General features: G+C 35.1%; 6 protein-coding genes and 2 long non-coding RNA genes across 9 annotated transcripts in view; 7 read left to right on the plus strand and 1 right to left on the minus strand.

Annotated features, from left to right (window-relative positions):
• Positions 1-1,866, plus strand: part of LOC148694251 (uncharacterized) — a 2,660-nt gene extending 794 nt beyond the window's left edge. The window contains exons 2-3 of the long non-coding RNA XR_015966949.1: positions 267-325; positions 1,678-1,866. This is a non-coding gene — a long non-coding RNA (uncharacterized LOC148694251). The remainder of the gene's footprint in view (positions 1-266; positions 326-1,677) is intronic.
• Positions 1,867-24,132: 22,266 nt separating this feature from the next.
• Positions 24,133-26,386, plus strand: LOC148694252 (uncharacterized). The gene is made up of 3 exons (XM_088700657.1): positions 24,133-25,889; positions 25,981-26,272; positions 26,378-26,386. Exons 1-3 carry the CDS (start codon positions 24,133-24,135, stop codon positions 26,384-26,386), a joined length of 2,058 nt encoding a protein of 685 aa, XP_088556783.1.
• A 40-nt stretch (positions 26,387-26,426) lies between these two features.
• Positions 26,427-27,278, plus strand: LOC148694253 (uncharacterized). The gene is made up of 2 exons (XM_088700537.1): positions 26,427-26,483; positions 26,586-27,278. The coding sequence occupies exons 1-2, from the start codon at positions 26,427-26,429 to the stop codon at positions 27,276-27,278; spliced, it is 750 nt and encodes a 249-aa protein (XP_088556663.1).
• Positions 27,279-31,086: 3,808 nt separating this feature from the next.
• LOC148694254 (uncharacterized) lies at positions 31,087-32,679 on the plus strand. The gene is made up of 6 exons (XM_088700658.1): positions 31,087-31,153; positions 31,287-31,498; positions 31,603-31,821; positions 31,903-31,995; positions 32,102-32,203; positions 32,311-32,679. The coding sequence occupies exons 1-6, from the start codon at positions 31,087-31,089 to the stop codon at positions 32,677-32,679; spliced, it is 1,062 nt and encodes a 353-aa protein (XP_088556784.1).
• A 6,917-nt stretch (positions 32,680-39,596) lies between these two features.
• Positions 39,597-42,445, plus strand: LOC137739805 (ethylene-responsive transcription factor RAP2-12-like). Of its 2 annotated transcripts, XM_068479521.2 has the most exons (3): positions 39,678-40,098; positions 41,062-42,005; positions 42,190-42,445. In XM_068479521.2, exons 1-2 carry the CDS (start codon positions 39,834-39,836, stop codon positions 41,955-41,957), a joined length of 1,161 nt encoding a protein of 386 aa, XP_068335622.2. In that variant the 5' UTR covers positions 39,678-39,833; the 3' UTR covers positions 41,958-42,005; positions 42,190-42,445. The 2 variants fall into 2 exon arrangements, with proteins under 2 accessions (XP_068335621.2, XP_068335622.2); XM_068479520.2 differs by having other exon boundaries at positions 39,597-40,098; positions 41,062-42,445.
• A 6,461-nt stretch (positions 42,446-48,906) lies between these two features.
• On the plus strand, positions 48,907-51,735 carry LOC137741172 (GDSL esterase/lipase 5-like). Its single transcript, XM_068480981.2, has 5 exons — positions 48,907-49,401; positions 49,551-49,672; positions 50,256-50,486; positions 50,633-50,888; positions 51,357-51,735. Exons 1-5 carry the CDS (start codon positions 49,140-49,142, stop codon positions 51,605-51,607), a joined length of 1,122 nt encoding a protein of 373 aa, XP_068337082.2. The 5' UTR covers positions 48,907-49,139; the 3' UTR covers positions 51,608-51,735.
• Positions 51,736-53,007: 1,272 nt separating this feature from the next.
• On the plus strand, positions 53,008-57,669 carry LOC137740807 (GDSL esterase/lipase 3). Its single transcript, XM_068480609.2, has 5 exons — positions 53,008-53,295; positions 53,404-53,525; positions 54,730-54,960; positions 55,054-55,312; positions 57,006-57,669. The coding sequence occupies exons 1-5, from the start codon at positions 53,034-53,036 to the stop codon at positions 57,245-57,247; spliced, it is 1,116 nt and encodes a 371-aa protein (XP_068336710.1). The 5' UTR covers positions 53,008-53,033; the 3' UTR covers positions 57,248-57,669.
• A 1,114-nt stretch (positions 57,670-58,783) lies between these two features.
• Positions 58,784-60,341, minus strand: LOC148694255 (uncharacterized). The gene is made up of 2 exons (XR_015966154.1): positions 60,017-60,341; positions 58,784-59,762 (listed from the first exon to the last, which is right to left on the minus strand). It is a non-coding gene; the product is annotated as an uncharacterized LOC148694255 (long non-coding RNA).
• Positions 60,342-60,948: the final 607 nt, after the last annotated feature.

Genomic DNA, 60,948 nt, shown 5'->3' on the forward strand with positions numbered 1-60,948 from the left:
GCGCGTGCGGATCGTAATGAAATTTTAATATGTTATTCTAGAAACATATTGTGGATCGTTGGGAGTTGCGGATTGGAAATCTGATATGCGGATCTTCCGGGTCAAGTTATACAGGGTTGTAAACCCTACCGTCGATCAATGATCGACGGTTGACTTGTGGTCAATGGGTATCAAACTATTTTAGAATGTCGTTGAGGTTGTGTTTTATGTGAATTACATATTCTACGGATAAGAGTTCTGAGATGTGATTTGATAATTGGTCACAGGGACCAATCATTCAGGACACCTCGATGTGTGCGCTAGAGAATCATAGCGTGGACTCCAGGTGAGTGCATCTTTTCCTTTTTATCGTACATATTATTGAGAGTTCTATCGACACTTTTAAATTGATTAGGCATATTACTTTTATATATAATTATTGTGAATGCTTGAAGTACCTATATGAACTACGAATGGCTTGATCCCTATTTAGGGTACGTAGGCAGTCTAGTCTAACGAGACGTTAGATGCAGCCATAAAATATTTGAGACAAAAGCCTTGCTTGGGAAATTGAGTAAGGCGAAGGAAATTGGTAAAGACAAGTTTTAGTTTTATGAATTAGTTAGCTAAATTAGTGTTAATTGGGTCGTCATGGATAATTATCCCTGAAAATAAGTAGTTTGGGAGTAGGGCGTTACTGATTGTACACTTCACACCATATTGTTATAATTGAAAATGCCACGACATGGTTAAGTAGTAGATTGCATCATGATATATCCATATGTATATTACTTGCATATAATTATTGGGAATGCTTTCAAGTGCAAAGGTGAACTCAGGACACCCAGGTAAGTTCAGGTGAGTTTATGGTAATAGTTGAATCGATTGCGTTATAGCATGACTACAGTTATGAGTTAGGCAACTTCGATACTGTCGTATTGGTTGCCATGAGTTGCACATGTTATATTGAGATGCATTGAGAGCTCATAAACCTGCACCCCGGTGTTAGTGCTCCCACCCGTGGCCAGAGCACAGTCCTTCACGTGATGTTCACCTCCCGCATCTTACGCTCACCTTGGATTCAAGGTAGGTGCACAGTCCTGTCGTACAGACCACTTTAGGTGGTTCCGACTTGTAGGTGACCCGCGATTATTCGCCCAGTCTTCATGTGATCGTAACACTTGAGCGTATTTATTTACACCCAGTCCTGTCGTACAGACCACTTTAGGTGGTTCCGACTCGTGTGCAGGTATACTTATTGAGCTATTGGCTAGCCAGGATTGATGAGATATGGATAAGTCGTACAGGTCACTATAGGTGACTCCGACTTATATGCTAGCCAGGATTGATGAGATATGGATAAGTCGTACAGGTCACTATAGGTGACTCCGACTTATATGCTAGCCATGATTGATGAGATATGGATAAGATGTACAAGTCATTTTAGATGACTCTGACTGATATATCACTTTGTATTGATTTAGTTCATTTGGCCTACTTATTAATGTATGGTGGAGTTGATGGCAAACCGTGGTTTTGGTCATTTCTGAGTATGGTTTAGATATATGTATATATGTTGTACTGTCTTATGGAAAACGATACGGGTTTTACATTTAGGGGCATTACTTTTTGAGAGGTAGTAACTTTGGGAAGCTTGGTTTTATTGCTTACTCACACCTTCTGTTTGGTGCCCTCCAGGTTTTAACTGCTGAGTTTGTATCGACAAGAATCTGTGGCGAATCTTAGTATTGATGGATATTTTTGAGGGTATGATTCTTACCCACACTACTGTACCTTACTTATGCTCTGACATCGCGTGTGAAATGGGTTCGCTCCCACTCGTAGCGCACTCTGGTATTTAGACACTTTTAGATTCAAATTCATTCACTTTTTTACACTATCACATTTTATGGCTTCGTCACCTTCCAGGTGTCGGCCAGCACAGCTCGATTCAGGGTCCAAGTGGACTTTCTGGGTCGGGGTGTGTCAGTTATTCTAAAAGGTGGAAATAATAAATAGATCTCGGACTCGCGATTCACGAAATTGAAACTTAAGATCTTTTACTTACACATAAAAAATAATACGACTAGGCCGTAACAATAAGTGACTAAATTCTGTGTTTTTAAATTTAGTTTTTCTCTTAATAGCCACTTAAGTTTGATACCATCTTCGGATGTGTGAATAAAACATCTATTGAACAAAAGAAATTAAATAATATTTTTTTGTATAAACATAGGTTGTCTCATATTATTGGCTATATTAAGTTGGTAAGACCTAAAATCTAATAAAAAAAAAACTAGTTAATTTAGAGAGAACCTTCCCAAATTAACATGGCTCCGATCATATGGTGGCTTTCAATTCACTATTGTATATATAAATATTGAAGAGGACAATTCGAAATATATAATAGTTCAACTGGGTATGCAAGTTGTCTTCAAGTGGTGCCAATATGAAGAAATAAAATAAACAAATAAAAGGGATTATGCCGAGTTGGGCAAAAACTAATGTGATTATGTGTTAAATTTGTCATTTGATCAACGTTGTGACTTTAAATAATAGTAAAATATGTATAGCTTTGGTTTTGGTCTGATTCTGGCTTTGATTACCGGCTTTGGTTTTAGTTTTGGTTTTGGGCTCTTGGTTTTGGATTAGAGTAATAAATAATTTGGACGCCAAAAAGAAAAAAGAAACGTACAATTCGTAGTTAGTCATTCAACTAATGAGATTAATAATTGATCGACATGTGACTTTAAACAATAATAAAATATGTATAGCTTTGGTTTAGGTCTAATTCTGGTTTTGATCATCGGCTTTGGTTTTGGTTTTGAATTAGCGTACCAATTACTTTGGACGCCAGAAAGAAAAAAGAAACAGATAATTTATAGTTTGTCATTCAACTAATAAGACTAATAATTCATCTCTTACTGAAATTGGTATTAGGTGAAATATCTTACAATTAAAATTTTAACTTTGCAAAGTAGACTAGTCAAATGAGCTAGTCAACTAGTTACAAGTTTGTCAGTAACAAAAAGTACAGTTGCAAGAACCAAATTCAATTGACTAGTACGTCTAACTAGTTAGAGACTGCTCAGATTTGTCTCCCAACACCAAATTCCAAATTTGAACACATTTACACATCTGTTCATTACGCAAAGAACAATGACAAAGCAACTGTGAATTAAAGTATGCTAGGTTGACTAGTCAAACTCACCAGTCAACTAAGTACAAATTTATTAGTTAACTAATCACAAATCTATCAATCAAACTTAGTTTGCTACAAGTTATTCGCGTCAATAACAATTCAATTTATTACTTATAATATGCAGTGTAAACTTAATCCTAAAAACATATCAAATAACAATCCATATGATGCATGTAACATATGCAATAAATAAGATATGTGGACAACTGTAAGTAACAAGGAACACAAAGAAATTAAACTCTGAAGGATTGACTTGTTAGACAACTAGTCAGCTAGATATGAGTTTCCCAGTTATGAGAAGCACAACTCCAATAAAATGAACTTGACTCGTATGTTTGACAAGTCAAAATCCACCCAAATGTCTCTCACAATACAAAATCACAAGGAAATACATTATCACACAGCAGTTCAGTTATCAAATCCATTAATACAGCACGGTGACAACTATTTTGCCAAGTTAGCGTTTTATGTTTTGTTAAAAATTCTTTAAATTGCAGACCTCTTGAATGTCATATTGAATGTTTTCTTTAATATTTGTATGAGTTATTAATTTTATCATAAAACCACTAACGTTTCGTCTATAAAAAAAATAAATAATAAAAAAAAATAAAAAAAAACTAATAATTCTTGAATTTATGTTAACTAAGGGCTCCGCGATGTTTATAGATTGAATTTAACAAGTTAGTTAATTTAATATATTCTTTTTGTCAATTTCCTATAATCTTTGACACCGATGTACTGAGAACAAGAAATTGATTGATTTATCCGAACTTAAGAATTAGAACATTACACAGGCTTATCAATATATTGTTAAAGCTTCATTACATAAAATGAAAAGTACTTCAAATAAGTTTTTAAATAAAAAAAACTGTACGTAATTGTGATCAAAATAATTATCAAACCTAATTACAGGTGCTAGATGGACTAAGCCCTTTTTTTGGGACTGAGCTTGGTGACAAAATTTTTTACTTCTAATTCAAACTCATCTGACCAAGCAAAAGAAAAACACTTCTGCAAATTGCTTCGTATCGGAGACAGCTAGTAGGTTTATGGATAACTCTGATCCAAAAAATAGAAAACAAAAATTCGGAATTAACTTGGTTTCTTAATGGTTTAGGAGGAGTTCCTCTTCAATTTATTTTGTAGCCTATGTACGGAACATCGGCCTTATGATTGGATCGTTAATATTATAAATTATACTATAAAGATCATCTCTACAAAAAATCAATAACATATGAAATCTTTTAGTTACCAATTTATACAAAAGAAATCCCTAGAATACATCTTGCAATCGTTTTCATCACTCTCTCAACAAAAGAAAACCCTAGATCTGCAACCAAGCTCAGTCGTCGACACCTTGCTCAAGCTTGGGGCCGGTATCAGCCTTTGCCCGCATCCTCCTAGCCTCTACCCCTCATCCTAAACCCCATCCACACATGTTCATCCTTACACCTCGCTTCCCCTTTTACCCGACAGTCATCCAGTGACCTATCCACTTCTTTTTTTCCATTTTCTCCCCCTCCATGAGTGCTACCCAACACCTACTGTTAGGAGTATTATATGAATGGATAAGATGTTGCCAAATGTCAAGAGATTAGTCTTGCAGTTATAAGATTGTTAGAAGATAGCTTAGTTAGGAAGCTATCTTAGATAGTATAAATATCCTTTGTAATGAAACAGTTGAGGTTAATGTGAAATAGAAAATACAATTCAGAAATATATCTTGCTCTCTAAGTATTCTTTCTCTCTCGTTTCTCTCTCTCTCTCTATCAATCTTCTTCTTCTCTGATATATGTCTAGATTGGTTTACATGGTATCAGAGCCAGAAAAAGCATAAAGCTTTGCGGTGTATCGATATGGGGTTTCTGTATATGCTTCCGCTTCTGATCGCATATATATGTGCTTCTCTCTTCTATTTCTTTCTTCTTGATTTGGGCCTTTTATACTCGAATTAGGGTTCATCCATTTGTGTTTGGTTTTCTGCACACCAAGTGTTCGACGTTTGTTCTCTGTCCATTTTGGTGAAGCAATTCTATCAAAATGGTGACTGTCTCTCATTTGCAAATCTTGCAATCACCTATTACATCTCTTATCTCCTCTGTCTCTACGTCCGTAACCATGAAGCTGGACAATACCAATTACTTGACTTGGCATTTTCAGATGCAGCTTTTGTTGGAAGGCTATGGCATTATGGGGTTTGTTGATGGGTCTACTCCTTGCCCTCCTCGATTTTCTGATGTGATTTCTGGGGATTCTGAAGTTGTTTCGGGTAGTACTACTGCACAAGTTGAATCTGATGCATACAAGATTTGGAAAATCCATGACAAAGCGTTGATGCAGCTCATTTCTGCAACTCTTTCGCCTCCTGCAATTTCTTGTGCAATTGGGAGTATCAGTTCTCTGGATTTGTGGACTCGTCTGAAAGAACAATTTTCTACCGTTACTCGATCCAGTATTTTCCAGATGAAATCTGAGTTACAAACTATCAAGAAAGGTAATGATTCCATCACTCTATATCTGCAACGGATGAAGGAAGCTCGTGATTATTTGTCTGCTGCTGGTGTTCATTTTGAAGATGATGATATTGTAATTCTTACATTGACTGGCTTACCTTCTAAGTTCAATACCATTCGGTCAGTCATTAGGGGTCGTGATACAATTATTTCGTTGAAAGATCTTCGTTCTTAACTCCTTGCTGAAGAAGCAATGCTTGAAACTATGCATGCTGCCCCTATGCTTACTGCTTTGGTTGCTCAATAGTCGGGTTTTCCTTCTAAGAATTCTGGTGGTTTTTCGTCTCAGCATCCTAACTCCAATTATCAGTATAATGGTTCTCGAGGTTTCAATAACAAGAATAAAGGCAGAGATCGGTTTAATTCTAATAACAGGTTTGGCACCAACAAGTCTTTCTTTTCTAATTCTGGCCCTGGAATTTTGGGAAATTCTCCACAACAGTTTGGTTCTTCTCCATTGATGACATGCCAAATATGTGGCAAGCATAATCATCTTGCCAACACTTGTCGTTTTAGAAATGCTTCTGTTTCTCAAGGTTGCCAAATCTGTGGGAAAACTAATCATTTTGCTGATACTTGTCGATTTCGAAATACTGGGGTTAATTCAGGATGTCAAATCTGTGGGAACTCTAACCATAGTGCTGAGTTTTGTTTCCAGAAGAGTTCTAATGATCCAATGACTGCCATGTATGCTCACACCAACTCTGGACCTCAGCCTCTTTCTTCTCAGTCATCTGCTCCATCTCAGCAAGTTTGGCTCACTAACTCGGGAGCAACAAATCACATGACCACTGAGTTGCAGAATCTGTCTCTTGCAACTCCTTATCCATCCAATGAGACTATCCAAGCTGCCAATAGTGAAGGTTTAGCCATATCTCATATTGGCTCCACCACTCTTCAAACTCCATTCCACTCTCTGAAATTAAATTCTGTTTTATATGTTCCGAAATTAACACAGAATCTGCAGTCAGTTCATAGAATCTGCTTGGACAATAATTGTTAGTTAATCTTTGATGCATTTTGTTTCTGGATTCAGGACAAAACCATAGGGAGGATACTCTACAAAGGACTGTGCAGTAATGGGGTGTATCCAATTCTCTCTTCAACATCCAGTGCTTCTTCAAAACGTGCATATGCTACTGCTTACCTTGGACAACAAGTGAATTCAAGATTATGGCATAACAGACTAGGTCATCCTTCTAATCCTATAGTATCTCAGATTTTAAGAAAGTCCAGATTGTCTTGTAGTCCTGATTCATTGCCTCTGTTATGTTCTACCTGTTTGGAAGGAAAGTTTACAAAACTTCCTTTTCTTGTGTCTCAGTTTAAGTCTGTAAAACCTTTTGAGATAGTTCATAGTGATGTTTGGGGCCCAGCTCCTTGTTTGTCCATTGAAGGGTTCACGTATTATGTAACCTTCATTGATGAGTGTACTCGTTATACTTGGATTTTTCCAATAAGTAATAAAAGTGATGTTTACCCTACTTTTGTATCTTTCTATCAATACATTACAAATCATTTTGATGCCTCTGTGAAAACATTACAAACAGATGAGGGAGGGGAGTATATAGGGAAATCTTTTCAAGCTTTTCTTTTGAATAAAGGGATTCTTCATCATATGTCATGTCCTCATACCCCTGAGCAAAACGGCATAGCCGAGCGAAAACATAGACATATAATTGAGACTTCCATCACATTGTTACAAACAGCTTCATTACCACCTCTTTTTTGGTCCTATGCAGTTCAAACTTCTGTCTATCTTATCAATAGGATGCCATCTTCTACATTGGATAACAAATCCCCATTTGAGCTACTTTTTCATGCCATTCCAGAAATTCAACATCTTCGAGTTTTTGGTTGCTCTTGTTTCCCACTATTGAGACCTTATAATAGTACTAAACTCCAACCTAGAACTACAAAGTGTGTCTTCTTGGGGTATGCTTCTAAGTTTAAAGGGTACATATGTTTTGAGGTGGCTAAGAAACGGTTTTATATATCAAGACATGTCATTTTTGATGAATTTGAATTTCCTTATTCCACCCTAGTGTCTTCTGTTAAACCGGTTGATTCTCCTGTCCTTACCTCCCATGTTTCTAATTCTGGTTTGGTACCAAACAATGATAATGTGATGGTTGTGCCTTCTGTTTCTTCTTCTAGTTTGATGCAGTCTAGTTCCTCACAGTCTGCTCCAAATAGTTCCTTAGACACTAGGAGTCACCCTATCACTACAACTAGTTTGTCAAATGGATCTAGTCTATATGTGCCCTCTGCAACATCAGGTAGCTATACTCTCCCTGGTGATCTTCCTGAGGCTGCACCCATTACTAGCATGCAGATCAGTCCGTATCCTCTTATGTTCCTGTGGTACCTGAATTCCAGCCTGACCACCTCCAAGTAGTCCTCTCTGTTCCATCTTTTAATTTGCATCCAATGCAAACTAGATCGAAGAGTGGTATTTCTAAGAAAATTGCATTCCTGTCTGTGGTCCATGAACATGGAGGGGCTGATCTTACTAAAGTGGAACCTGCTACCTATAAATCTGCTTTGACATCTCGTGTATGGTGTGAAGCCATGAAAGAAGAACTCTCAGCTCTACATCATCAAGGTACTTGGTCTTTGGTTCCTCTTCCTCCTCACAAAAATTTAGTGGGCTGTAAATGGGTGTTCAAAATAAAGAAGAATGCTGATGGTTCTATAGGGAGATATAAGGCTCGATTAGTTGCAAAGGGGTTTAATCAAGAATAAGGTATCGATTATGGGGAGACTTTCAGTCCTGTGGTAAAACCAACCACTGTGAGACTTGTTATTGCTTTGGCTGCACACTATGGCTGGTGTTTAAGGCAGTTAGATGTGAAAAATGCCTTTTTACATGGCATTCTTCAAGAAGAGGTCTATACATGAGGATTATGTTTTGCAAGCTCCATAAGTCCTTGTATGGTTTGAAACAAGCCCCTAGGGCATGGAATGATAGATTTACCAAGTTTCTACCTTCTTTGGGATTTCAGTCCACTTATTCTGATTCTTCACTCTTTGTCAAGCATGCTGGTGATTCTATTGTGATTCTTTTATTGCATGTTGATGATATCATCCTCACAGGTAGTGCAAGTCACTGTGTTACTGATGTTATTCATGCCTTGGCAAATGAGTTTGATATTAAGGACTTGGGACCATTGCATTACTTTCTGGGCATCTAGATTGTGCAGCACCCAAATGGGATTTTTTTGTCTCAAGATAAGTATCTCACTGATCTTCTCACCAAGTCAGAAATGCTGTCTTCCAAGCCTTGTGCCACTCCTTGTTTACCTTATAATCGTTTATTGAAAGATGATGGGAACCCGTATAACAATCCAGCACTGTATCGAAGTCTCGTGGGTGCTCTTCAGTATCTAACCTTCACAAGACCTAATATTGCTTTTCCAGTTCATCAAGTGAGTCAATTTATGGAGGCCCCAATGGAATCTCATTTTCTGGCAGTCAAGAGGGTTCTTAGATACCTTCGGGCTACACAAGGCTGTGGTATTCGATATGTTAAGGGTGATTTGGATCTTACAGCTTTTAGTGATGCAGATTGGGCAGGGGATCCTAATGATAGGCGATCCACCACTGGTTTGGTTGTTTTCCTAGGCTCGAATCTGATCTCATGGTCCTCCAAGAAACAACAAACTGTATCTCGGTCATCCACAGAGGCCGAGTATAGGGCTTTGTCTTCTACAGCAGCTGAGATTGATTGGATTAAACAGTTGTTGGCATTTTTGCAGGTTTTTGTATCTGATACACCAACTCTGTATTGTGATAATCTTTCCGCTATAGCCTTAACCTTGAATCTTGTTCAGCATCAACGAACAAAACATATAGAGGTTGATATACATTTTGTGCGAGAATGGGTTGCTAACCAACTTCTGCAAGTGCATTTTGTATCTTCTGGTGAGCAGTTTGGCAATATTTTCACAAAGGGGTTGTCCTCACCTTTGTTTCAGCACCATTGCAACAATCTCCGGCTTAGTTTCTCTGCCCCTGAGCTTGAGGGGGGATGTTAGGAGTATTATATGAATGGATAAGATGTTGCCAAATGTCAAGAGATTAGTCTTGCAGTTATAAGATTGTTAGAAGATAGCTTAGTTAGGAAGCTATCTTAGATAGTATAAATATCCTTTGTAATGAAACAGTTGAGGTTAATGTGAAATAGAAAATACAATTCAGAAATATATCTTGCTCTCCAAGAATTCTTTCTCTCTCGTTTCTCTCTCTCTCTATCAATCTTCTTTTTCTCTTATACATGTCTAGATTGGTTTACACAGTCTACCCCCACCACAGCCATTTTTTCGTGCTTCTATTGGAACTATTCTTATTGTCGGAATTGTGGCGCTGCTGTCGTACCTGGATGGATCGTGGCGGCTCCCCTTACTTGGCTTTCGGTTGTGGCTGATCTGACAGAAACGGTAAAGCCGCCAGTGGAGACGAGCCAACCAGTGGAGATGAGCCGATAAGTGGATTTAAATGTCGGATTAGCATAAGTTTTGTTTGTATTGTGTCTAGCGGGTAATGTCTTACTTAGCGAGTGATGTGGCCTTGTTTATTAGCCATGGTTTAATATGGTCTCTTATTTTGATGGTGACATTACCTGTGCCTAATTTAGGTTCATTATGGGATTATGGAAGATATAAACCTGCACACTTGTGCTAGTACCGGTAGTGCTTGTAGTAGCCAATTAGGGTTATCTTTATACTTGTTTGTGTACAAAATTCATGTTAGTATGGGCACTAGTTGTTTCGTTGACAGTTCCTATTTAGAGTCGGCGTTGTTCATTCTCAAACGATGTTATCTTGTTCGTTATATTCATGGTTTTGTGCATTGAAATTTTCAAAGCTAACTCGGGAAGTGCTTGACCTTTTTCATCATGAATGGAGTTCCTTGGTTAGAATGTCATCTCAGTCCTCTAAGTTTGTGTGTACAAAACTTGGATGCGTTCTTTGCTTATTCTTGGGCTCATCTCACCCTCAAATACACTAGTATGATGCCAACTAGTTTTGGCAAGTTCGCTTTTTGAGTTTTGTTAAAGTCACTCTTGATTGAGAACTTCTCGGATGTTATCTCGAATGTTTTCTTTGTATTAGCTATCGATTCCAATCGTTTCATCTAAAAAAAAAAAAAAGATTCTTGAGTTTATGTTAATTAAAAGGCTCTTGGATGTTATATATTAAAGTTAATAAGCTAGTTAATTTAATATAATCATTTTTGTAAATTTAATATTATCTTTAACACTGATGAGGAATAAGTCTAAGAACAAGAAATGGATTGATTAGTCCAAACTTAAGAATTAGAACATTATATTGGCTTATCAATATGTTTTTTTTCTTGAACAAACGATATTTATCTACACTAAGAGAGTGAGGGAGTGGACTAAGCCTCACAATGGACTAGCAATAATATGGTTCAAAATCGTCTTTGGTGAAAATCAAACTTAAGACCTCTCACTTAGAAGTCAAGAGAAATACCACTAGATCGTAGTGCTAAGTGGTGGCTTATCAAATATGTTATTATAGCATTTTAACATAAAATAAAAAATACCATTGGGTAACATGAGTTAGCCTTTGCCATGCTTAGACCTAGTATTCATGTCGTTTTCATATCACACCTAATATTTTAACAGGTTGTGTCATGCAACCTGACCCGAAATTGACCCAATAATATTAATAGGTAATATGACCCGACTCATTACCCATTAAGGAAAATATATTTTAAACCAATAAATAATCAAATGAAAAACATAAGACTAAATAAGTATATACATATCATATTGTCACATCCAAAACATAAAAACATAATTTTCTTTTAAGTATATTTTCGCTTACCTAAATTGATTGCTCTAGCCTTTTTCTTTGCAAGACTAGTATTTTTATTGTCTATACTTTTGCTTACAAGATCTCATTCTGTTCCCATTATAATTTTCACACTCCTCATCAGTTACTGAATCTGAATCTCTCGCATCCACTGCTTCTAAAACAAAATGGGTATAAATTAATTAAGGAAAGTATTATTGGCACTCCAAAAATCTCATTCTAAACTCCTCACAAGTGTATCTTTCTTTCCAAATATAGAAAGTTTGGAGTGTAGAATGAAATTTTTGGAGTGCTAATAACAATTTCCTTAATTAATAGCTCAATTAATTAAGTAAAGTCTTTAATAGTTTTTTAATTAATGTAGAAGTGTAAAAAATATATATAAACGCTCATAATGACAAATTTTACAACTTTGATAAAGAGCTTCAAAATTCGCCACTATAATCATATAAATCATAGATCAAAATTTAACCGTTGATTGTTGTTTACTTTTACGCTTCATTGTTCTCATTAAATTTTGTTTTTTCAGATTTTCTTTTTTGAAAACATGATCTATTAGAAGATGTAGGAAGATGAACGGTTTGGATCGTTGATATTAAATTCAGAGTTTTACGGTTAGTGAAAATATTGATTGATGTTTATAAAGTTTCTACAAACTATATGACATCGACTCATATTTAAGTTGACCATAAATATCAAAACGTGATATCAAAGATCTGAACCGTTCATCTTCTTACATCCGCCAGATGATCATGTTTTCAAAAAAGAAAATTTAAAAAATGAAATTCAGTAAGAAGAATAAAGCATAAATGACAATCGACGGTTAAATATAAATTTAAGGTTTTTGGATTATAGTGTTGGATTTCGAAGTTGACCCCTTCATGAAAGTTGTAAAGTTTGTCTCTATGTGTAATTGTATATTATTATTTTTTTACATTTTTTGACACTTCTACAATAATTACTATTAATTTTGCCCTCAAATAAAAAACATTATTTATGAGGGTTTAGAGGATTTTAAAAATCTAAACGATAATGTAAGTTTAACCATTATCTACTCGTGGAGAAATAATGATGAATCACGAGTGTTTATATATTCTTTCATATTTTTCATACTTGTATGTATGTCTTCTTAGTTCTTGCCTATACAAATACTATATTGTTGTAGCCATAATTTACTATACAATTATGGAGGCCATATGGAGAGAAAGGGTGCGGCATATAGAGAGAGAAGAGAGAGATGTGTAATTGTGGGTGTGTGTTAATTATTCCACCCCATTGTGCCTTCATTTATAGTAGTAGGGAAGGTTAATTCTTTACCCTTTAGGATTACAATATTGAATAAGTAATCCACTCCTAATAGGAATATAAGATACATTCTCATATCTACTAGGATTTTCACAATCACATTCCTATTCCAATAAGATTGCAACACTCCCCCTTGAGTGTGTAAATACTCAAGTAAATAGCGCATCAAGTCTTCAGTGATGAAGCAAGTACAATTGATGACGTCGTCGGCACAATAAGTGAATGCGAGTCTCAAATTAACGGAAGAATGCATAAAAAGCAAAACTCACAAAACCTTTGCTATGGTAAAACCCAAGGTGGGAGAAAACCCCATAGATTAAGGAGAAAAGTGAGAAGTTACATTAAGTCAAAATTATACGTCTTTTTGACTCAAGTAGAAGAGCTCTCAAGGGTATGATTAGCCCAAGATGGGTGCCTCATTAAAACCTAGTTAGGTAGCAAAAATCCAGTGAGAAAAATGCTCCTATTCGTAGGGAAAAAGAGTACATTAAGATCAAGTGAATATACTTCTGGATGCTCCCCCTGAGTTTGACATAACTTCCAAATGAGAACTACAAGCATTACATATGATAGTTAGGCATACCAATTCCTCAAACAAGCTTCTGGAAGGTTGACTTCGGCTGTGACGTTGTGTAGAGGTCAGCAAGGTTGTCTGGGATCAGCTTGCATGACTTCAATCTCCTGATGCTCTGCTGATGTAGATGTAGACGCAATATGTCTTGGCATTGACTTTGTTGATGTATCATGTCTTGGTTCGGTGGATACATGCGGCATAGTCTTCATGGATCGTCGTCGGGACTCAACGATGGATGAAAACACAACAAGTACTTCGAATATGCTCAACAAGAATTCCTAACTATGTCTCACTTGTGGCGTAGTGAAGTAAGGTGAGTCTTGGAATGATTCGAAGATTTCGCAACTAAGGTTATATCGTGGACCTCCAAGATATTGTGATATCCCTAACGGTAAAGACATAACCATTTGGGGATTTTGCCTTGTGCGGTTTTGATAAGTAACATGCGTAGTATAACAACAAGGCAAGCATCATTTCGAGGATCAGGGGGTTGGATCCACTCGAGATGCATTGGGATTTTCCCTCGTAGTACCTTCAGGGTACATCTTTAATACCAATTCAGTGGTTGCGTGTAGGCATAGTGCTGCATCTTTACCAAGATTAACAACGAAAAAGATGTCTTGTCTAAATACAACGAGCTAAGTACAACGAAGCGCAAAGTTGAACTTTAGATATGGAATTTCAGATTCCATAACCTCTTCAGGGGTCTCATTTGCATATAACGTATGGACGATCAATGTATACTCAAAAGTAACACATTTGAGGTGTAGTTCGACTGGTAGACTAAGGTACCATCAGAACAACGCTTGAACTTCAAGTCAAGGCATAAACAAGTTTTCCTAAGATCCTTCATCTCAAATTCCATCTTCAGGTGCGAGGCAGTTTTCTCAAGCTCTTTTGGAGCCTTAGTGAGATTCGTGTTAACGACATAAATTGTAACTCTAGCAATTCGGAATAAGACTTCATAGTTTAACATGCAATGGCATAATTCATATCCCTGACTGATCAAATAATCACTTAGACGGGTATACCACATCCTTCGGATTGTAAATGAACGCCTCAAAATGAGTTAACAGGGTGTTCCATGGTTTTGGAACTATTTGAACCAGTCCATGTAATTCTTTGGGAACTTACATGTAAATCTCCATATCTATATCCCCATGGAGAAAACATTAACCACATTTCATAATGCTACTCTCAATAACATGACATTTTGAGAGAACCTTGCGCCATAAGGCGTGCATCATATCACACTATTTCATTCATCTCATAACGTTTCATTTCCCACTTGTAACACAATAGGGTTACCTTGGGCAGTGTAGGAATAGTTGGTTCAATACAAACTTTGGTAAGAAGGCCTAGATTGTAATTTCAGTTGTCCAATTAGTTCTACGTTGCCACTTGATCAACGAAACACGGTTCGATATCGTCGCTTTTCATTTATGTCGGTAGCTACCATATAAGTGAAAATATCATCGATGATAATCTCATTTCAATTCCATTTAGCTCATCCAAACTAGTATACTGGACCAAGAACTTCAAGTCTCGAGAGTAATTCGGATTAATCTCATAAGATGGAAATGATTTGAGACAGCGATCGAGTTTAGATTCATTGTTGTGATGTGTCTTGCTCTTCTAGGGAAGTGAATCCTACGAACCAAATGATTTGTAGTTCTCTAGGCCAAGAATAATTTGTAGTGCTCTAGGCCAAGACAGATTGATTGGCTATCCGCCGGTGTACCAAATCGTCCAACATGGACGTTTAAACCGTCCAACAGAGGTGGCACATCCTCCAGGGATGTTGACTCGACGTCCATTAAGTACGTCTATCCTTGCAAGCATGTTTGCAGCTGGTATGTGATCTCGTCACTTTAGCTAGATCAGAGAAATGCGTCTAGAGCAACATTCTGAAAACTAGAATTCATCTCACTTGCTTATCACACTTGTGCGGTATAGGGATTGAGATGAGACATAGTGGGCAACGTCCACGCAAATTCGCGCCGTTCTCCATGAACGTTGACGTTCTTATCTCCCCCTAATGGCCAGAAGATTATCTCATTAAGGTGACAACCCACAAATGAGTGGTAAAGAGATCACGTGCAAGAGCTCTAAGAGAGTTAGTGTGAAGGAGAATCATGATCGACAAAAGATACACATCCTTCTTTGAGGACCCATTTTGGTACGTTGCGGCGGCGCAACTTGGCATATGGAATGCACACACAAATGCGTAAATACAAAAATCGTCAGGTTCTTACCCAGTAACCAACTGTAATGTCATATAGGTTGGGTGGCAATGGGCCTGAAGGCGGACCAACATAACTATGTACAAGGATTGCATAGCCCTAGGCAAAAACTGAAAACTTGGTACTTTTACCAAAATTCAGGCGATCATTTAAATTTGCGCTTTATGATCGCAAGGCGAGGCTATTTGGGTGAACATGGGAATTCAATGTTCAATTATAAACCCAAAAGACATGCAATACTTTATCGAAAACAGTTGATAGAACTCTTCAGCATTATCCAGTCTCCCGGACCTTAAGGGATAAGTAGGGTGGTGAACCCTTAATTGGCCAGGAGGTTTAGCAATAATGTGTGTGGACAAACATGTGACCAATTTGTCGATTCATCAACCAAAACCATAAGTATTTATATGGTTTGAATTTTGGTTGGATTAATCCACATATATTCCCTTGAATCCACTGTGAAAAAAAAGTCGTGTCGTATCTTTGCGAGGAATGATATAGAAAATTAATTTCCTTAATGAGCATGCTTGGCAAAGTGTGCTTGTAGGCACAATATCCTTACTTCAGTAAGGAGATGCATTGTAGCATCATTGTTCGACCTAAGTGTCCCCAAAGGTTGTGCCAAAGCAAGTAAACTGCTCAATCACCAGGCTCCAGGCCGGCCACATGTGGTTATTCCCAGTTGGAAAACAACCCATTGGCCCCAAATCAAAGCTTCAGGCTCATTTTTGGACGTGGTGCAAAGATATTTCACTTTATTTTCTTCAGTGGTTTCATTTATGATCATTGTCATCTCGAATATCCTTAAAAACTCAACGTCAGGGAGAATTTAAAGTCCCTTAAATGGTGATGCAGTACCATTCATACAACGAGGAGTATGCCAATGCTCTTAATCAGGTTGGATAGACCTGAAGTCGTTGTTAGAGATGTGATTTAGGTGTAAAGTTAGTGTGCGTAGTACGCATTCATCTAGACAACTAACTTTCCCAAACTCCTACCTAATCACGTGATTAATTGAATTAGTCACATGTATTAAGAAACACGATTCAATTAACTCATATTTGAGGACAATATCAATAAGATTATCCATAAGTAAAACATACACCAAACTTGAATCTAAGAACATGGAAAATGTTCACAAAGTAAACCAAAGTTACTAGGGTGGATTCGGCCAACAAGGTCATCCATGTCAAAATTTTGCTCTTCTAACAATGTTTGGTGGAGCAAAATTAGTCTCACATATTGACTACTAGAATGGTACTCCTTAACAACATTAATAGGGGCACGAACAGGTGCATAACCAATGATCTATTTCATCAAGACGGAAGTAGATTCTGCAGGGTTAAGGTTTAGGAATACTATCCCTTATTCTTGAAGTTTTAGGTCTTAGGTGCCAAGGATCACGCTTCGGGCATTGCCACACCTTGGTAGGCCCTGATTCTACCATATGTTGTAAAAGCAAACTCCAAATTGGATTGTAAGAAAGTATGCCATTCGGTGTATCCCTGCCAAAGCAGTGCATCACCATTCGGTTAGCCTTTAACCGAACTGGGTCGAGCTATTTGGTAGACTCCAGCCGAACTGGGTCCATACCTTTCTCTCACATTTGTGGTAGTAATCAGATCCGAGAATTTGGTAAACTTCCTTTTTCTACACTGCTGCTTAAGGGGCGAGTTAGAAACATGGAAGGACGAGAAAAGTATTCTCTAGTCAAAATTCGATCGGATTTATAAACTTTAGAATTGTACTCATTCATGGACGTAATCACGATGTGCTTCAGGCAATGTCTTTCATGATTAGATAGTCCATAGGAGCGGACCAAAGAGCCATGGAATCCTTGATCAGGAGATATTTCCATTTGTAATGCTTCGGGCACAAGTCTTCGAATGAAGATCATGGCGAAGGCTTATTCAGCTCTTTCTTGCCATTGTTGGCGTCAATGGTTTCTCAACTTCTTGATGGTCAAGTGGAGATTCACGTCTTGTACCCCACATAAAGTGGTTTCTATTAAAAACGTCCAAATCAGGAAAATCGAATTTATTACGGTATGACAATCCACTGAATGGAGGGAATAAGATTGTGATTGATGCTATAAAAAAGGAACCATCCATAAGCATTAAAGTTAGAACCTTTGAGTTCTAAGACATCGTTTTCATCAAAAACGTCAGGTTTTCATGGGTGTATTGTTTTATGAAAACTTTGGGTTTCACAGGCACTAAATTTGAAACTACAAGTTCAATTTAGTTTATGAATGTTTAGTTCATAAAAGCGAGGTTCCTGCAAGAAACACAAAATGCAATATACAACTAAGTGTAGTGGATTTGAGGTTCTTCGAGAACTCAAGTGTGAGAGCTTCGTTACTACAAAAGTATGTGACGATTCAAAGTATAAAAATAAATTATTGAATCGTTAATGTCCAAAAGTGATCTTTAGGTCAATAATTTTGGATTCATTATCAGATTAATGGATTGCAAGTCACTTTTAATTAATTCAATAAATCGAGTCATACAGGGTCGATTGTAGAAGCTAAATAATATTAGAATAATATTATCGGGTCGAAAATATAGTCCTAAAAAATATTTGAGCTCGGGTTGGGTGCCTTGAGTGAAAGGCAAAGCCCAAAATAGGCCTCGGATATGGGCTACAAGCCACGGGTCAGGGGGTATAGCCCCAGCCATTAAGGCTAGCGTTTTGGACCAAAAAGGTAGGCACGGGAGCAAGGCCTAGCAAGTTTGCTGGCCTGATAATGCACGGGAAGCCCAGCCAAATGGCTAGCATCAAATTGGGCCATAAGGATGACCCAGTAAGCAGCGCGGGCTTGGTGCTAGCAGTCCAGTGGCATGCGGGACAAGGGCCCAACAAGTATGATAGCTTGCTGGCATGGGCCAAGAGCATATGAAGGTCCAAAAAGAAAAGTTGCAGGCTTCCTTGATGAATGTAGGCTACGGGCCCGAGTCATCCCAACCAGGGCGAAGGCCTAGGGTGACCATCTGCTCGTAGCAAGGTTGTTGTCAAGGTCCATGTGAATGCAGCAAAGCTCAGAAGGTTGCTACCCAGTTTGTGCCACAAGGGGTGGTGCCATACCAAATCCAAATTCCCAAAATTTTTTGACATAGGTAGGGTTTAAGAAACCCTAGAATTGCTTCTAATTTAATTTGATACTTTGACTCACATATTCCACATAACAATTTTATTGTGCGATGTACGAAACAAATATATATATATATATATATATATTGACAAATATATAAACATATAAATATATATATATATATATATATATATATATATATATCGGAAGGAAAATATAAATATAGGGGGTTCATGCATCATGGTGAATGTTTTCATGCTTCATGGTCGTTTCAAATATCTTACTTTATTTTAAGCATACCTGATTGGCAGAAAACAACAAAAGCCTTTGATTTTGTAGAAGATCCTTCTCGGAAAGTTGGAATTGCATCTCCAATGCGTTGTATCACATTCAACACAAAAATAAATAAATAAATTGAATCAATAGCATGTAGATCCATTCAATAAAATAATAAATTAATCATAAAATGAATGATTAAAACGCAATGCTCCCCTGATTGAAGAATAAACTCTCTTTAGCGCATCGTCAAAAGATTGCTGATAACATGTTGTAGGCATAATTTACTGAACAATTATGGAGGCCATATGGAGAGAGAGGGTGCGGCATATAGAGAGAGAAGAGAAAGATGTGTAATTGTTGCCAAAAGGTGAGAAAATCCAAAATGTAGGTTTTGATTCCGTTAAGAGTAAAGGAGCTGATAACATGTTGTAGAGGAAAATAATTTGAGATGGAATGAGAGAATTTTGTTAGAGAATTTCGTAGTGTTACACTATGAGACACAACGACTTTTATATAGTGTGTGGTTATCTTGTCAAATTACACAAATATCCTTAATTTAATAGAGAAAACCAATTGCCTAATCAATTGAAGAATGAATGACTTGTTCATTTGATTCTCGCTAAATGTGAATTTGAACAATATTATTCTTAGCTTATTGTGAAGTTAAGTCTACTCTCTCCCTTTTAATGTAAATAATATCATTTGTTAAAAAAAACTAAAATCTAACAAACAATAGTTACTTTAGAGAGGCCCTTTCCCAAATTAACATTAGTCGGATCCTATCATATGGTGGCAACTACTAGTCTATTTATGGAGTCCCTCCTTGTCATATGGATAAAGCCGAATAATTTCAATTCACTATTGTATTTAACAAATCGGAATAATATTGAAAGGACAATTCGAAATATATATAATATAGTTCAACAAGCTGTCTTCAACTTCAAGCGGTGCCAATATGAAGAAATAAAATAAACAAATAAAAGGGATTATGCCAAGTTGGCCAAAAACTAATCATCTGATTACGTGTTAAATTTGTCATTTGATCAAAGTTGTGACTTTAAATAATAATATAATACGTATACAAGGGTTCGACTGGTTTTCATCATCGGTTTTGATTTTGGTTTTGGTTTTGCGCTTTTGGTTTTGGATTAGCATACCAAATAATTGGAGGCAGATTGTCTGTCCCACGTCAACATTTTATATTAATTTTTTAATAAAAATAATAAAAATATAAAATATTGATATGGTTTAACTGTGATTGCATAAATACAAAAGGATAGGAAGGGCACAGTAATAAAAGGACAAACAATCCGCCTCCCAAATAATTTGGACGCAAAAAGAAAAGGGAAACGTACAATTTGTAGTTTGTCATTCAACTAATAAGACTAATAATTCATCTCGTATCAAATTCTAAATCTACAAACTCCAAAGCCGTGGGGCCGTTGTTCTGACTTTGGATCGGTGACTACCCCACTCCCAATTTTCTAGCCTTCCTCCCACATCTTCTCATGGATTGTTGCATATCTATTTTTCATCTAAGTATTTCTGTCAATAGAAAACAAAAGTCCACTTGCCAACTTGATTTAGAGTATCCATATACCTTACCGTATTAACTTGCTTCTTGATAGTTGTTAAGGAGTTCATTTTTAATTTATTTCGTGGCCGATTCACAAAATCAGGTTTATAATCGGAACAGTTAGTATTATAAAATACTCTAGAGAGACATGTCTAAAAAAAAAAATGAATAACATATGAGATCATATATAGTTTTAATTATTTATTTGTTATCATTGATTGAGCATAAGTTTTAATTATTTTTTTGTAGAAATGAACTTTATAAAGTAATTTGTAATATAAATGATTTCGATTTTAAACACGAAATATATGTGAATCAAATATGAAATAAATTGAAGAGAAACTCTTTTTGAATCTTAAGCAGCCAAGCTGCTCTCTATTTATATGGTGTGGTGACTACCTAGTTCTACCTAGTAATTATTTTATATGTGTCAAAGGATTATAAATAAAAAGAAGCAGTTATGCCAATGTCAATTGTGAAGCGTGTTGGAAGTGCACGAGCTCATCTACCTCCTCCAAGTTCCAACCCTGCTGGCTAGCATTCAGTGTACCTTCAGGGATCCATCCTCCCACATATTAATATATTATTAAAATGACTTACGAATATGCATTTTGTTTCCATTCCACGTTGGAGGAATTTGCAATTAAGTAATCTTGTAAATTAAATTTTGTGTTAATTTGATTTAAGAGCAATAGTGACAAAACTGAAGCATAATATTATGCTGCAATTGCGTTTGTCTAGTGACAGTTAGCATGTGACAAAACATACATTTGAGAGAACGGATAAAGAACATCCGAAGGGAAATACCTACTTTAAACTAAATTATTTTTCAAACGTTTTGTTGTTTGATCCAACTAAAAGCCAGTTGGATACATTCACTACTACAAAAGGACCTAATAGTGTCAGTTGTTGCGTCAGTTTAATATTATATAGTGGCGAAAAAGAGATTTGCGACACTCACTGAAGATGACGTCGTATTTACTGTCACTTATAAGCGCCATAAAATTTCTCTGTCGCTTTTAAACCGACGTAAAAATTTAGTGTCGCTTATAACCGACATATATTTTAATATTTTTAAGTACTGGCGTCGCTTTAAATAAAACAGTGTCGCTTTTAAGCGACATAAACTATGGGTGTCGCTTCTAGGCGACACTAATTATTGTTTTTAATATTTTAAATCCTGCGTCGGTTTTGAGCGACATATATTTTGAAAACCAGTGTCGGTTGTAAGCGACACATTGATGGTCTTTATATCCTCTCCCCCGTGTTTTCTTTTTCTTCTCTTGCACTCTTATTCGTTCTTCCAATTTTTACAAAGTCTCCCGTGTTCTCTCTCTTTCAGCTTTCTCCTTTGGTTTTCAAACTTCATTTGTTCCTCTTCACAACAGTAAGTTTTTCTTGCTTATAATATTTTTATTTTCTCCTCTTATGTTTAATTTTTAGTTACAATTTATTTTTGTAGGAAATTTATTTGAGTTGGTTGAGTACATAAAGAATTGTTGACGTCGAAATTCTTCAACAAATCAGGTATGTATCACTAACTTCTTTAATTTTTAAATTGTATAATACACAAGTTTATTTATTTAAAAATTATAATTTAAGCACTTAGATAAAATTCTACTATTTTTGTTAAATTAATAAAAATTTAGTCGAATTAATTAATTTTGTCGCTCTAATTGTTATTTTAATTTGTTGTTATTTTGATAATTTTTTGTTGTTATTTACTAGAATGGATTAGATGAACATAATTTGAATTGTTATGAGAAAATGGAATGAATAATATTTATAGGCATTTATGTTAAATTAACAATATTAAATATAACATAAACTTATAATATTGAGTAATATAAGAATATATTATGTTAATTTTTTTTTTTGCACTCTAATTGTTATTTTAATTTGTTGTTATTTTGATAATTTTTTGTTGTTATTTACTAGAATGGATTAGATGAACATAATTTGAATTGTTACGAGAAAATGGAATGAATAATATTTATAAGCATTTATGTTAAATTAACAATATTAAATATAACATAAACTTATAATATTGAGTAATATAAGAATATATTATGTTATTATTTTTTTTTTTTTGCACTCTAATTGTTATTTTAATTTGTTGTTATTTTGATAATTTTTTGTTGTTATTTACTAGAATGGATTAGATGAACATAATTTGAATTGTTACGAGAAAATGGAATGAATAATATTTATAAGCATTTATGTTAAATTAACAATATTAAATATAACATAAACTTATAATATTGAGTAATATAAGAATATATTATGTTATTTTTTTTTTTTTTTGCACTCTAATTGTTATTTTAATTTGTTGTTATTTTGATAATTTTTTGTTGTTATTTACTAGAATGGATTAGATGAACATAATTTGAATTGTTATGAGAAAATGGAATGAATAATATTTATAAGCATTTATGTTAAATTAACAATATTAAATATAACATAAACTTATAATATTGAGTAATATAAGAATATATTATGTTAATTTTTTTTTTTTTTTTTTTGCACTCTAATAAGAATATAACCTATACTTATAATATTTAGGAATATAAGAATATAAGAATATAACCCTTCATAAGAATATAACCTAAACTTATAATATTTAGGAATATAAGAATATAACCCTTCATAAGAATATAACCTTTCATATAAGAATATAACCTAAACTTATAATATTTAGGAATATAAGAATATATTAATTAATTTTTTTTGCACTCTAATTGTTATTTGAATTTGTTGTTATTTTGATAAGTTTGATAACTTTTGGTTGTTATTTATTAGAATGGATTAGATGAGCATAATTTTGATAACTTTTTGTTGTTATTTTAATTTGTTTTTACTATAATAGGTGTTGAAAATTAAAAGATTGCAATCGTGATAGAGTTCGAGGGGTGAAAGATAGAAATTGAAAATTTTGATAGTTATGCCTACATGATAGGGATTGAAAGATTGTAGGCATCTTAGTGTCAACGTAATATTTTACCTTCGTAAAGTGGTAAAATATGGACAAGAGTTGGTTGACAATACCCCGCAATTTTGAAGCGTATACAACTGGAATTAATTTGTTTTTGGATCAAGCAGTTGCAAATGGTGTTGGTCCTGATAAGTTTAGATGTCCTTGCAAAAGATGTTGTAATCGATATACTTTTGTTAGGAACACCATTGTTGAACATCTCATATTGTATGATATGGATAAAGATTATAAAAACGCTTGTTGGCGACATCATGGCGAGCAAAACATTGGAGAGCAAAATGTGGGAATTGGAGAAGAAGAAACAGGAGATGAGGTGATTGGCATGCATGATTTTCTTAATGATGTATTTGTCCAACCATTAACAGAAGAAGGTGTTGGGCCATCTACTGAACCCCCTATTGGGGAAGGGCGTCCAGAAGAGGTGCAGACTTTTTTTAAGTTGCTTGAAGAGGCAGATTAAGATTTGTGGCCAGGTTGTAAGGAGTTTAAGAAATTGGAAGCAGTTGTAAGATTGTATCAGATCAAGTGTTTAGCGGGAATGCCTGACGAGATCTTCACCACTTTACTGGAGTTAATTAAAAGAATGTTGCCTGAAGGGGATTGTTTGCCTGAATCCTGTTATAAGGCAAAAAAACTTATAAATGACTTGGGGCTGTCGTATGTGAAAATTGATGCATGTCCCAATGATTGCATGATCTATTGGAAAGATACTTCAGATTTGACCATGTGCTCAGTTTGTGGTAAATCAAGGTATAAAATTACCAATGCAGAGGATAGCTCGAGGAAAAAGGTCGCGGCTAAGGTTATGTGGTATTTTCCTTTAAAACCACGATTGCAACGATTTTTTATGTCGAAGCATATGGCTGAACATATGAGATGGCATGCAACTGAATGTCCAAATGATGAGTTTATGAGACATCCTTCAGATTCTCCCGCATGGAAGCATTTGGATAATTTATATCCGGATTTTGCGTCAGAAATTCGAAATGTCCGATTAGGGTTAGCCAGTGATGGATTTAATCCTTTTGGGAAAATGAGGAATGATCATAGCACATGGCCTGTGGTGCTTTCTGTTTATAATTTGCCACCTTGGATGTGCATGAAGCAACCAAATTTGTTATTGTCTTTGTTAATACCAGGACCGCGCAGTCCTGGTAAAGAGATTGATGTATACATGCGTCCATTGATTGACGAGCTGAATGAGTTGTGGGAGGTGGGCATTCCCACTTATGATGCGTATTCCAACCAAAGTTTTACGATGAAGGCTGTCGTGTTATGGACTATAAGTGATTTTCCGGCTTATGGAATGTTGTCAGGATGGAGTACACATGGCTATAAAGCTTGTCCACATTGCATGCATGATAAAGAATCTATTTACTTGCCAGCGAGTCGCAAGATTTGTTATATGGGGCATCGACGTTTTCTTGAAGATAATCATAGGTTTCGAAGGCAAACCATCACTTTTAATGGTCGTCGAGAGCATCATAGTGCACCAAGGCAGTGGACTGGTTTACAATGTCTCGAAGAACTTTCTACATTGAGATTTACTTTTGGAAAACCAAACAAGGATGCTTCAGTTGGGCAACGCAGAAGAAGAGCTTCGAGCAGTACAAGTAGTAACAGTCAGTGGAAGAAGAAATCGATTTTTTATGAACTACCTTATTGGAGGCATCTGTTGATTAGACACAATCTTGATGTTATGCATATCGAGAAGAATATATGTGACAGTGTGGTGGGAACATTGCTAGATATAGAAAAGTCTAAAGATGGATTGGCGGCACGTGCAGATCTTGAATTCTTGAACATAAGACATAGTCAACACCCACGTAGAGAAGGAAATAGAACATTTCGACCTCTAGCATTGTTCACATTGAAAAGAGAAGAAAAAACTGCGTTTTGTAAAGTATTGTCTACTATTCGGGTCCCAGATGGATATTCATCAAATCTGTCGCGATGTGTGCATGTGAATGAACGAAAAATACATGGGTTGAAAAGTCATGATTGCCATGTTTTAATGCAGCAGTTACTCCCGCTTGCAATACGCCCGGTTTTGCCTAAAGCTGTTACTATGGTTTTATTAGAGTTGAGTACAATTTTCAGACAGTTATGTAGTAAGAAGGAGTCTGAGGAAGGATTTAAGCAACTGAATTCAAGAATTGCCTTGACATTATGTCAACTTGAGAAAATATTCCCTCCTGCATTTTTTGATATAATGGTGCACCTCCCAGTTCACTTGGCAGATGAAGCAGCTCTTGCAGGGCCTGTTCAATATAGATGGATGTATCCAATTGAACGGTAATGAATAAATTTTTATAATTTTTTTACAATTGTAGTCATAACTTTAATTAATAATTATAATAATTTTTATTTCGTTTTATAATTGTAGGTATTTGCAAACACTGAAGCGCTATGTTTGTAATAAGGGTCGTCCTGAAGGTTCTATTGCTGAAGCATATTTGGTGGATGAGTGCTTGTCATTTTGTTCCATGTATCTTAGAGACGTTGAGTCTCGTCGTACCCGTAGAGGCCGAAATGAAGATGGTATTGGACGTGGAGTATCTGGTGGGTTATCAATTTTTGACTCGAAAGGATGTTATATGGGTTCAGGAGAAAATGTGGAGCTCGATCTAAATGTTCTTGATCAGTGCCATAGATACATTGTAAATAATTGTGATGAGGTTAGCCCATTTAGAAGGTAAGAACGTTTAATCATACGTCTTAATGTTTTATTGGTTTTCTTAACTTTGAAAAAATAATTATCTAAATTGGACATAATTGTGTAGGCAACATGAAGAATTCTTGAAAACTAAACATCGTCGAGAAAGGTTAACTATGCGACAAATTAAGGAGCTAAGCAAGAAAGAATTTCCAGAATGGTTCAAGCAACATGTGAGTTGATATAACAATCATATTATTTATTTATTGTTTTGCATTTTAATTATAACATGTTTATAGTTATTCTGTCAATTTTTATTTTCATACTTATTACAGATGAATTCAAGATATGATGCTAATGACACATTGATATCTCAAGACTTGCATTGGCTAGCTAATTATCCTAGTAGGGTTGTGAGTAGATACAAAAGTCACATTGTTCATGGATTTAGATTTCGTATAAAATATGTGGATGATAAGCATAAGAATCAAAATTGTGGTGTCTTTGTACCTGCAAATGTTCCTGGAGCAATTGGGCAAGTGAATTGTTATGGCAGAGTTGTAGATATGTTCGAGGTCAAATATTGTGGTCCTACTGAAGCAGGAGATAGGGGTCGAGCTGTGATGTTATTTAAGTGCGAATGGGTTAATAGTGAAAGTCCACGAGGAATGAAGACTGATCAATATGGATTTACTATGGTGAATTTCAATCAATTGGGATTTAAAGAGGATCCTTTCATACTAGCATCACAAGCATTACAGGCATTTTACGCGGAGGACACGATTGAAAAAGATTGGCACGTAGTTGTTCGAACTCAGCCAAGAGATTTATTTGACGTGTTAGAGGATAGTGATGCTATTGATGATTATGCCATGCCGAACTTGGATGATCGAATTCTTGATAATGAAAATTTCCATTCAAGGGTTGGCGTGGAAGAGACTCCCTTTCTTGAATCATTAGCGTTGCCTACCGGGTTCGTTAATCATGCCAATACCGACGATGAGTTAACAGATGATGACAGGGAATAAATATATTAATTATTTTTTGTATTAATTAGACTTTGTTTCATTTTGTATGCTATGATATCGTATCATAAAATTATATTTCTGTTTTTTTTTTTTTTTCTTGTTTCCTGTCGCTTTTAACTGACGGGATATGTCATGTGTGTCAGACTTAGCGTCGGTTTTAACCGATGCAACCTTAGCCTATTCCGACGTAACCTTAGCCTATTCCGACGCAATGTTAACCTTACGTCGGTTTTATGCGACGCATTATTATCATATTTCGACGCAATGTTGTGAATCATATGTAATAATTATATATAATTTAACAGTTTTAAAAACTATAATAATTATATATATTAACTTAAAAACTATAATAATTATATATTAATTTAACACCCCTAAAGACTTGATTTGTCTCATGCATAATCCCACATACTATTTTTTATGCATGGCCATGGAATGTTCTACTGCATGCCAAGTGTGGTGTCATTATTATTATTATTATTTATAGTTAAAACGTGTTTATATTGTTTTGCAAGTGTGAAGGGGTAGTCATGGAAGAAAATGGCTCTATCAATTGTCGATCAGTTCCGTCCCTTGATAAACACATTATTGAAACCAGTTCCATCCCTTAATATGATTCCTTTCTATTCCATATATGGTCCCCTGACATATAATCGAATTAATTACCCTTTATGTCACCATACACATTCCAATTTTTTCTGACCTTGTATTAGGTATAAATGAAAGAAAAATCAGTAAATAATTTAGAGTATTAATTTAAAAACTATAATAACTATAATTTAGAGTAAATAATTATATATATTAATTTAAAAACTATAATAATTATATATTAATTTAACAGTTTTACACCCCTAAAAACTATAATAATTATATATATAATTATTATATGAATTCTACGAAACTAATTTCAACGATCCAACCGTCAAACATGTTTGTATATAATTCGATATCGTATACGAAAAAAATCGCAAAAAACAAACATTTTGGGATGAAGTAACGAGACAAAAAATTTCGACGGTTATCAATGAAAAATGACAATTTAACGGTTATTTTAAGTCCGATTTTGATGATTTTTTACAGCTACACTCCTTGAACCTATATGAATACAATGAATGAATTCGATCTTCAAATTAAAATATTTATACTAGTGGATACCACAAAATCTTACGTTATACTTAATGAAAGTATGAATAAACTCTTAAGTCTTAGTGAATCTATCGTTTTGATGGGATACGCATTCTACGAAACTAATTTCAACGATCCAACCGTCAAACATGTTTGTATATAATTCGAGATCGTATACGAAAAAAATCACAAAAAAAAAACATTCTGGATGAAGTAACGAGACAAAAAATTTCGACGGTTATCAATGAAAAATGACGATTTAACGGTTATTTTAAGTCCGATTTTGATGATTTTTTACAGCTACACTCCTTGAACCTATATGAATACAGTGAATGAATTCGATCTTCAAATTAAAATATTTATACTAGTGGATACCACAAAATCTTACGTTATACTTAATGAAAGTATGAATAAACTCTTAAGTCTTAGTGAATCGATCGTTTTGATGGGATACGCATTCTACGAAACTAATTTCAACGATCCAACCGTCAAACATGTTTGTATATAATTCGAGATCGTATACGAAAAAAATCGCAAAAAACAAACATTCTGGGATGAAGTAACGAGACAAAAAATTTCGACGGTTATCAATGAAAAATGACGATTTAACGGTTATTTTAAGTCCAATTTTGATGATTTTTTACAGCTACACTCCTTGAACCTATATGAATACAATGAATGAATTCGATCTTCAAATTAAAATATTTATACTAGTGGATACCACAAAATCTTACGTTATACTTAATGAAAATATGAATAAACTCTTAACTCTTAGTGAATCTATCGTTTTGATGGGATACGCATTCTACGAAACTAATTTCAACGATCCAACCGTCAAACATGTTTGTATATAATTCGAGATCGTATACGAAAAAAATCGCAAAAAACAAACATTCTGGGATGAAGTAACGGGACAAAAAATTTCGACGGTTATCAACTAAAAATGACGATTTAACGGTTATTGTAAGCCCGATTTTGATGATTTTTTAAAGCTACACTCCTTGAACCTATATGAATACAATGGATGATGATCAATGAAAATTGATGATTTTGTAAAAAGAATAAAATGCAAGCTTTGAGTTACATTGGCAATGTTTCAACTTTTGAGAAATGCTCATCTAATCCATTATAGTAAATAACAACCAAATGTTATCAAAATAACAACAAATTAAATGTTATCAAAGTCATCTAATCCATTATAGTAAATAACAACCAAATGTTATCAAAGTTAAACTTTTGAGAAATGCTCATCTAATCCATTATTGTAAATAACAACCAAATGTTATCAAAGTTATCAAAATAACAACAAATTAAATGTTATCAAAGTCATCTAATCCATTATAGTAAATAACAACCAAATGTTATCAAAGTTAAACTTTTGAGAAATGCTCATCTAATCCATAATATATACTTATATTACTAAATATTATAAGTTTATGTTATATTTAATATTGTTAATTTAACATAAATGCTTATAAATATTATTCATTCCATTTTCTCAAAACAACTCAAATTATGTTCATCTAATCCATTCTAGCTAGTAAATAACAACAAAAAATTATCAAAATAAAAACAAATTAAAATAACAATTACAGTGCAAAAAAAATTGATTCAACTTAATAAATTTATTTATTAAAATATTATATGAGATAACATAACTGATTACTTTTTAATTTTGGATTAAAATTTTTTATTTTTTTTGTTTCTATTTTTATCCTTGTTCTCTTTTTTTTGTAAGTTAAAACTTTTTTTTTATGTTGGGCGGGAATTTTCCCGGTTTTTTTGCACGGGGGAATGGGTTGGAACACTTTGTCAGTCATTATCATGTCAAATTATGCTTATATTGGCTTTAACCGATGCAAAATTATACACTTTCGAGACTATCTGCTACAATGGATTTTCTGTCAGAGACACTACACAAATTTGTTCTTATTTCGACGCAAATTTTATCTTATTTCGACACAAACTTGTTCTTATTTCGACGTTATAAAAATATGTCAGTCTAACGTCGGTTTGAACCGACACAATGTGGCCTAATTTCGACGCTACTGACATAGTATGTCAGGCTATAATGATGGTTGAGTCAGACGGTACTGTCAGGCTTTCAGTCAAAAGCTATAATAATGACATAGTGTCGGTTTTAAGCGACACAATGGGTCCTTATTTCGACGCTCTGCAAACTAACGTCGTTTTTAACCGACGCAATGGGTCCTTATTTCGACACTATGCCACATAACGTCGGTTTTAACCGACGCAATGGTCTAAGTATGTCAGGCTTTCTGCCTAATTTATGTCAGGTTACGTGTGTAGGCGAAAGCCTAAACTATGTCAGTTACGTGTGTAGGTCGAGTCAGAAGGCTGTTAGGTCGAGTCAGACCTTGTGTCGGTTTTAACCGACACAAAGTGTACATATTTCGACGCTATGCAATTATCCATATTTAAATCTTCTTTATTTCCTATCTCGTCTCTAGCTATCCCCCATTTCTGTCTCTCGTCTCTATCCCCCACTTCAGCCATATTCCTTCCACTTCAGTCATATTCCTTCCACTTCTGTCTCTCGTCTCTATCCCCCACTTCAGCCATATTCCTTCCACTTCTGTCTCTCGTCTCTATCCCCCACTTCTGTCTCTCGTCTCTTTCCCCCATTTCAGCCATATTCCTTCTCCTTCCATTAAATTTTGCTATGGATAGTTCTCGTGAAGATCAACGTTCTGAAGAACGTCACTTGGAAGAGGACGAGGGTGATGCTGGTTCTTTTTTGAATTGTTATTAATCTCAGTTTTTATTTTTATTTTTTTGTGTTTGTGTTTGAACTATTATTATTGCTAAACTGAAAATATACATTTGTTTCCTGGTTTTTAATTGTGTGTTTGTATTAACAAGGTACATCTCAACGGAGGCGTGGACCCTTAATTCCTAAATGGACGAAACAGCTTTGTTCGTTTGATTCGTCCGGAAAATGCATTAGTGATAATGCTAGTGCTTTTTCAAAACATGTAGCAGCGGAGGTTAGGGACTATAGAAATCTGCCGTTGGAGAAAGATTGGCGTAAGGTTACGGAAGAAGATAAGGAAGCTTTCTGGAATAGAATAAAGGTATAGGTGTTTTTATTTTTAGTTGAAAATAGAAGAATAAGTCAATGATTGTAATAATAATTGACTAGCGTGATTTTTTTTGTTTTTTGTTTTTATGTATGTAGGGAAATATTTTTTTTGAAGATGCAGATATAGTAAAAATGCCTTTGATCCGTCATATGACGCTTAAGATTGCGGAGCATGCGCATAAAGAGTTTAGAAATAAGTTAAAAAAAAAGTATTATACAAAAAGAGCAGAGGAGGTGCGCAGCGAGCCTCCTCCTGATGTGATTCCTGCCCAGTGGGAAGATTTGTTGGCATATTGGAATAGAGACAAAACAAAGGTAAACCTTACACGATTTATTTCGTTATAACTTTAAAGTTGCCTAATATAATCTTTTTTTTTTCTTTCGTTTTTTTTTCAGGAGGTTGCTGAAAAAAATAAGATTAATCGGGGATTGAAATCAATGAACCATACCACTGGTACAAAATCCTTTGCAAGAGTGCGGGAAGAATATGTATGGATTGTACATTTTGAAGAAATGATTAATTTTAAATAATTATATTTATTTTTAGTATGAGGTTTGCTTAAGTTGTTTGTATGAAATTTTATTTTTGATAAAGCGGAAGACGCATGGGAAAGAAGCAGATCCTGTAACCTTTTTTCATGAATGTCATACACGAAAAGATAAAACATGGATTGATGAAACATCGGAGCGTACAGGGGTAATAGATTTTTTCGTGTTAGTATTTGATTTTATTAGTATTTATTATCTATAGCTTATTTTTCTGTTTTACGATTGAATTTTTGTTTTTAAAAATTGTAATGCAAGTCAACAATGGAGAGCAATCTGCAAACATTGATTGAGTCGGGCCAGGAGGATAGTGAAGATCTTAGGACCCAAGTTTATGTTGATACTATGGGTCCTGAGAGGCATAATAGAGTCAGAGGATACGGTCATGGTGTGACTCCTGATATGGTGTCTTATGCATCTTCTTCATCTTCTACATCAATTTCCTCCAGGAGATCATCTAAGAGTTCAATGGCGTTGCTGATGACTCAAAATAATGAGTTGAAAATGAGGGACGAAAATAATAATAAACGGATTTCGGACCTAGAGAACAAGCAAAATCAGTTGTTTGCATGGTTTTTTCAAAGATTTCAGCCACAACCACCGTATAGCCCGGGAACCCAACAATAAGGCCAGAGTCAACCTCCTCAACAGTCGGGCCAAAGTCATCCTCCCCCTGCATATCCGTATGCTGGCCATAATCAGCAACCTCCATATCCTGTGTATCCGATGCCTGCGCAGCCCATGCCATACATGCAACAGCAGCCCATGCCATACATGCAGCAGCCGCCCATGCCATACATGCAGCAGCCGTATCGACCTGAGATGGCTGCTCCTAGTGGATCTTTTCCTGAAGTTCCAGCTGGGGGGTTTTCTGGAATGCTTGTAGGTGTTGGATTTGATGTGGACTTGTCGAGGATTTTTGGATCAGATGGAGGATCTCAAGGAGGAGGATCTCAAGGAGAAGGTTCTCAAGCAGAAGGATCTGGACGACGTTCAGGCGCAGATTTGGTTGGGTAGTTTAATTGGTTCTTTTTCTTGTCGGTTAAATACGACACTATAATTGTTCTATCTTTTTGTTTTTTTATGTTATGTTTGTAATGTCAGATTTAATGTTTGTTACGACGGACGACTTGTTGGATTTTATGTGAAATGTTAGATGTACAGTTTGGCACTATTGTTTTTGTTATTTATTTTCATTAATGTTTATTTAGATCTTAAAATTTATAATTTTGATTATATAATTTATTTTAGTTGGAATTAATTAAAATTGCATGCAGTTGTCCATCTATTTTTATTATTATTAACAAATATAGTGTCGGTTAAGACCGTTACTAGATTTTATATTTTATTTATTTAATTGTTATCTAACGTCGGTTTAAGGGATATTTTATTTATTTAATTTTAATATAATGTCGATTAAAAGCGTCAGTAGATTGCATACTTTATAATTAAATAGTTGATGCACGTGTAAGTATGCGTCGCTTTAAACCGACGTTAAAGTTAGTGTCGCTTTAAACCGACGCTGTGTAGTGGCGGATTAAGCTCAAAAAGCGACACTGAAGCCCTTTCGCGACGCTAGCAATAGTGTCGCTATTGAAATGCGACATTACATTGTTTAATGTCGGATTTGTGCCAAATTTTCGACAGAAATTTGATTTCTCGTCGGTTTTTCCTCCGCCGGTGATAGCATATATTGTAGTTGTGATTGTGAAGTAAAATGAAAATAGATTTCTGTATTCGGACTAATTGGGGCGAGTTATGAGAGGTTTTTAATGCAGGAAATGATTTTTCTCGCATGGTTACATCTACATACGTTTATTTCTAAATTTTAAACTAATAAAATTATAATTAAAAGATGAAAATAAAAGAGTTGTGTAGAAAGAAAAACATTAATGTCTTTTACACCCTTTTTTAATGCTCGTGTGGTATTTCTAATCCTTTTTATTTAACTTTTCGTGATTTATTTTTCCATTATTTAACCAAAGTTCATTGGAATTTTGAAATTCCTCACCCAACCTTTACTAATCTTAGAGAATTAAGGCCGAGTTAATAAAGAATGGGCCCTAAAATTTTAGATAGATTACATTACAAATGCACTCTATGTCCCATGAGCATTGAAAACCTGTAAATGTATTTGCAAATTCCTATTTTGAATAAGTCATTTAAAAATTTCAATGCTCATACAGGACATTTTTATCTAACATCTTGTTATCTATTCCTTATTATTTGACTTCAATCACTTAAGAGAGAAATGCTTAGGAAACTTTTAAAAGTGAGATTCTCTATTAACTCTTTGTCATCCCATATTTTTTGCACAATATTTTATAATATTGGCATGAGAATTGATGTTAAACTGTGAAATACCAGAGAATCATAGAAATTCCCACTTAAAAAAACATATTTTTAGCATTTCTCAATTTAATTAAGAAGTCCGTTACTTAAACACAACATAATGATTGCTTGAACAAGGTGCTTCTTTCATGCCATGTGGTATTTCTATTGAACCAAAGTCATACCATAAGCTTACAAGTTATATGAGTCAGATAATCAAATCTTAATCATAATAACAATATCCAACCAAAAATCCGGTAGAATCGTGGGCAGGATGGGACATATATCCCACATGGTAGGAAAGGGGTTTAACATACACCCCACGTAATAATAAGCACCCAAGTAAGTTGATGCGTAGAAATCACTTTGCTTTATAAGAATTAATTGTTTCATTTTAGGATAATGCTTGCATCCCCCTACGTGGGGATTGGAAATGCACGTATCCCCCATTTGTAAATACCATATTTTGACTGAATAGAATCAATGATCAGAACTTTCAATTTATTAATCTTCATTTGAAAATTGTTCATACAAAAAATCTTTCGAATCGGAGATTATTTAATCATTGTTGATCTGAGCATACAATTTATTAATCTTCATTTCAAAATTGTTCATACAAAAAACTTTCCAATTGGAGATTATTTAATCATTCAAATGCATCAGATAAATGAGACAGTTCATCATGAATATGCTACTTGGTACCCACACAGTCGACTTGTTCTATACATTTGAATGACTAAATGATTTCCGATTGAAATGATTTTTTGTAGGAGTGATCTTCATATGAAGACTAAAAAGTTAATCACTTTTGATTATAAAATTTGTACGGCTAAGATACGTTATTCACAAGAAAGGAATGAGCTCTTCCTAGAAAGGGAGCATTTTTTCTCACCATCATAAACTATGATGTATGCTCACCATGCACCTACTCATTTGCTATGTGTCATTTCGCTTAATCTTGGTTAATTATTTTCAAAATTGAAAAAGTAACATTTCATGTGAAAGTTAACTAGAGTTACATGAAATGACACATGACAGATGATTAGGTGCATGGTGGGCATGCATCAAAGTTATGGTGGTGAGCAAAAATACAACAGAGTGCAAGTAGTATACTTCATTTTATTTTTCTATTACTGCCACTATTGTGTATAAATAATGGTAAATATTTCTATCAAATATCACATGGAAAATTTAAGCAATTTACATGAAAATGAATTTACTGCTGCTATACTGGCTCGGTTCAGTAATACTAGCATATGCCTGTGAATATTTTTTATTTCGTTTTTAAAATGGGAAGGAGAGAGGGGGAGAAAGTGGGAGTGGGAGTGGAGAGAGAGATTTTTATTTATTAATATTAGATATAATGCTAAAATTACATGTAGTGAGGCTTAATTACAAAACTGTAAAATTTGGTTTTATGGAATTACATTACTATTCAATTTTTTATTTTTTATTTTTATAATAAAAGACTAAATAATATTTTCACAATCTTTTAATTGACAAAGAGAATTCTACTAATATATAGTTTAGATATTCATAATAATAAAAAGTAAATTTACACATAAGATTTCATTGAATATAAATTTATAAATCCAAAACTTTGTTCATCTAAATTCATTTTCGAAAAAGCTTCTCCTTGGACTACAAACCAGCTCAATCCCATTCATAATCAATTTATTATCTGTTAGGTAATGTTGGAAAGATGAAATTTTTAAATCAAATAACATATATATTAATGACATACACATCCTTTTATTTGTAAATTTAATTTAAAAATTTACCCTGGCTATCGCATCCATAATTCGTGTTTGGGCAAGTCCACACCTAGGGGTCCCACACCCACGTCTTTGTAAAAGACACTTTTGTAGATTTGTCGTTTAGTTTTTCTAATGTTTGATTCTTCATATTTCATGTTGTGGCTACAGGATTAGAGCTGACACATGAACCTCCCTTTCCCTTGTAATTAAATAAAAATTATACATTATATTATTAATCTTTAACCCATTTAAGCGTAGAGCTTGGGTTACAGACTGTAATCATATACGGATTGAGGCAAACTTTATATTGGTTCATTATTTTTTTAAGGACCCCGTTTGTTGATTATTTTATAGTCGATTGAAACAACTATCTTTGACAACTTGACCATATGCTCTTTATCTATGCATACATATATCGAAAAAGCAATCAATCCGTAGATTCTTTTGTTTCATTTGGGAAAGAAAGTTATGCATCAATGGTGATCTATAATATTTCTCCTTCAATTTCAAACCTTACACATCCACAATGGTAAATTATGACTTTCGGAAATTTTCCTTTATACCTGCCTAGGATTTGAATTATTTTGCTTGACTGGGTTGTTTATATGTAGGTAAAACAAAGAACACACGTTAGTTTTATTACCATGGCTGGCAGCTGGTCGCAGGGTCGCAGCTTATGAAAGTAACTTTCTTTAGAAGTCAACAAAGGGTTCGCAGGACGTGTGTTCTTCACACTCTTTCTACTGATTAAATTTGACCAACACAAACACAACGTTGCTTTTGTTGAGTTATGAAATTCATGCACATCAGAAGCATCTGGAGGGACGTGATCAATTCTGCATGCACGCATGAATAGGGATGGGCAACGGTTATTGCAGACAAGGAAACACGGTTATTTACTCATAATCATTTATGTTCATATCCGCATAATCGTTTATCCGTTGGGTAATTGTATAAATGGTTATACTCATACCCATAATTGTTTATAACCGATTAACCATACTCATAACCATGTACCCATTTAACCATAACTATGTACCCGTTTATCCATTTTTGAACCTGTTTATCCTTTTTTTACTCATTTATCCCTTTTTTCTCTACATGTTTTTTTTTTTTAACAACATGAAAATTACAAAAGATAAATTTGTTATAATTTTTGTTTTCTGACAATTAAACACCATTATAGATACATATTAACATATATTTTTCTATTTTAATTATTTAAGTCCTCGTACAATTATAATAATTGAAATAATAGTTTACTATCTATATTGAAATAATAGATTGAGCATAACCCCTTAAAATAGCCCTTGCCGACCGAGTCTGAGCAGTCAGATTTCGGTCTTCAGATGGGGCATCAGCTTGCTCACCTATGACCAACAGCTTCTGAAACTCTGCACCATCTGTGATGAGTGTTGTTGAAATTTGAATGTGTAAATCCCCATACTTGCTTATGGTAACATTGAGCAAGATATATATTAAATTAAATAAGTAAATGGATATTTGTTATAATTATGGGAAATACTTATAATCGATAGATACCAGTTATAATCACGAATAATACCCATAACTGATGGATACCCGTTATAACCGTGGGTAATACCTATAGCAGTCCATTTAAATTTCACAGATAAACGATTGTACCTATAACCGCTTGTTTGTCTAAACGGTTTCATATAACCGTAACCGTGAACTTTAAATGAACAGGTAACCGCGGTTACCCAAACACATGGGTATTTTACCATCCCTATGCATGAATATAATAGAAAAATTAGACTAAATTTAACAACAGCTCAAATTTTAATTAAATAAAAATTTAAATAAAATTTAAAAAAATATAGAGAAACTGGACTAAATCCCACAGTAGCTCAAAATTTTGAAACTAGATCAAAATACGCCATATATTTTAACCTTCCACACCTCTCAAATTCCCTAGGGGATAGGGGATTAAATCCACCAAAACTCCTTCGCCCCATTCCAATACATTGGACTCTGAAGGAGCTTAGGCTAAAATCAGCTAACATAGTCCCTAGGCCATGTGACACAAGGCTGACATCAACTACAATTACAAATTAAAAAAAAAATCATAAAAATTAATTAAAAACACAAAAATATAAAATAATAATAATTTTTTCTATAAATATCTAACTATATTTTTCTACCTTACACCACATTTTAATATTTCCAAATACTTTCAACCAATCTTTTATTATCATCCGAAATTAAAAATAAAATGGGCATTGTTATTGGCACTCCAAAATTCTCATTCTACAATGAACTAAAATTGAGGAACTATTGCCGCAATTTCTTAAAAAAAAAAAAAAAATATTTATTTTATTTTATTTTATTTTTTTATATATATACAGAATGCTCAAATTCCTCCACAGTCCACGGTAGGTGTGACAACATCTGAGGTTCTTAAAGGCCAAATTTTAATTTGTCAATACTTCCTAGCCACTAATATGAATTAGCAACCCAGCTTTCTGTGAAAGCATCATTTGTGCTCTCATTAGCACATTCTTAAGAGTCAAGATACACTCACACCTACTACATATAAGAGTTTCAACCCTAATCCTTCATTACCTCTAAATATCAAGTAACAAATAAAGAATACGCATTCCATTTCTTTGTATCTACTTTTTGTGCATATTATTATCCGTCGTTTACACTCTCTTATGAATAACTTTAAACGATTATTTAGGAATGTGACTAATAAGGGTTATCAATTCATATACAATGGCGTGCAAATTATTGACATAAATAAAAACTTTCAGTTTATTTAGAAATTATGTACACATAACTCATGCAATTAGGATAAGTTCATTTTGAAAATGTATGGTAGGATAATCACACAAGTGATTAGCTACAACTTGTGATGTCAGGTCATAAAATAAATGATTATTTTCATGATTTATAATTACCTAGTACATTTATTAATGTAGTTGAATGTGACTGAATATACTTGAAGATACCACAAGTTGAATGTGAGTAAATGTCATAAAATGAAATCATTTTCAATCTTTACGAACGAATTAAATACTTCTTATGAAATTGTTTTATCCTATTAGCTTAATTAGTACAATGCCGAAATTATGCGTTCGATAAAAAATACGTGTCAATGACTAATACAAACGCATACGTACGTGAGCAACGCATACACTCCCACAGGGCAGGCACAAAAAATACTTTCATTCATACAATGCACATCACAAAGGAAAATAATACACCATTAATTATGATCATTTTTGTCATCTTCATAACCTGGAATTCATCATAAATCTCAATAGTTCATCTGCCTCTTTTGTTTCTTCTTTTTGTATTTTCTTGGTCGGCCAAAGAAAGCAGTCAATTCGTCGTCCCAAAAAAAAAAAAGAAAGCAGTAAATTCAACCACCACAGAAGGGCATTCTGGGCAACAAAAGTAGCGGTATCTGCAAATCTCCGACTTAACCAAGGACAAAATGGTAAAACCATCACTGTAGTTGGGCATTTCCCGCAAGGAAAAATATATATAAAACCTTGAACCCCTCATTTCATTCAGCAGAAATAACGAAAGCTTTTGTATCTCTCTCTCTCTCGATTTTCTTCCAAAGCACTAAAATCAGTTGAATCAAACTTTTTTCCGTGAAAAATCCCAACTTTTTGATCTTTTCCGACACCCTTTTCAGCTGCAAGTCCACTGTGAAACAGCAAAATGTGTGGAGGTGCTATTATTTCCGATTTCATAGCGCCGGTGCGGTCCCGCCGGCTCACCGCCGACTACCTCTGGCCCGATCTAAAAAAACCTAGTTCTGGGAAGCGGCTCTCGAAGCCTCTGAGGTCCGAAATCGTTGACTTGGACGACGACTTCGAGGCTGATTTCCAGGAGTTCAAGGACGAGTCCGATGTGGACGAGGACGATGAAATGGTTGATTCCAAGCGCTCTGCTTTCTCTGCCGGAAAGCCCTCTTCTGCTCGTGGTAAAAATCTCCTATTTTCTTCCCTTTTGTTGTATTTTGTTTCTGTATATGCATGAATTTGTTTTCATTTATTTATTTAAGGAGTGGATTTAAGTTAGAATGGTTATTTGTAAATTGTAATTGTTGCTTTATTTTATCTACTTGGAAATTTTGTGGCTTTAGATTGAACAGATATTCTGGGTGAGCTCTTTTTCTTAGATAAATTGTAAAATTTTAATCTTGCTTATTAATTATATGTGTGCGCGATATTGATTTGATTGTTGGGATGATCACTTTAGAAATAACTTATCTTAGTTCTTGTGTGTTTTAATCTGAGGAATTTGCGATATTGATTTAATATTGTATGAGTTTCCTCTGTAAATTCTTAATTAATTTTGGAATCATCAATCTAGTTTTTCATTCTTCTTTAATTAATTTTTATCGAAAGTTTATAAAACTTTGATAGTTTTCTCTATGGTAATAATGGATTCATTGTAATTTATGAAAGACCAAGCTCAGATCCAGATCGAAATGAAATTTCCAAGCAAGTTGAGAATATGAATTTATTGATCAATGATAATAATTTTTTTTCTTCAACATAATTTTTGTGTTAACATCTGCTTGTTTCTTAATATGTTCTTTAATTTGCTACCTATCTCGTGTGATGATCATGCTTGTAACGACATGGAGATCAAAGTTTTTGGTTCCGTGTCTTTCGGATATTTTAGAGATCACATCTACGAGTTTCTGCTATTTGATAAATTATTATGCTATAAAGCTTGATACTATGCAGCTCGTTGTAGACTATTGTGGTATTGAACTCAGCTTTATGTTTATGTTAATTTCCTGTTAGTTTTTCTCACCATATTTTAAAGGCTACTCATCATTTTTTAAAATCCAATTTACATGTAAACAGATTTGTGATGTTTTCTTGATGCATCTTTTTGCTTTGGCTTATTATTTTCTCTCTTTTCAATCTTGAAGGTTCTAGCGCTGTGAAATCTGTGGAGTTCAATGGGCAAGCTGAGAAATCTGCAAAGAGAAAAAGGAAGAACCAGTACAGGGGAATTCGCCAGCGCCCATGGGGTAAGTGGGCTGCAGAGATCCGAGACCCAAGGAAAGGGGTTCGGGTTTGGCTTGGAACATTCAACACTGCAGAAGAAGCTGCAAGGGCGTATGATGCCGAGGCACGTAGAATTCGCGGGAAGAAAGCGAAGGTTAATTTCCCTGAAGAAACTCCTCGTGCTTCTGCAAAGCGTTCCATCAAGGAAAATCCTCAGAAATTGATAGCCAAGACAAACTTGAGTGGCACTCAGTCAAATCTGAACCAGAACTTCAATTTTGTGAACGACTCAAGTGAGGACTACTACAATGCGCTGAGTTTTCTGGATGAAAAGCCAACAATGAATAACTTTGGATACATGTCCACCTTCCCTGCCAATGAAGATGTTGCACTGAAATCCTCCGTTCCATCAGAAAATGCCCCTTTTTATTTCAGTTCCGATCAGGGAAGCAACTCCTTTGATTGTTCTGACTTTGGCTGGGGAGAACAAGGCTCGAAGACTCCAGAAATCTCATCCGTTCTTTCATCTGTTATGGAAGAAAGTGATAACTCACTGTTTCTGGAGGATTCTAACCCAACAAAGAAGATGAAGCCTAACTCACAGGATCTGGTGCCTCCGGAGGATAATTCGGGAAAGACACTGTCTGATGAGCTCTCAGCTTTTGAGATGAAGTACTTTCAGACCCCATATCTTGATGGGAGCTGGGATGCTTCAGTGGACGCGTTCCTCAACGGTGATGCAACTCAGGATGGTGGTAATCCAGTGGACCTTTGGAGCTTTGATGATCTGTCCGCAATTGTTGGGGAAGCTTTTTAAGCGATGAACCTTTCCCCACCTTTCTAGTTTATGTAAATAAAGCTACATGTTAGTGAGTTTTTCAGTCCTCTGTGAGCTTCTACATTGTTTCATTATTGGTCTCGTGTTCGGTCCCATTTTATCCAGAAAGAGTTCTCGGTTTCTTGTACTTGTTCTTGCAAGATGTGTTTCGGGTTGGAGTGCAACTGTGTAGGCTGTTGAACATGAATAAGGCTTGTACTTGTTCTTGCAGGATGTGTTTCGGGTTGGAGTGCAACTGTGTAGGCTGTTGAACATGAATAAGGCTTGTACGGGGAGTATTTTAAGCCGTAGTTAATGTCGTATGGAGAGCGTACGGGTATTAGGTTTACTTTCACCTCCATAGAGCTTGAACTTCTGGTTTCTGAACTTTGATGTTTGTATTGATGAAATTGTGTGAGCAATGATGGAATACTGAAACCTCATAATTCTGTACTTGTTTAAATTTATTCAGGTCTTTCATTTTACAAGAGGCCGTCAGATTTTGCATTGCTCGCTAGCCTTGGTATTTGGTTCAATGTATTATTGACTTGGTGTTTGGAGAGAGAGAGAGAGAGAGAGATCCGTAAGCATGGTATTTGGTTCACTGTATAATTGACTTGGTGTTTGGAGAGAGAGAGAGAGATCTGTATGACATATCTGACCCTTGGAGGATGACGGAATTACCAGAAGGGCAGGCCATTTTTATTGATAATAACAGGTCGTGTTTTTCAAAGACGCATGATGTATCTGGCGCAGACGACACTAGCTTATTGCAAGTGGCATGGAATTGGTTGTACCGTCCAGGTTTATGGTTTTAACATATGCATCAGCCACGTGAAGGGTGTTGTCACTCTGCTGTGCATGTCTGCCACTTGTTTCTCTCTATCGGGATGGTTAAATTGACCGACACGTGGCAGTGCCTTTGGCACGTAGTTTGTAGTGTAGTCGGGTATAACCGTTTCATTACTTCATTTTATTTGTCTTTCTCGTCACGTGAGCTATGTCACTCTTTCACTACCTTCCTTTCCGCTATTTCTCTCATCACGTTAGTTTTTCACTGTTTGATTACCTCCCTCTCTTTGTTGTAACTGATTCATTACCTTTCTCTCCTCCCTCTCGTCATGCGACCACTCACATGATTAGACATATCGAGGAGATAATGAGACGGTTACACACAAGATTTTGCTCGGCTCTCCAGCCCCAAAATGTGCCTCTGACGCTGGACCCTCAGCCTGCCTCATGCATCAGCAGCAAAGAAATAGACAAATCCATAGGGTACCGGGGAAGGGAGGGTCCTTATTGCATGGGCAGCTGTGATTGTTCTCGTTCTCTCATTTGCTAAAGGACGTGGAAGCAAAAGCATGGCAGAACAGAAGCATCACTGCAGCACCTTGCTCCTGTGCTCACAAGGGCGACTTTAGCCATTACTCACATGTTTCTGTGCAGAAAAACTTACAACCAGGGCAAGGACCAATGGGGATTAGGTGGAGGGACCAATGGGGGCTGCTTGTGATTTGAATTTTCACCACAAATATGTGGGTTTGAATTAGTGTTATTGTAATAAGGGATGTTTAGGGGGTTTTCTAATTGTTAGAATACAAGGGAAGTTGAACCTAACACACCTACCTCATTTTCCCTGTGAAGCTTTGATGACAAACTAAGTGCAATTCACCTAACCCTATGAGTGTTCCAGAACTATCACAATCTCATATCAAATAAACATTAATTGAAGAGAAAGATTGTCCCAATGTTCCATGCAGGAGATTCGACCTTATCAACGGGATACATTCTTATGTGAGTATCTTATTTATCACGTAATCGGATTAACTACATATTGATTTAATATTGCATTTATGAGAGATTTTATCTTATACATTCCTATTTGAATGTCTCACTCATCACGAGACCAAGTTAATCTTCGTATACTGATAAGTGAGCTCACTAGTGAGACACTTAGCTAGGGATATATTCTAGTGATACTCAAGATTTTCGCTACATTGAGATTTGGTGGATTTCAAAATTCTACCCTAACCCTAACTAGCGAGACTGGGAAGCTAAAAATGTTGAGACTACTAAAGATTGATGGGCTAAGGACAGAAACCCGAGGAAAAACGATTATCTTTGAATCACGTAACCAATGTTACCACTTACGCATGAAGTGCGGGTCAAGCTAATGCTGAGTGTGGAATAAGGCATTGTTAGACTACATGTTTATCTCTCCATTTCCCATGGGGAGGGAAAAGGTGAAACGGATCATCACTATATAAGCAATCAATCAACTTAAGTAAAGGTAAGAAAACATAACCTCTTATTGACGTAAGCTATTCTACAAACACTAACTTGAGCGTTAGAGTGCCTTTTGCAAGTAAAACCCACCCTCCTCTTTTCCTTCTTTAAATTCACATTCGAGAAGCTCATACATGACCTATAAGAACCTTGTCGGTAACCCGTGAAAGCATTTCTTTTTGTAAGAAATCCTGCTCCAACATAGATGATCTTTCCTATACACTGTTTGGTGGGGAGGAAAATGTTTGGAGCCATGGTTTTTGACCAAAGAAGGGAGGCAAAAGAAAGACACCAAATTCCTCCTTCATGTACAAGTAGTACCATTTAAAAATCCTAAAACAAACACATAATAGTGCAGTCAATTAGCCTAGGCTAACATGATGATCTTCCATGGATGTTTCACAAAAAATAAAAAATGGGACTATTTATGTTTCCGAAAACTCTGCCGTGCATATTTTCTCAAAAGATCCTACTGTTTCTCCTCCCCGATGATATGACTGTCAAATTATTCTCCCTCCCTATTATATTGATATTATCTTTAACTTATTAATTACCGCATGCACAGACTAATAGGTGTTGAGTTTTATCATAAAAGATGTCGGTAATATTAAGGATCGAAACTCTCGTATATTAATTGTATATTATTATCATATGACTAATATGAAATCGTATTCTCCAACAATGACATGGTTTCTTTACCTTTGTAAAATTTGGAATGATTTTTATGTGCACCAAATTGTGTTTTTTTGTTCAATCATAAATTCGAATTTGAATCATCTTTTAATATTTGGAAGAGTAGTATCATTAGAATCAATCAGAACTAGTTTGAATACAAATTGCTTGCACAAACAGGTAGGAATATTCCTATTGAGTTTGACATTAATTCGTTTACAATGGTGCTATTTACATACCTATTTTTATCTCTGATAGACTTTTCTCAATTTTCAGCCATCGAATCCGAATGAATTACAGAAGATAATGGATAAAAATTAATAAGATCTGTAAAAGGTAAAAAGATATGTGTGAATAACACTACCTTGATTTACTGTATATGTTGTTGGAGCTTTACCTATGTGGGTTTGGTAAGCATTCACATGTCCCATCAAACTGCATCATCTCATTCTATGGTCTTTTCATCATTTGGTCCTTCTCAAACATAGAGATCACCTAACCTAATCAACTATTCTTTAAAACCAATCAAAGACCGAGATTGATGTTGTTTGATGGGTTTGTTCACCAATTAGGTAATACGTACTCATTCTTCTGTGGCTGGCTTTTAGCAAAACTCACATGGCAAATTCACCTTTGTTTCTTGTCCCTTTGGAGACATTGATGCCTACTTTTTGAAATTTGAATATTTCTTATGGATGCACAATCTTCAAAAGAGTAATGTTCATTTGCAAACCTATGTTGTTAGATAAATAATCTTACAGCGGACAACCATAAATTAAAATTCACGCATTACGACAAAAGAACATTGTTCAGCATGAAGATATTCAACTTTTTGTTTGGGCCAAGAAAATATTCAACAATTAATCATGCATGGTTTACATTATTAGCTAATACCCAAATTGAATTTGGGGTGAAAATCTCAAAATCTCACTCCTCTCTGGTTATTTGCCTTTTGCCAAAACGCAAGGATGATTAGGTCCTCCTCCATCTGTGAAAACCCACATTTGTAATTAGATGCTATGATATTAGGGCGCATCTTTACATAAACAACCAAATGATAGTAGGTAGCTACCTAGCTTGCTTACTGATTACATACAACAAGGTGAATTATGAAACCGAGATCAGGGTCACAATTTTAAATTAAGCAGACTTTTGACCAACTGTTTAGAGATACTTGGGGTCATGCATGTGGGAATTCTATATACGTGTAAAATGTATTTTTATTTATTTATTATGATTCTTTTTAACTCAAAGTCAAATGTACCTGTGTGTGATTTATTTAAATACATGCCCTAATTTTTATATTATATTTAATATAGCAGTTAAAATAAATACAATCGAAGACTTGATCTTAGAACAATCTGATCTACCAATCACTCAGTTTTTTTTATTCCAAACTAAAAATTGAATCATAATTTATATATTAGGCCAATGATTTTTTTATTATTTTTTTTTGGGGTCATTAGTCAAATTTACATATGTAGTGCCAACTTTTAGTTTCTTTTCCTCTCACCTCATAAAAATTAAGCAGTTTAATTACTTCATATTGATTATAGATGACGTTTTATTACAGTAATAAAAATAATTATGTTCATATATTTTAGTGCAGATTTAATTATCACCGATGTCTCTTTTTTAACAATTAACAAGTTAACCCTATCATTTATTATAAAAATAAATAAATAAATAAATAAAACTCCATGGCATTCATTCATTCATGGCTTAATGATGACACGCAAGATTCTCATTACAGTTCATCTCAAAAAGGTAACAGGGGCACGTGTAAGTTTAACACATCCCGGCCCCTTATGCTAAAACTTTCAGAAAATTTATGTCATGGTCAAGGATATATATGGTCATTTACCTAATGTCGCCTAACTTCTCTGAAACCATGCAAACCGCATATTATTAATATGAGTTTACATGTGAAAGTTGGTTTAGTTCATAATGCTACATCTCACTTAGTAACATGAAATTTATATAAAATTTAATTGTTGTAAAGATTTATTAAATTTCTATATGCAAGATCTAATAGTTAATTTTTTAAACTATTCAGTAATACATAATATGAAAGAAAAATTAGTGAAAATTTGGTGTATATTGTTCGCTAATTCTCTAACTTTGGTAAAGTTTTTTTGGACCATAATACAATTTGGTTGTACTTATATATGTCTCTTTGCAGTCTATCGACTCTGTCCACATGTCTATAAATTATGCGTCTCCATATATAAGCGAGAGGATTGTAGCAATCTAACACTAGCAATCACCCATGTTTGCTTAGAATCAAAGCTTGAATTTTCTTTTTTTTTGTTTTTGTTTTTTTCTTCTGGGAAATGTTTCTAACATGTTTGCCATAAAGAGCAACAGACTTCTAGAATCTCTATGGGACAAAAAGTACAACTCAACACGTTCATACCCGCAATTTGATAAAATTATAGCAGAATATTAGAGTTTGAATTGTTATATGTATTCTTCTTTCAAGGAGGCACTAATTGTACGAATTACATAGTTGACTAGGATTATAAAGGAATCCCCAACAACAAAGAAATTATAATAAAAATTACAATAAGGAAATTCTTGACTCACACCTACATTCCATCTTAAGTTGGTGTATAGATATGTTTTAAGCCAAACTTGTCAAGGTGAATCATTAAAAACCTTTTTGGACACCGCATGTTAACACATCTGCAAACGACATCTCTAATCTTACATATGAAAAATCAACAATCTTGATTTCCAACTTCTCCTTGATAAAATGTCTATCCACTTCAACATTTTTGAACGGTCATGTTGAACTGAATTATTGGCAACCTCCCAAGCTGCTTTATTATCACAATAGAGTTGCATTGGACCCTTTAGTTTATAATCAATTTCAGTGAGCAAAATCTGAATTCACAAAAGCTCAAAATACCATGAGCCATCCCCTGAACTTTGCCTCTGCAGGAGACTGACATTATGCTTTTTGCTACGCCAAGTAACTAGATTCCACCAACAAAAGTTCAAAAAAAAAAAAAAAAAAAAAAACAAAACAAAAAAAAAAAAAAAAAAAAAAAATAGAAAAAAACACTCATACATCGAACACTAATCAATTATGTTACCAACCCAATCGGCATAAGTGTACCCTTTAACCTCCAAATGTCTATTCTTCAAGAACATTAAACCTCTTCTAGGCGAAGACTTCAAGTAACTCAAAATCCTCATCACAGCCACCATATGATCTTCACAACATATGCAATATCACAATGAGTAAGAGACAAATAAACCAACCGACCAACCAACCTTTGTTATCTCCCTTTATCCATTGGAATTTGTTCTGGATATATAGCTAGATGATGATTCTGAAAATATGGGAGTTTTTGCAGACTTACACGCTAACATACTAGTTTCGAAGAGCAAATCTAGCAAATACTTACGTTGGGACAAATAAAATTGTAGTAGAATTGAGACAGGCAAGAGGGTTTTTCGGGAATTGAGACAGGCAAAAACTTGTTCTAAGACTAAGATGAAATTGTAGTAGAATATTAGGGTCTGGATTGGTGTATGTATTCTTCTCTCAATGAGGCAATATATATACAAACTACATAGTTCACTAGGGTTCCAAGGAAATCCCAACTAATAAGGAAATTACAATAAATGATTACAATCAAGGAAATACCTGACTCACGCCAACACAATCCGCCAAGAAAATAATCCATAACTCTTTTTTTATTTGGGCATTGCTGGCTGAGAATTTTAAATCGCCTAGAAAATATAAGGAAAATGTTAGGGAGACTATCTTTTCAAATTTCTTTTTTTTTTTTTTTTAAACCATATGATGTAGCAATAAAGTAAGACTTCATAATTAAATTTAAAAAAAAAAAAAAAAAAAGAAGGTCAACCATCAACAACCACGTTATGTGATTTACAAAATGTAGTTTAAAAATATGATTTATCTAGCATTACCCCAAATATATCCAAAAAAAACAAAACAATATCTGTTCAAAGTTCAACGCCTAGAATTAGTTCTGAGCCACGTTTTTCTTTAGTTTTTGGACAAATATTTTCAATTTCTCAAATTTATTTTGACTTCTGCAACTCGTGTTGGCGAGAAGTCTTTTCTTATTCATCACCCAGATGTATTAATTCCCATGATTTATATACAGTCATCTAATTTCAAACTAAATAGAAACAAAATTTCTATATTTGTTTGACATTGATATAACTTCAAGAACTGAATTATCAGCCATGGAAAAGCAAAGTTCTGTCTCCGTCGTTTTGTTTCTTCATGCAGCACTACTGATCTCAACTTGTTTTGGAAGCAAATCCCGGCCTGCAAGAAAACAAGTTGCCTTGTTCATCTTCGGAGACTCTTACTTAGATTCTGGCAACAACAACTACATCAACACTACAACTCTCGACCAAGCAAATTTCTGGCCATATGGAGAAACCTACTTCAAGTTCCCAACTGGAAGATTCTCCGACGGACGTTTGATGTCAGACTTTATTGGTAAGATTTACAAATCTTTTATAATGTCGTCCTTGGTTGTACATGTCCACTTTTGTTAGCTAGCTAGCTAACCCAATACAAGATTTTTTGTCTGCTTATACTTTATCGTGATCTAATCTAATTTGTATCTTATCCAATATACTTTGCAGCTGAGTACGCTCACCTGCCATTTGTTCCACCCTTTCTTCAACCGGGATTTCGCCAATATTATGGTGGCGCGAATTTCGCATCTGCCGGAGCTGGAGCTCTGGTGGAGACTTTTCAAGGCGAGGTATGTATTCTTTACATTTGAGAGTGATATTATGATATGGCCAGCTATTAATACAATTTGGTATGCATATTACTCTGCTGCGCTACTTAATTAGGTGAGGAAATGAAACATATATCACTTGGTGACATTCATGATGTTTCCCAATTATTTGGTAAGGTGAAGCACTAAATGTTTAGCTTGTATACATTATTAAAAAAAAAAAAAAAAAAAAAAAAAAACAAGAAAATTGAGAAAATTAGGTGTAATGGTTTTATATATTGCCTCGTTATCTGACATAAATAGCGTAAAAAATCAATAGTAAAACGACACGTAATATTTAAATGTTGGTGAGTTATTAACCCATATCATATAAACCCTCACGGTAGAAATTCTTGTGTGGGAACTTAGATTGGGGTAAGTGTGAGAGAGAGAGAGGCTGGGACCACAGTAAGATAAGTGTAGGCCTCAAAATTTGGGGGTGGTGGGGTAAGGGGGTATTTAGGTTTTTCTGAATATGGAAAACATTCATGAATGTTACATCTACTTGTCACTCACAAATTGCAGCTAAATAGTTATGGAACCTTCATATTCCGTCTTATTTCAGGTCATTAACCTTAAAACACAACTGAAGTATTACAAGAAGGTAGTGACCTGGTTCAGACACAAGTTAGGCGATGTTGAAGCCAAAGTGACATTTTCAAGAGGCGTCTACTTGTTCAACATTGGAACCAACGATTACATAAGCCCTTTCCTAACCAACTCTCCCATGTTAAAGTCCTACTCTCACTCACGATACGTCGAAATGGTTATCGGCAACTTGACGAGCGTCATCCAAGTATGCATTAAACAATTTACACAGAGTCTGAAATGTTATGTTTTGAAATTGTCGGTCAAAAACACACATTTTATATTCGACCTGACTCTACCTAATCAAACGAGTTTGAATTTTTTATATGGTTTGATTGGGTGTAAAATTGGCAGGAAATTTATTCAGGAGGGGGGAGGAAATTTGGGTTCATCAATTTGCTGGACTCGGGTTGTCTTCCGGGGGTCAGAATAATCAAGCCTGAAAATAATGGTAGCTGCTTAAAGGAGGTTTCGTCACTTGCCAAATTACATAACAAAGCTCTCTCCAAACTCCTCATTCAACTTGGAAACCAGTTGGAGGGTTTCAAATATTCACTCTACGACTTAAACAGCAATCTTAGACAGAGAATCAGGCATCCCTCTAAATATGGTACGTACTCAATGCACACAAGCAAATTAGTTGTCTTAATTCCGTGCTTAGGTAAACATTATGCCGAACTGGCTTGCCCTTGTGCCTTACGCGCGAACCAACAAGCTCAACACAACACGTTGCGAACTTCTTATATGGGGTTACTAAATGCACCCTATAACTTGATGAGTACACCCATTTCATATTTATGTGCAATTTGTTCTGTTGCTAAAGAGGGCTGAAGCCACTGGGGTAGCCTAGTGAGGAGGGTGGGCAGGGTGATAGGTAGCAGTACGTTATGGTCGGGTTTAAAACCGCCAAAGTATCTAAAAAACAATAGTGACAGTCCAAATCTAGACATAACGTCTAAGCACAAAAACATAATCATATTCCGTATCTTTTATGCAAATGTATTTGCTTACAAATGTGTAATACATTACAAGTTACAAGTAGATATTGAATTGTGTAATTGTGTGTGATGAAATTAAGGTTTTAAGGAAGGGAAAACAGCATGTTGCGGAACAGGTCAGTTTAGAGGAGTATTTAGCTGTGGAGGGAAAAGAACAGTGAAGAAGTTTGAGTTGTGCGAGGATCCAAATGAATATGTGTTCTGGGACTCTTTGCATCTCACTGAAAAGGTCTACAAGCAATTTGCTAATGAAATGTGGAGTGGCCGGCCATTGAACTCCAAGTCCACGACAAGTCTATACAGTCTCAAGGATCTCTTCCAAGACTTGTAAGTCTTTTGCATCAAATGTAACATGCAGCCCAAATTGGACACATTAACTATTAATTTGAGGTAACATGTGCCTTGGAAACTTCAAATTTTCAATCTTTGGTTATACATTAAAAAAAATATATTTTATGATTCCTCTACGCTATAATGTCAGTAAATGAATGATAAATTTACTTACGACAAATGATAACGTAAGGTATGAGTCTTATTTTTAGAATTGATAAAGAAGTCGGTCCCACGTTGAGTATATGTGTTTCATTCTCAATGTTTAATGAGATATCCTAAAAAATATGTTCATCCCATACGTGAACAATTTAGGTATCATTCTCCGATCAAACCATATAACTCATATTCCCGAAACTGTTAATAAACATGCCCAAAGATAAGGCCAGGTCACAAAATTTTCAATTTGATGAAGAATGAATCAAGCGGTAATAATTTGACACCACTCATGTATCTTTTGGTACTTCGGTTAAGCAACGCAGGCGAACACCAAATAAGTCTTTGCTTCTGGAAGAACTATAATCGGAATGGTAAAGGCCTTTACGGCCAAATTTTAGGTTATATCTGGTACACGGTTTTCGTTATGCAAGTCTTTGTGTATGTATTCTTACTTCAAAATCTTTGGATGTTCACATCTTCACCACAGATAACCAAATTTAAATGTTCAGACGTGACGCATATGTTTCTAAAAATCCATATGTCAAACTAATCAGAAGAAAAAGTCATTTTAGATTTGTCAAAGAGTAGTTAGATGCTTCTGTCCGGCTATACGCACCCAATTTCATATATAAAAAATAATAGTTGGATCCTTCCACAAAAAAAATGCACATATCCCTTACAAAAAACGTATCTTCAAGTTATAAGTTTTTCTTGATCTTCATTTGAAGATTATCCAAACAAAAGATCTTTTAAATCGGAAACCATTTAGTCATCCAAATGTACAGAATAAATTGATGGTGTGAGTACCAAGTAAAATATTCGTGATGAATTGTTCATTTATACACTTTATTTAAAGCAAATTACTATATTATATTTATTTGAAGTTCCCGACTGGAACCAAATATTGGAAGTTGATGTTCTTATAGGTTTGAAGAATTTCAAAGAATGGAACCCTTCCTAAAATTAGTTGTCATGAAAATGAGCGCGTAACATAAAAAATGAAAACAAATATGTTTATAATGTTCGAGATGAGAGAATGAAGGGAAATGTTGTTTGCTTACGTACCTTTCCTTCTGGATTGTTTTAATTTGGAATTTTGATCGATTGTTTGATTTTTTTCTAGAGACCAGGTCATTGGTTTTTATGTCTAAATTGATAGGTCACTGATCAGCTGACCAAAACACATTAGGTCACCGTGAATTGCCCCCTATAAATAGCTATATAATCATGTAAGTTGAACATTCGAATTATCTAGCAAACAAATTAATATGGCAAACACAAGCTTCCAAGTCTCTTGTGTCTTTGTCTTTTGTACGTGCCTCGGCCTTCTCATCACAGCACAAAGCCGCGGCCAATTTGGGTTTGAAAAACCTGTACCCGTTTTCTTCTTTGGAGATTCATTTTTTGATGCTGGAAATAATAACTACATCAACACTACTTTTCGGGCAAATTACTGGCCATATGGTGAAACCTTCTTCAAGAACCCAACCGGAAGATTTTCCGATGGTCGACTAATTTCAGATTTTATTGGTAAGATATATACTTTACAATTTTGTGAATATTTTCGTATAGAAACGTGAAATATTGTTAGTATATGTAATCAACAGTTAAGTATATAAATCTATTTTGCTGTTACAGCTGAGTATGCGGAGTTGCCATTTATCCCACCGTATCTACAACCTGGTAATGATCAATTTACATATGGTGCAAACTTTGCATCTGCAGGAGCTGGTGCTTTGGTCGAAACAAGCCAAGGTTTGGTACGTAAGTAACATCATTTTGCATATGAGTTCAATTGGGTTACTTCACTAATTTGGTTTTTATAATGATAAGCATATACTATACAAGAAAAGTCACGCACGTTTGTCAGAGATATACTATAATGTAAATTACAGGCATATGCTATATTGTAAATTAGGTCAACCATTGCTCACCACAATTTTTTTATACATTTGGGTTCCATGCACCTTGACCAGAGGTACATAATATATATTTATATACCAACCAATGTAATATAAGAAATGTAGTACATCATTACAAAGGAGGCAGATTGTCTGTCCTTCCATTACCATGCCCTTCTCATCCCTTTCTATATTGTAAGATCACGGTTAAGCCACATCAACATTTTATATTGTTTTTTTTTATAGAGATAATAAGATATATTGACGTGACTTAATCGTGACTGAACAAATAGGAAGGGATGGGAAGGGCATGGTAAAAGGAGGGCAGACAGTCTGCCTCCCATTATAAAACTGCTTATACTTGCTACCTACTCATGGCGGATAGGGATAAGTTCACCTCCTCATACAAACAAATCACTTTAAAGACTTGCCTATTATTAATCTGTTCAAATTAATCTTACGAGCAATAGTTGTTGACAAAGAAACACTTACGTCAACAACCCATTGAATGCATGTAATAGTCAACAACCAACAATAGCAAAGCCTTTTTCCATTAAGTGGAGTCAGCTTAATGAATCCTAGAACGCTATTACACTCGATTTTGTACAACGTTTTCTGTTAGATCTAAGTACTCTAAGTCTTTTCTTGTAGTCTCTTCCAAAGTCTTCCAAGGTCTTCCTCTCCTCTTTCGGCCCTAAACCTCTGTCCCATAACCACTTCTTCTAATCGGAGCGTCAGTAGGCCTTCATTTTACATGTCCAAACTATCGTAACCGATTTTCTCTCATCTTTCCTTCAATTTTGACTACTTCTACTTTACCTCGAATATCCTCATTCCTAAATAAATGTAACTAGTCAACAACCAATTTAGTATAAAGAAATGTTGCCAAGAACATATTTGATTTGGGCTCAAAGCCTCAAACATTGTAACTAACTTCTTTAAATTTACATATGTATCATCCTCCATTACTATAATCAAACATGTCCCTTAAGATTTTGACAAAAACAAAAAAAAAAAACATGTCCTTTAAGGTGAAACTAATTGATGTCTGAACCTTCCTCAGGTGATAGATCTTCATTCTCAACTTTCATATTTCAAGAGCGTTAGGAAGTCGTTGAACCGGAAACTAGGGGATGAACAAACCAAGACCCTGCTATCAAGAGCTATTTACTTGTTTAGCGTCGGAGGCAACGATTACATTTTCCCTTTCGAGAAAAACTCCAGTGTGCTCGGACCCCACCCTCATGAGGAATTTGTTGGCCTTGTGATAGGAAATATCACTGCAGTGATCAAAGTAAATTCCTAGCTAGCACGTACTTGAAAAACAAGAGATTTTCCCACTGATATATATGCCAAGTTTTAAGTAATATTAATGTCGATGTGTCAGGAAATATATAGAGAAGGAGGAAGGAATTTTGGGTTTCTTGGTCTTGATCCTCTTGCTTGTTTACCATATTCAAGAGCAGTTGTTGAGGGACAAAATCGTGGTGGCTGCTTTGACAAAATCACACCATACGTAAAACTACACAACAAATTACTTCCCAAACTCCTACAGAAGCTAGAGAGAGAACTCAAGGGATTCAGATTCTCACTTTCCCAAATCTATGAGTTTCTGACAGAAAGAATAAATCACCCCTCTAAATATGGTATGTACATTTCCTCGATTTTCTTATAACTTTCTCTTGCACTACTAGAAATTTCAACTTTACTGATTTTTTTTTGAGTAATTGCCACGCTAATATATCTTTGAGTTAAGTACAAAAAACTACCTCAACTATGGGTCAAATGACACTTTCATACCTCATCTTTTAAAATTGACAATGTTATACCTCATCTTACGAATTTGTGTCAATGTTATACCTTCCGTTAGCTTGGCCGTTTATTTCTCAGTTAAATGTTGACGTGGCTTGATCCGGGACCCATTTTTATTAAAAAATTATTAAAAACAAAAAAAATCATTTAATATTCTTTAAATATTAAAATAATAAAGAAAAGTTATTTAAATAAATAAATTAAAAAAAAAAAAAAACTCAATTCGTCCCTTCCCCCCCTCTCTCCCTTCTCCCCATCTTCATCTTCTTCCCCTTTCTGCAACTACAACCCAGAAAAACAGAAGAGGGAAAAAAAAAAAAAAAAAAAAAAAACCAATTTGTTTTCCCTGCTCCTCACCCCCTCTTCTCCCCACACCCACGCACCCAACCTCCCCACCTTCGCACCCCACCCTCTGCACCCAACCTCGCACCCACTACCTACAACCCCAAAAAAAAAAAAAAAAAAAACCCAGAAAAAAAAACCCATTCTCCTTGGCGAGGAGAAAATGGGCGCCGGGGGCGTCGGGGGGGTGGGGGGGGGGGTGGGTGGGGTGGGGGAATGGGTGTGGAGGGGAGAGGGTGGGTGCGAGGGGGGCGGACGAACTGGGTATTTTATTTTATTTTTTTCTTCTCTCTTCTTCTTCTTCTGCAGGTTGGGTGGGTGGAGGGGACGGGTTTGCTGCTTTTTTTTTTTTTTTTTTTTTCCTTCTCTCTTCTTCTGCTTCCCTCTTCTTCTTCTTCTTTTGTGGGTTAGGTGGGGGGAGGGGGGGTGGGGTTGGGTGGGAGGGGACTGGTTTGCTGCTGTTTTTTTTTTTTTCTTTTTTTTTTTCCCTCTTCTTCTTCTTCTTCTTCTTCTGCAGGGGGGACGGACTGGGTTTCCCATTGTTGTTTTTTTTTTTTTTTTTTTTTGTTTCCTTCTTCTTCCTCCTCCTTTCTAGATTGCAGGGGGTTGAGTTTGTGGTGGGGGGAGGGGGGACGGACTGGGTTTCCCATTGTTGTTTTTTTTTTTTTTTTCCTCTTCTTCTTCTTCTTCTTCTTCTTTCTCCTTCTTTTCTGGGTTGCAGGAAGATGATGGGGAAGAGAGAGGGGGAGATGCACGAAAGGAGAGGGAAGATGATGGCTAATGTTTTTTTATTTTTTTATGTACTTTTTTATTATTATTTTAATATTTAAATAATATTAAATGATTTTTTTTGTTTTTAATAATTTTTTTATTAATTTTTTAATTAAAATGGGTCCCAGATCAAGTCACGTCAGCATTTAACTGAGAAATAAACGACCAAGCTAACGGAAGGTATAACATTGATACAAATTCGTAAGATGAGGTATGACATTGTCGATTTTAAAAGATGAGATATGAAAGTGTCATTTGACCCATAGTTAAGGTAGTTTTTTGTACTTAACTCTATATCTTTGTTTCTAGATTATGAATCTCGACCATACATTCTAGAGATTCTTTGATTACTTAATCTATGAGAAAGAACTAAGTGATGTTGTTTTTTCTTTTGGGATGCTATTGTTGGCAAAGGTTTTGAGGAAGGGAAAGTGGCATGCTGTGGAAGTGGTCCGTATCGAGGAATTTATAGCTGTGGAGGCAAGAGAGGAACCAAAGAGTATGACCTGTGTAAGAATGTCAGTGAATATGTCTACTTTGACTCTGGTCATCCAACTGAAAGGATCTTTCAACAGATTGCCGACCAATTCTGGAACGGAACTCCCAACTCTACCGTGTCTTACAATTTGAAAACACTATTTGAAATTAAGTATTAAGTAAATTAAATCTTCTAACTGGGTGTTAGAATATAAGGAAAACTAATTAAAAGAGTTTGAAACATTTGAGTTTTAACGACAACGACAAAATAAAGGGTAAAGTCAATAGTACCATGATTGACGTTTTAGTGTAGAAATATGATTTTTCGTTAAAGTGAACAATACCAGTAGCATTTCGTTAAAATTCCCTAGAATATAATCATTTTTTAATTTTTTGTATTTTATTTTATAGTTCAATTTTTACTTTTAGACCCTATTGAGCGATGAATTTTTGCCCACAATGTAACGAGAAATGTTGGCTCACATATAATGTAATCGCATCGGTGTTTACTGTTTAGTATTGTAACTTCGTAACTTTTTTGTATGTGATGAGACATGCAATAATGTTATTTATGAGTTAAATATACTAAATCACACAAAAACCACCAAGCCTTTGAGTCCAACTAGTGATACTTTTTGTTGGTGTTTGGTCACCTGCTACTTGGTTGTCAATCGGAGAGCCTAGTTATTTGCAAAACTCAATTCGTAATTTGATCGAATTATTCTAAAAGCTGCTGAATTGGGGTTTTTGACAGCCACATAAGCATATAACAGAGTAATTAACTGAAATTCTAATGGAAGTATGAAATTGAAATGAAATAATAGTAAACGTATAAAATTGAAAATGTTTTTAAAATGTTGTATGAGGTTGCATTTGACCACAAACTTAAAAAGGTAGAATGTAATTTACCCTAATAAATAAAACATAGGTCCCAAATGGACTTTTGCTCCCAGCCACAACTATTTAAAATTTTCTGACTACTTAATTATCTTGTGATGCTCTAATAACTTAACTATAACTTAACTGTTTCTCATAGTTCCTATTCGTTTGAGACTCTTCCAATACATGCACGAGAGCCTTGATTGTTCAATCATTCTCCCTTTTCTAAAAGAAAGAAAAAACTCGTCCACAAGTTTCATTTGGATGCTTTTCCACATTTCGTCGACCGCCCAATCAATTGCTTCCCACAACAACAATTTTAACATTATCCACAATAGCCACTTTGAAAAGATGAGACGTCCCCCCGTCGATCCTTGGCTTGTTCACATTTGAAAAGACGACTTCCTTTCCCACATTTCGTCGGCTGCCTAATCAACCCTTGGCTTGTGCATCAATTTCAACATCTATTATTACAAAGACCTTTTATGAAAAAAAATCCTATATTTAGAGATAGGTGATTAAATTGGTGACACGACGTGCCTACAAAGGCTTTTTTATGGTATCAGAGTAAGTTATTCTTGTGACACGTCGTGAACTCAAGTTGCTCAACTCGAACTTGCTTCCTAATATTGATCAATAATTGGACTTTCGAAAAGTCATGTGTTGCCTCTAGTGATGGACTACTAAATATCGACTGGGCTTTTGAAAAGATTGGCACAGCTGTGGAATAATGGCCAGCTCCCATTGTGGAATTGGTTTCCATTGTAACCCATGTATGGCTACTCGTGATACAAAAACATAAATTGATTATTAATTAGCTTTGCATTGATGTTGCAGCTGAGTATGCCATGGAACTTTTAAAGGCCACGAAAGGTCTGTACAATCTGCGGGATCTCTTCCAAGAATTGTAAGTCTTTTGCATCAATGTAACATGCAGCCCAAATTGTGCACATTAACTATTAATTTGATGTAAACTTGTGCCTTTCAAAATTTCAGCCTTTGGTTATACATTAAAATAAATTCTCCTAATGTATTTTCATCATGTTGTATTTTCTTTTTCAACAGAGGCAATATTTATGTCTCTCCCTCTTTTGTCTTGTATTTTCTTTTTCAAAGGGAGTTAGGTGTATGTTCCCCACTCTTTTCTTGTATTTTGTTTTTTTCTTGCTCTATTAGGGATAAGTTTTATGTTTTTCTGACTAGGTGTAACTTCTTTTTTCATATTAATAAATTTCTCTCGTACAATCGAAGTTTAAAAAAAAAAAATTTCTTTTACGATTCCTCATTCCATAATGTCAGTAAATGAATGACAAATTTACTTTAAAAACTGATAATGTAAGATATGAGTCTCATTTTTTAAATGAATAAAGAAGTCGTTTCCATGTTGAAAATATGTTTCATTCTCAATGTCGAACAAGGTATCCTAAAACATATGTTTATCGCATGTCTAAACAATTTAGGTATCATTCCCAAATCATTCCATATGGCTTTTTTTTTTATGTTAGATTAAGGAGTCAATGGAGTTCACACCCACATCATGGTGCAAAGGCAACGGTATCATAAGCCCAAAGATTAGACCAGCTCGCAAAATCATTCCATATGACTCACATTCCAAAAATGTAGATAAACATAATCCCAAAGATTACCAGCTCGCCAAATTTTCTAAAAAACACGTCGTCGAGTTTCATTTGAATGCTTTTCTACATTTCCTTTTCCATATTTCGTCGGCTGCCCAATCAATTGCTATCCAAAGAGAAAGTGGTGGTGTTGGAAACACCTGAGCCGGTGTAAACACTGGAACTCTACACACGATCTCTTCAATAAACATGGCTGATGATTAGATCAAGGAAGAGTAGGGAAGAGGTATACCCTCAGGAGTAGAGGAAATGGGCGGATTAGAGAGAAAATTGGGAAGAGACAACAGTAGATGCAGGGACAAAAGAAGGAAAAGAGAAAAGAGAAAACACTACAACTGACCCTGGCCGAAGCTAGGGCCGGTGTCACCAAAAAATCCTAAGTTTGAAAGACTCACAAGCAATGAGAAGTACTCTTAGGTTAGAGAGTCATACTAGTAGTCGGCTTCTTTTGCTTTGTAGCCGATTATCCCTTGTTTACGGCTATGCTCTGGAAGCAAATTGGATCTGGATGTGGTATCTGCAGAGGAGATACTCAACGGGGAACAAGGAATTAGGCGATGAACTGAAAAGTTTTATGTGGGTGGAGATACAGTGGAAGCTTCTGGCGGAAGTTGTGTTGTGTTTCTGAGCCATACGTCTGTTTGGGCCTTTCTGCTTTACTTTTGTTTTAGACCTTTTTTGTTTGTAGTGTATGTGTCTGTTGGGCCTTTGTTGTATATTCGTGCTTGTTGTGTAATGAAATTTCCCTTTGACCAAAAAAAAAAATATAAAACAATAAAAAAAATCAATTGCTATCCAAAACAACAATCTTAACAATATCCACGTTAACCACTTTGATAGATGATATGTCCCTGTCAACGCTTGGCTTGTCCTGTGTCAGTTTCCACCACTAAAACTTTTTATAAATAAACCTCACACTTAGAGATAGGTTGTTAAGTTGGAAATAATATGTACCTACAAAGTTTATTATGGTAGAACATGTTATTTTCTCGATCTGTCCTGAGCCTGAATTACTGGGCTCGAACTTGCTTCTTAAAACTGATTGATAACTACGATTTTGAAAAGTTGTGTGTTGGGTCTAGTGATGGATTACTAAATAGTAAATACATGTGGATGCAATCTTACGCCATTTTCTCTTTCAACGAAAATGCACCTATAAAATAATAACACTAAAGATTAAGGCCAAAAGCCTTACGCGCCCACGATAAATGGGGAGGGGCTTTGGCCGAAGAATCTCAGATGCCATAATTAGAATTCTGAGAAGAATGTGTTTAGGAGTTTGTAGGTAGCAAATGACTTAACTTTTTAGTGGGATAATAGGGCTATTTATAGAGAAGTGGTGAGTCCTATTTGGGGAATAGTGG

Source organism: Pyrus communis, chromosome 9 (genome assembly GCF_041283825.1).
Source record: "Pyrus communis isolate YQ-2024b chromosome 9, ASM4128382v1, whole genome shotgun sequence".
Classification (NCBI taxonomy): domain Eukaryota; kingdom Viridiplantae; phylum Streptophyta; class Magnoliopsida; order Rosales; family Rosaceae; genus Pyrus; species Pyrus communis.

What these genes read in the sequence shown, in the direction of transcription:
- LOC148694252 (XM_088700657.1), top strand. Translation starts at nt 24,133, where the DNA reads ATGCCTGACGAGATCTTCACCACTTTACTGGAGTTAATTAAAAGAATG. An exon ending in TGGATGTATCCAATTGAACG is followed by an intron (nt 25,890 to 25,980) that starts GTAATGAATAAA and finishes TTATAATTGTAG; the next exon opens with GTATTTGCAAACACTGAAGC.
- LOC148694253 (XM_088700537.1), top strand. Translation starts at nt 26,427, where the DNA reads ATGCGACAAATTAAGGAGCTAAGCAAGAAAGAATTTCCAGAATGGTTC. An exon ending in CAGAATGGTTCAAGCAACAT is followed by an intron (nt 26,484 to 26,585) that starts GTGAGTTGATAT and finishes TACTTATTACAG; the next exon opens with ATGAATTCAAGATATGATGC.
- LOC148694254 (XM_088700658.1), top strand. Translation starts at nt 31,087, where the DNA reads ATGGATAGTTCTCGTGAAGATCAACGTTCTGAAGAACGTCACTTGGAA. An exon ending in CAAGAGTGCGGGAAGAATAT is followed by an intron (nt 31,996 to 32,101) that starts GTATGGATTGTA and finishes TTTTTGATAAAG; the next exon opens with CGGAAGACGCATGGGAAAGA. An exon ending in AAACATCGGAGCGTACAGGG is followed by an intron (nt 32,204 to 32,310) that starts GTAATAGATTTT and finishes TTGTAATGCAAG; the next exon opens with TCAACAATGGAGAGCAATCT.
- LOC137739805 (XM_068479520.2), top strand. Translation starts at nt 39,834, where the DNA reads ATGTGTGGAGGTGCTATTATTTCCGATTTCATAGCGCCGGTGCGGTCC. An exon ending in AAAGCCCTCTTCTGCTCGTG is followed by an intron (nt 40,099 to 41,061) that starts GTAAAAATCTCC and finishes TCAATCTTGAAG; the next exon opens with GTTCTAGCGCTGTGAAATCT.
- LOC137741172 (XM_068480981.2), top strand. Translation starts at nt 49,140, where the DNA reads ATGGAAAAGCAAAGTTCTGTCTCCGTCGTTTTGTTTCTTCATGCAGCA. An exon ending in TTTGATGTCAGACTTTATTG is followed by an intron (nt 49,402 to 49,550) that starts GTAAGATTTACA and finishes TATACTTTGCAG; the next exon opens with CTGAGTACGCTCACCTGCCA. An exon ending in CAGGCATCCCTCTAAATATG is followed by an intron (nt 50,889 to 51,356) that starts GTACGTACTCAA and finishes GATGAAATTAAG; the next exon opens with GTTTTAAGGAAGGGAAAACA.
- LOC137740807 (XM_068480609.2), top strand. Translation starts at nt 53,034, where the DNA reads ATGGCAAACACAAGCTTCCAAGTCTCTTGTGTCTTTGTCTTTTGTACG. An exon ending in ACTAATTTCAGATTTTATTG is followed by an intron (nt 53,296 to 53,403) that starts GTAAGATATATA and finishes TTGCTGTTACAG; the next exon opens with CTGAGTATGCGGAGTTGCCA. An exon ending in TCGAAACAAGCCAAGGTTTG is followed by an intron (nt 53,526 to 54,729) that starts GTACGTAAGTAA and finishes AACCTTCCTCAG; the next exon opens with GTGATAGATCTTCATTCTCA.